The sequence below is a fragment of the Triticum urartu genome, chromosome 5, assembly GCF_003073215.2.
Source record: "Triticum urartu cultivar G1812 chromosome 5, Tu2.1, whole genome shotgun sequence".
Lineage (NCBI taxonomy): Eukaryota > Viridiplantae > Streptophyta > Magnoliopsida > Poales > Poaceae > Triticum > Triticum urartu.
Window position 1 is genome coordinate 40,584,863 of NC_053026.1, and position 72,089 is coordinate 40,656,951.

Here is a 72,089-nt window from a genome sequence, read left to right on the forward strand (position 1 = left end):
ATCAATAAATTTGGGTTGAATACTCTACCCTCGAAAGCTGTTGCGATCCCCTACACTTGTGGGTTATCAAGACTAATTTCTGGCGCCGTTGCCGGGGAGCGTAGCTCTATTCTTTGAGTCACTTGGGATTTATATCTGTTGGACACTATCAAGAACTTGAAAGACTCTAAGACAACAATTTATCCCTCAACTACGAGGGGAGGTAATGAACTGCCATCTAGCTCTGCACTTGATTCACCTTCTGTTTTGAGTAAGCTTGCGACACCTAAACCTGCTTCTGCTATTCGTTCTGATATGTCGCATGTTATTGATGATGCCACTTCTGCTATGCATGATACTTATGATGAAACTACTTCTATGCTTGATACTACTGTGCCCCTTAGTGAATTTCTTGATGAACAAATTGCTAGGGCTAGAGAGAAAGAAATTATTGATACTGAATATAATGATGAAAGTGATGATGAAGATAGGCCTGTTATTCCTAAGGGTTATGTTTTTGATAAAGAAGCTTCTGCGGCTATTTTAGCATGCAAAGATAGTTATGAACTCAAGAGGCTATTAATTAAATGGAACAAAGAATCTCTTAGAGATAGAATGAAACCTGACCCTGCTTTTGCTACTTCACCTATCTGTGTTGCCGATAAGGATTATGAATTCTCTGTTGATCCTGATATAATTACTTTGGTTGAATCCGATCCTTTTTATGGCTATGAATCTGAAACTGTTGTGGCACATCTTACTAAATTAAATGATATAGCCACCCTGTTCACTAATGATGAGAGATCTCGCTACTTTTATATCCTTAAAATATTTCCGTTCTCATTAAAGGGTGATGCTAAGATATGGTTTAATTCTCTTGATCCTGGTTGTGTGCGTAGTCCCCAGGATATGATTTATTACTTCTCTGCTAAATATTTCCCTGCTCATAAGAAACAAGCTGCTTCAAAAGGAAATATACAACTTTGTGCAAATTGAAGAAGAGAGTCTCCCACAAGCTTGGGGGAGGCTTCTCAAGTTACTTAATGCTTTGCCTGATCATCCTCTTAACAAAAATGAAATACTTGATATCTTTTATAATGGACTAACCGATGCTTCCACAGATTACCTGGATAGTTGTGCTGGTATTCTTTTCAGGGAAAGAACACCGGATGAAGCTGAAATTCTATTGAATAATATGTTGACAAATGAAAATAATTGGGCACCTCCCGAGCCAGCTCCTGAGCCAATTACTGAGCCTATTCCTAATCCAACTCCGAAGAAGAGAGGTGTTCTATTTCTCAGTCCTGAAGATATGCAAGAGGCAAACAAATCTATGAAAGAAAAAGGTATTAAAGCTGAAGATGTTAATAATTTACCTCCTATTGAAGAAATACATGGTCTTAATCTACCGCCTATCGAAGAAACTTATGATCTTAATCCATTACCTATTGAAGAACCTCCTGGTCTTGATAACCCGACACAGGTAGTAAAGGTAAATTCTCTTTATAGATTTGATGAAGGTGATATTCCTCACTATAAGTCTGCTAGACAATGCTTTGATGAGTTTGATAATTTTATTGTCAAACAAGAAACTTTAATGCTTATTTTGGTAGAAAATTGAAATACAATTCCGATATGATTAAACACTTGGGTGATTATATGGCTAATATTAGAGGTGAACTTAAACTTGTTAGCAAACATGCTTCTATGGTCACCACTCAAGTAGAACAAGTACTTAAGGCTCAAAATCATTTGCTTAATGAAATGATTAGTAAGGAAAATGATTATGCTGTTAGAGTGGCTACTAGAACTGGTAGAATGACTCAGGAACCTTTGTATCCTGAAGGCCACCCTAAGAGAATTGAGCAAGATTCTGAGAGAAATAATATTGATGTACCTAGTTCTTCTAAAAGGAAGAAAGACAAAAATGATAGGACTTTGCAAACTTCTAGTGAACCTATTACTGAACCACCTGAGAATCCACATGATATCTCTATGTCTGATGCCGAAACACAATCTGGTAATGAACATGAACCTAGTGAAAATGTTAATGATGATGTTCATGATGATGCTCAACCTAGTAATGATAATGATGTAGAAATTGAACCTGTTGTTGATCTTGATAACCCACAATCAAAGAATTAACGTTATGATAAGAGAGACTTTGTTGCTAGGAAACATGGTAAAGAAAGAGAACCATGGGTTCAGAAACCCATGCCTTTTCCTCCCAAACCATCCAAGAAAAAGGATGATGAGGATTTTGAGTGCTTTGCTGAAATGATTAGACCTATCTTTTTGCGTATGCGATTGACTGATATGCTCAAAATGAATCCTTATGCTAAGTACATGAAAGATATTGTTACTAATAAAAGAAAGATACCGAAAGCTGAAATTTCCACCATGCTTGCTAATTACACTTTTAAGGGTGGAATACCAAAGAAACTTGGAGATCCAGGAGTACCCACTATACCATGCTCCATTAAAAGAAACTATGTTAAAACTGCTTTATGTGATCTTGGAGCCGGTGTTAGTGTTATGCCTCTCTCTTTATATCATAGACTTGACTTGAATAAGTTGACACCTACTGAAATATCTTTGCAAATGGCTGATAAATCAACTGCTATATTTGTTGGTATTTGTGAGGATGTGCCTGTTGTGGTTGCAAACATTACTATTTTAACGGACTTTGTTATTCTTGATATTCCCAAGGACGATAGTATGTCTATTATTCTTGGAAGACCTTTTCTGAATACTGCAGGTGCTGTTATTGATTGCAACAAAGGCAATGTCACTTTTCATGTTATTGGTAATGAGCATACGGTACACTTTCCGAGGAAACAACCTCAAGTTCATAGTATCAACTCTATTGGAAAAATTCCATCGATTATATTTGGAGGTTTTGAATTTCCTCTTCTTACTGTCAAGAAGAAATATGATATTCTTATTATTGGGGATGTGCATATCCCCGTTGAGGTAACATAGTGTTATTCGAAATTTCTCTGGTTTCATGTTATTCGGAATGAGTTTATTAACAAGACCTGATCAACCTTGTTAGTGGATTCCTTTTGATAAGCATGAGATGGATGAAACTAGAAGGCACAACCTTCTGTACCCTCTTTATATTTTTTGTTATTTAGTTGAAATAAAGTAAAAATAGTATTTTTTCGCCTTTTTCTGATTTATCTGTGCAATATAAAGATACCCTAAAAATAAAAGTCCTTCAAATGCCATGCCAATTTAATATGATTTTTTCTGGAATATTTGAAGATTTATGGTACCGAAAACACTGCGGGGGGAGCTGCCACCTGGCCACGAGGGTGGAGGGCGCGCCCCCCTGCCTCGTGGGCCCACGGTGGCCCTCCTCCATTTATTCCTACACCCATCCTCTTCTTCTTCCTCACACAGACACGAATATCCAACTCAAGCACGAGTTCTAGCTCACGTTGATGTGATTTTCGATCTCCTTGCTCAAAGCACCTCTCAAAAACTGCTTGGGGAGATTGTTCCTTGGTATGTGACTCCTCCATTGGTCCAATTAATTTTTTCTCTAGTGCTTTATTCATTGCAAATTTGTGCTGCATAGGTGACCATGTTCTTGAGCTTGCATGTCAAATTTATATGGTTCCAAGTAGTTCTAATGCTTGATATAGGCTCTAGGCACTTGTAGAAGTAGTTGCTATCAATTTTGTTGAGCTTTGTTCACTTTTGTTTGAAGTTACTAAAAATTTCAGAATATTTCAGAAAATGATGAAGAGACTTTTGAGGGCCACATCGAGCCGAAGCTCGAAGGAAAAGCAAAATGAAGAAGCATAGAGGCCCAAATATAATTTGCCTCGTACCGCGGAGGTCGGGCCGTGTGAATGGCCTTCCGATGACTTCTTGAGACAAGCCGGGATTTATGAGGATTTTTATTCATTGGCTGAGGATGCTGGCCTCACCGACTTCCTCCGCGACCAACGTCATCAGTATCTCTTACTCACTAATACTTTTGTGCAAAACTTCTACTATTTTCCTAAGGAATCACCTCCTTCAGTAGAGTTTCATTTATATGATGTTGCTAAGAAGATGCCACTAGATGAATTTTGTGAGGTTTGCAAAATACCCTTCGAGCGTACTTTAGATGAACCACATCATAAGGATGTGGAAGAATTTATTAACACCATCACTGTGGGAGAAACCAGAAAGGTTTGTGATGCAAGAATCACTAGCATACATTTTCCTGTTTTACGCTACTTTGCCTTATTTGCTAGTCGTTGCTTGATTGGTCGCGGGAACTATGGAAACCTTAGTGTTCTTGATATTATCATTTTGTTCCATGGTTTATACCTTGATAACATTGTTAGTATGGGCGGAATTATTGCTAAACGGTTAAGTTTGAACCGTACTAAGGGCCCCATCTTTGGAGGTATTTATGCTTCGCGCCTAGCTGCACATTTTAGCATACCCATTAGGCTTTATGTGAAAGAAGAAAAATTGCTTCCTAGTGCTTATTTAGGTTATAAGAGTATGCTAGCGCATGATTTTATTGTTAAGGGCAGAGAAGGGGAGCTTAAATATAAATTGTACTTTAATAAACATCATTCTGAGACTATTACTTTGCCTGCTCCTTCTTTGTTTAATTTTCTGAAGGTCCTTATCTCGTTTCATGTGCGGCCGTTCAAGCCTACCGAAACCCTACACCAGCCCCAGAGCCGGAACCACAAGATGAGCCTCCACGCCAGCCTATTTATTCTTGGGATCCGGAGATGGCTGCCAGCCAGTGGCAGTCAGAGTCTTCTTCATCACAGTACGACCCCAACTACACCTACGGGTATCAGCCAGGCTATCCCTGGCAATGAACCAACTTAGGCCAAAAGCCTAAGCTTGAGGGAGTACGTATTTCCCACCGACATTACATTTATGTTTACACATACTCATTGCTAGATGTCGGTGCTCATACTTTTTCACTGTATTATCCATGCTAGTTAATTTTCTTTTTCCTTCTTTCTTCTTGTGTGTTTGTTAAACCTTAAGAAAAACCAAAAAAATTAGTAGTAGTTTACTTTCCTTGCTGTAGTAGTAACAATTAAAAAGAAAACCCAAAAATATTTCCTGTTCTTCTTTTGCTTGTTGGGAGCTTTCCCGTGTAAATAGTTCTTATTTCTTTTCTTTTCTTTGGTGGTGGATAGGAGAAGACCATGATTAAATTGTTGAAGTGGCTCTTATATGCATTATTGTTGATTTAACCAAGAGCCCATATTGCCTTGTCTTCTCCTGTTTATTGAATGCTCGCAGATTCCAGCTTAGTCCAATGCACGTGCACTCTTATTATTATTCACTTCATTCGGTCGTGCAAGTGAAAGGCAATTATGATGATATATGATGGACTGACTGAGATGAGAAAAGCTGGTTTGAACTCGACCTCTCTTGTTTTTGTAAATATGATGAGTTCATCGTTCTTCATTCAGCTTATTATGAATAAACATGTTTGCAATGACAACTAGAGATCATAGTTGCTTATGACATGCTTGATTAGCTATGAGTTATAATGATTTATCTTGCATGCTAACATGCTATTAAAATGATTATGATGTGGTATGATGGGGTGGTATCCTCCTTTGAATGATTTAAGTGACTTGACTTGGCACATGTTCACGCATGTAGTTGAAACAAATCAACATAGCCTTCACGATATTTATGTTCATGGTGGATTATATCCTACTCATGCTTGCATCCAATGTTTATTAATTTTAATGCATGTTCAGCATTTTTGTCGCTCTCTAGTTGGTCGCTTCCCAGTCTTTTGCCAGCCCTCACTTGTACTAAGCAGGAATACTGCTTGTGCATCCAATCCCTTAAACCCCAAAGTTATTTCAGATGAGTCCACTATACCTTCCTATATGCGGTATCTACCTGCCGTTCCAAGTAAATTTGTATGTGCCAAACTCTAAACCTTCAAATAAACATTCTGTTTTATATGCTCGAATAGCTCATGTATCAACTAGGGCTGCCCTTATCTTCCATGTTAGGTGGGTTATTCTCAAGAGGAGTGGACTCCGCTCCTCACTCACGAGAAAATGGCTGGTCACCGGGATGCCCAGTCCCATGCTTTATGCAAACTAAATCAGAATTAATTGCAAACAAAATTCCCCCTGGGACTGTTGCTAGTTGGAGACACTCGTTGTTTCGAGCAAGTCATGGATTGATGCTTGTTGGTGGAGGGGGAGTATAAACTTTACCATTCTATTTGGGAACCGCCTATAATGTGTGTAGCATGGAAGATATCGCCATCTCTTAGTTGTTATGTTGACAATGAAAGTATGCCGCTCAAAATATTATTTACCTCTATTTCAAAACCGAGCTCTCGCACCTCTACAAATCCCTGCTTCCCTCTGCGAAGGGCCTATCTATTTACTTTTATGTTGAGTCATCACCCTCTTATTAAAAAGCACTAGCTGGAGAGCACAGCTGTCATTTGCATTCATTACTGTTAATTTATATTGGGTATGACTATGAGTGGATCTCTTTTACCATGAATTACAATGTCTAGTCAGTCCTTGATCTTTAAAGGTGCTCTGCATTTATGTTTTGCGGTCTGAGAAAGGGCTAGCGAGATACCATCTTGTTATATCATATTATGATTGTTTTAAGAAAGTGTTGTCATCTGAGATTTATTATTATCGCTCGCTAGTTGATCATGCTATTGATATGAGTAAACATGGGACCTGAAAATTATTGCAAATGTTGTTAGTCATGATCTTTGCTGAAAACTTGAATGCTGGCTTGACATATTTACAACAACAAGAGCAAACAGAGTTTGTAAAAGTTTTTCTTTATCACTTTCAGTTTGTCAACTGAATTGCTTGAGGACAAGCAAAGGTTTAAGCTTGGGGGAGTTGATATGTCTCCGTCCTATCTACTTTTCCAAACACTTTTGCCCTTGTGTTGGACTCTAATCTGCATGATTTGAATGGAACTAACCCCGGACTGACGCTGTTTTCAGTAGAATTGCCATAGTGTTATTTATGTGCAGAAACAAAACTTCTCGGAATGACCTGAAACTTCACGGAACATCCTTTTGGAAATAATAAAAAATCATTGCAAATGATGAAGGCCAGGGGGCCCACCACCTGTCCACGAGGGTGGGGGGCACCCCCCCTAGGGCGCACCCCCTACCTCGTGGGCCCCCTGAGGCTCCTCCAACGCCAACTCCAACTCTATATATTTGCTTTCGGGGAGAAAAAATCAAGGAGAAGAAATCATCGCGTTTTACGATACGGAGCCGCCGCCAAACCCTAAAACCTCTCGGGAGGGCTGATCTAGAGTCCGTTCGGGGCTCCGGAGAGGGGGATTCGTCGCCGTCATCATCATCAACCATCCTCCATCACCAATTTCATGATGCTCACCACCGTGCGTGAGTAATTCCATTGTAGGCTTGCTGGACGGTGATGGGTTGGATGAGATTTATCATGTAATCGAGTTAGTTTTGTTAGGGTTTGATCCCTAGTATCCACTATGTTCTGAGATTGATGTTGCTATGACTTTGCTATGCTTAATGCTTGTCACTAGGGCCCGAGTGCCATGATTTCAGATCTGAACCTATTATGTTTTCATGAATATATGTGTGTTCTTGATCCTATCTTGCAAGTCTATAATCACCTACTATGTGTTATGATCCGGCAACCTCGAAGTGACAATAATCGGGACCACTCCCGGTGATGACCATAGTTTGAGGAGTTCATGTATTCACTATGTGCTAATGCTTTGTTCCGGTTCTCTATTAAAAGGAGGCCTTAATATCCCTCAGTTTCCGTTAGGACCCTGCTGCCACGGGAGGGTAGGATAAAAGATGGCATGCAAGTTCTTTTCCAGAAGCACGTATGACTATATTCGGAATACATGCCTACATTACATTGATGAATTGGAGCTAGTTCTGTGTCACCCTATGTTATGACTGTTACATGATGAACCGCATCCGACATAATTATCCATCACCGATCCGATGCCTACGAGCTTTCCATATACTGGTTCTCGCTTATTTACTTTCCCGTTGCTACTGTTACAATCACTCCAAAATACCAAAAATATTACTTTTGCTTCTGTTACTTTTGTTAGCGTTACCACTACTATCATATTACTTTGCTACTAAATACTTTGCTGCAGATATTAAGTTATCCAGGTGTGGTTGAATTGACAACTCAGCTGCTAATACTTGAGAATATTCTTTGGCTCCCCTTGTGTCAAATCAATAAATTTGGGTTGAATACTCTACCCTCGAAAGCTGTTGCGATCCCCTACACTTGTGGGTTATCAGTATACGAGGTGTACACGTAAAGGAGAAATAAAGAAGGGTCGCTCCCAAAAGAAAAAACACGGCGGGAGAACATGACGGGCTGGGATCTAAAGACCTTCATTCCAGGAGAGTAATCCTATTGTATCGACCTCTGTCGGTCTGAAGATCTAAAGGCTGTTATTGTTCCCTCTTTTAATTTACGAAAAAGGGTTTCCCAGCTTTATATTATAAAGCAACGACCACAACACAGGCAAACCGTAGCAAAGTTCCGACAAGCAGGCTACAACATACACATAGAGATAAGTATGGAATACGAAAGTATTGCTAGGGGATCAGCACAACAAGCCCCAAAAGCATAATATGGAATCTAATCTGCCTCCAAAAGAGGTGGCAAAAGAGGCGGTGGCAACGGCGGCACGAGACGAGACGCGAGGGAGCGGAGCGCGGCGATCATCTTGTCAATGAAGGTGCGGTCTTGTCACTTGCTAAGTGGCCTCCAGAGTTGTAGAAACCCACACAGTTTGTAAACGGCGTCAGTCACACATGGTGGGATAATATGTTCGATCACCAGTTTATTACGGACATTCCATAATGCCCACAATAGCGCCCTCACCAATGCCCATAAGGAGGGGCTCTCAGTTGTAGGAAATGTGAGCACCTCCGTGAACATATCCGGAAGGTTGTCATGGCACCAACTGCCACCCACCGTCTCCCGAAGGCAGCTCCCCAAAAATCTCGTCGCGGGCACCTTAAGAAGATATGGTTCGAGTCCTTATGGACCTAACAGAGGGGGCATAGTCCGTCAGACGGGCTGTTGCGCTTAAGCACCTCCGCCCCGGAGGGTAGGCGACCCCTCACTAATTCCCACATGAAGATCCTAATCTTCAAGGGAAGCTTAATCTCCCAAAGGAGGTTAAGCTCTATTGGGCCCGGGGTGGGCATGATGATCCCGATAGAGAGATCTAGCGGAGAATCGTCCTAACGGCTCGAGGTCCCACCGCGATGAATCTGGCCCTAGCGATGGGGGTGTGAAGAGCCACACAGGCGATAAGGTCATCCAGAGGTCCCGTTCTATGGGACCGAAGGTACGCCTAAATGTGATGCCGCCTAGGTCATGTAGAGTGGCGGCGATAGTGAGGTTTGGATTCGCACATATGTTGAACATGGTTGAAACCGGATGGCGAAAGGTTGAGGACCGGACCATCAATCTAACCAAAAAAAGGTGGAGGTCCCAGCACCAACCGAGATGGAAGAACCGATGCGGAGGACCGGCAATAGCTGAATAATTGTTTGCTAGAACTGGGAGCTTCCAGATCCCTGTGCAAATGCTAAGCCCTAGCCACGCAAGTATTTTGTGTTGATCATATCCAACCAGAGCCTGCCCTCCCCCGAGGCGATCCCCATAGCCACTTGGACAAGAGAGCAATGTTCATCTGTTTGGATGAGATGATGCCCAGGCCCCCTTGGTCCTTAGGTTTGCAGATCTCCGCCCATTTCACCATGTGGTACTTCTGCTTATTATCTTTTCCGGCCCAGAAGAATCTGGACTGGTACTTTCCTATATCTTGATGAAGGGATTCGTTCGAACTATAGAATCCCATGAGGTACATAAGCAAGCTGATCATCGAAGAGTTGATGAGGATGACCCAAGCTGCCTTGGAGAGCCATCTCCCTTGCCATGGCTCCACCTGATATTGGACCTTGGACACGGTTGGTCGAAGGTCTTTTCCTAATATATGGGTTTCACTAATGGTCATACCCAGGTAAGTCATCGGGAAGGAACCTAACCGGCAGTTAAGCCAGTTGGAAATTCGCCGCTTCTCCTCCTCGGGGTACCCCAAGACTATCACCTCACTCTTGTTGAAGTTGATCGTCAGGCCGGACATCTCCTAGAAGGATAACAACAAGAACTTGAGGTGTTGGATGTCTGCATCCGATCCTTCTACCATCAAGATCATGTCATCCGCGTATTGGAGGTGAGTGAGCCCCCCTCCCGCGAGCAGGTGAGGGCAAATGTCCTTAATATGTCCTGCCCGTTTGGCCAAGTCTAGGATTGCCGCGAGGGCATCAACTACTAAGTTGAATAGGAAGGGGGATAGCGGGTCCCCTTGGCGCACCCCTTGCGCCGTTTGGAAGAAGGTGCCTACCTTCCCATTGATGTTAACGGTCGAGCAGACGCTCATCACAAGCTGCATCACCCGTGTTATCCAGTGGAGGTCAAAACCCTTCCTATCTAACATCTCCCGAAGGAAGGACCTTATGGAAGTCAATCTTGAAGAAGACCACTTTAAGATGCTTATTTTTGACTTCATGAAGAACTTCATGAGTACCAAGATCCCATCGAGGATATACCGACCCTTAATGAACGCGGACTGGTTCGGGTGGGTAATCTGGGAGGCTAGAAGGGCCGCCCAAATTGGTGTACCATTTAGCAAGAATCCGAAATATCACATTGATCATTGTGATAGGATGGAATTATTGGATATCCGACGCCCCCGACACCTTAGGGATCAGAGAGATAATGTCGTATTTCAACCAGGACAAACCTTGGATTTAGCCCCCTCTTTTAATTAATGAGGTGAGGCAAACCTTGCGTCTCGGTTTCAAAAAAGAAAAAATAAACCTAATTAACTGAAGGCTGGGTTGCTAGGGAAAAAAACCTAAGGCTGAGCAGATCCAAGATGTCCCGCGCGGTATTGAGTAGCGCTAAATCCAAGGTAGTGATGGTATGTGTTATTCTAACCTATTTCTAGTTAGACCCGTAAAGATAGAACAAAGAGGTTTCTAAGAAATGTAGCTCATCGTCGGTTGGGGAATCCCATGCTCACGCAAGAACAAGAGAGAGATCACTTTCGATCGAAGATTGAACTAAACAGCTGGCACTAGTCTATCTACTTTCAGAAAAAGAAAAAGAAACGATTGACACTGAATTCTCAAGAGGATAGCACGAACTCAAAGCATGGATCGATAAAGGATTTCTTTTCCACCTCACTAGGGTATCTCTAGTCAAAGGTGATCCCAAGATTTTACGACATCAAGTATGATCAAATGTTTTAGGGACATGCAAAATTTCATCCACAAATAACAAGGAGCTCTAAAAAAATCATTGATGTGAAATAAAGGCCTATCTGCCGAATGGGCTAATGCTGTATTTTTTATGAATATATATTGCCTCGCTGCTACACCATGTAGCTACACAGTATTACTCTCTTAAATCAGCACTTCATTGTACTTCTTTGTTTATCCTGCATGCAACCAAGTCCTATAATCAACTAGATGATCCATATTATTTACTATATTATTCTTACTTCACTTACCAAAACATGATAAACTGTCAATAACAAATATGAGCAACAACAAGTTGCTAATGGTGGGCTAAGCTGGGGCGCCGTGCGGCGGTGCCTTCTGCATGCTAGTTGTATTTCACATATATGCATGTGTTTTTCGGTTTTTCGTAAACTTGGGTGTAGCACACCCGAGTGCAGCCACACCTTTCCGTTCTTCTTTCTATTGTATAAATCTGATAAAACATATAGGAAAACATAAAGCATACATTGACAAACGACAACCAGTAGAATTTCAGTACTTGGCTAAGAGCATGATGCATGGATATTACACGATTGGAAATTCTAACCAGCAAATGCATACAAATAATAATGGTGGTGATATTTCTCTGAAGAGTTACAAAATAAATAAATAAATAAATAAATAAATAAATAAGCAGATTAGTTGAGGCCCAGGCCAGGGTCGGCGTCAATTTGGTCACGAGGGAGGTCCGGGACGGGTGGTGGGCGCTTGTCGGTGAGGAGACGCCACTGTCGCAAGAGATACCTTTACCTCGCTACAAATTTTCTGGCTATTTTGAAGAAATCAGATTTTGGAAATATAAAATAATGAAAAAATCTATTACATTCACTTATGTTGAACCTAAGATCCAATTTCTGATGTCATGTCAGGCTACCTGCTTCTTCACTTTTCAAACGGAGGATCTGAAAAAAAAATCATGCTAGTACCATCTAAAGATCTCTTTCACAACATAGCACATGCATAGTAATGACACGTACTCCTGAAGAGGTGAGAGCTAGCTCCAGGCTAGCTGCTATCACGTTGCACTCATCCGTATGTGGATATGGAAGTGTGCACTCCAAATGTCCAATAGTGTGAGTGTGCACTCCAAATGTCCAATAGTGTGAGTGTGCAACAGATTGTTAACTGATCGATCCGTCGGCGAGTACTATCACAAACTATCTACTAGCTACAACTCAACACTTAACAAAACAGTGGCATATGCTACATTGACATCTCATTGAACAGTTCAGCGACATATAACAGTGAGAAGAAAATCACAAGTCAAGAACTTATGCTTATTGATGGTAAAGGAGTGCAATTAGTGTGATTCGTTATCCAGAAAATGAGGAACATGCAGATTTGTTGAGAAATAAAGAGGAGCAAAATAAACCATGTTGCTACATGAACAAATCAGAAATGGCATGATTGGTTCTCTTATTCTCAACAGAGCGGTTGCATAATTGAATTGCCCACAATTAACATGAGCAAAGTAAAATTGGTCTTGTTCTTCCAGTGGTCCATACTACCGTCAAGGCCGAAAAAACACGATATTGTGAAAAATATAAATGGAAACCAAAACATGAATGCGTGTATACGTCATAGAACGAAATAATTATTTGTTCTCTCTTAAAATGGTGCTCCATCCATTATAATTTTTTAAGTAAAAAATAATTTGGGCTGACCTAAATCCTGGAAACATCTTAAAAGTACAGTTGTTCCTGATATAGCAAAATAGAAAGGAGATCAAGTAGCTACCCGGGCATAGAAGTTTGGACTAAAATCTGAACAATCCGCACATAAATATATGGTGAAGCACATACCGTAATTGACGGAAAGAATATGACATGTGCAAATAAAAAGGAACGGGTTTCTGCTAAAGTGGATTAGTGTTATGCCGTGAAAATTAGCGCATCCTGTTTTTCCTTAGCACGATTTGCGAATACCTGTATTTTTAACCAAAATTTTAGGTACCGATTTGACCCTGTTTGTACATATAATAATGTTTTCAGAAATTTCAGAGCCAGTACATTCTGGTGTCCTACAATTTCGGGGGATAATTCAATCTTGGTTTGGTCTACCGGTTCGGCTCCCACGCCGCGCTTTGTTCTGCCCCTTCAAAACTCCTCATCAGAACATTGAACTAATCTTTGTCGAAGACGAATTTGACACCTTGACGAAAAAAGGGGATTTGTCAGGAGGAAGTATGGCATAACATAATTTCTTCAACATATCGAAGAACTATATCAATTAACTTCTCCAACAAAAACTTTAGCCAAGGAAGATTTTATACCAAAAAATAGATTTATGCATGTCCTGCATCCGCGTTTCATCTCTGTAATTATTCACCGCAAGAGCTTCAATAGCAGCCACAGTACATCAAGTATGTCAATGCCACATTGGATATTTCCATCAAATGAAACTACTCAGACAATAGATGTAAATATTTCTAGCTATTACCAGACATAAAACACAACATCAATAGTAGAGTTATCTCGAGCTCATTCGGATTGATCATCGTATACTGGTATCTCATCTTTGTCTAATCGGTTAACAGTGTTGTAAGCTGCCCATATGTATCAGTAGAGGTTTGAAATTGACCCCCCTTGTGAGTTCGCCTTTTGATTTTCTGTGAATTAAATTGCAAACATTCACACTCAGGTTTCAGGCATGCCATGAATCAATCGAACAGGGTAAAAGTGCTTAAAACAAGGAAGGAATTCAGAGTGAGGAAGGGAAAGGGGCGTGCGTGCCTTGGCCACATAGGATTGGTGCACGCCAGAGTAGGCAGACAGGAGGAAGTGGCCATGGACAGAACCTTTCAGCCACAGAATTGAGCTAGCCACCGCATCCGGCCAGGAGACACCGACGTGTGATAAGGTGCATGCAGGCTAATGTAAAGTGACGCCTATTACAGGCGCTTCTCATTTTAACGATGCCTTCAACAGGCATCAACCCTTGTTTAGATACCCACTATTGGGAATCAATGAACACAAGTTTTTCTCTCAATCATTTCATGCTTTACATGATGACCCAGTGTACAGACACGCACACACATGGAGTACTTTATTTTATTTTAGTATTAACCACGCAGGTAGGCAAATGCTAGTCGTGTTACATCATCAATACGACCCAGTGTTCCACAAACTCATGCGGGTGGCTTCTCTTTCCTGAGGTCGGAGCAGCGGCCCTCGTTCTTGACCATGTCGAGGGCTCGCGACACGTCAGCTCGGCTCTTGATATTGAGAGCCTTGAGCTTGTCCTTGGCTTTGCTCCATTCGCCATCAGGGGGGTTGTCCCCACGGCACCAAAGGACCGAGAGAACCCGCCACACAAAAATGAGCTTTACCTGATCCTCCGTGAGGTGGCTTGATTTTAGCCAGTCAGTCTTCATTTTGTTGCCGATGGAGTGGAAGCGCTGCGCCTCGGGTATCATCAGTGTGAAGGCGAGCAAAGATTTCCTAGCCACCTCAGGCGAGGTCGTTCCATGCTTGAACCGCGCGAGTGCATCTGCTGCGGCTTGGGCCTCCGACTTCCCGAGACTCACCGCCTCCAGTAGCCCGTTAAGATCCTCCTTCTCACGTCTGTTAGTGAGACCTCCATAGCTGTCCTCGAAGGGCAGCTCCGTGCAATCGACCGGGAAGATCTTCTTTTTGCCCTTGGTGCAGAACGCTGTTCCATCTGCGGCAATGAAGCCGAGGAGATAGACATTATCGGATCTCAACAACAGGGCAGGTGGCCTTGCCGCTTCGCCTTTGAGAGTCAGGTTGATCCACATCTGAGGCTTGGGAGTTTCTTTCGGTAGGATATAGTGCCCTTCCACGGGCACTGTGTTCGCCTGTAAGGCCACGTGCAAGCTCTGGAAAGATGCCTCGTACGAGTCGGCTCCCACCTGGAAGTCGACAGCCAAGATCTGGGGATTCGCAACTGCAAAACGCATATGAGGATAAGTTAGCCTAAGTTAATTCATCCGCATCCCTTATAGAGTATTAATAACCTAATAAAGTAAGCACCTCGCCATACTCGCTTCATCCAGAGATAGAACGGTGCTGAACACTAATTAAGTTTATATTAAACATAATAATGCCTATTAAACTTTTCTTCAAGTCAAACCATTTTGAATCTGACCATACAAAGAAAAATATCAACATCTACACTAGCTACGAAGTCAATATCACTGTCATGAACGATGTTTTTTCTTCTTTGCAAAATAAAAATAAATATCATGAACGTTGCTTCTCATAATATATATTTTTATTTTCCTATAAACTGATTTATATTTTCCTATGGGTTTTGTCTAAATTGATTTATATTTTCCTATAAACTTAACAAGCTTGACTTAGATAAACTTTTTTATTTATAAATTGACAAATTTCATCAAAGATCGTATGAAAATTGCCATCCTAGGCCACTCCCTCCATCGCGGATCAATTCCTATTAAACTTGTCTTAAGTCCTACCGTTTTAATTTTAAACATCCATGCCACCAAATTTATATCACTATATACATCTATCATGAACAATAAAATGTTGTTTCTTTATCACTACATATATCATGACAAAAAAATCTCCTAGATCGTATGAGCATCCACCACTAGTTAGCAAATTTATATCACTACCACATATATCATGAACAATAAAAAAAATTTATCACTACTCTGATATGTGTATCATGAAAACTGATGTTCTCCTAGGTCGTATGAACATCCACACAAGCTAGCAAATTTATATCACTACTACATCTATCATGAACAGTGAATGTCTTTCCTTTTTTATCACTAGTACATGTGTCATGAAAATTGATCTTCTCCTAGGTCGCAGGAACATCCATGCTAGCAAGCAAATTTACATCACTGCTACATCTATCATGAACGACAAACAATTTTTTTTATCACTACTAATACATGTGTCATGAAAATTGATCTTCTCCTAGGTCAAACGAACATCTATCATGAACAACAAGTGTTTTTTTAATCACTAGCACATGTGTCATGAAAATTGATCTTCTCCTAGGTCGCATGCAGGAACATCCATGCTAGCTAGCAAATTTATATCACTAGTACGTCTATCATGAACAGTGAACGTTTTTCCTTTTTTATCACTAGTACATGTGTCATGAAAATTGATCTTCTCCTAGGGTCGTAGGAACATCCACGCTAGCTAGCAAATTTGTACCACTACTACATCGATCATGAACAATAAATGTTCTTTTTTTTATCACCACTCCAACATGTATCATGAAATTAAACTGACGTTCTCCTAGGTCGTAGGAATATCCACACTAGCTAGCAAATATATATATCACTAGATCTATCATGAACAATAAAAATATATTTTTTATCACTGCAAGTATCCAGAAAACTGATGTTGTCCTAGGTCGTGTGAACATCCACACTAGCTTGCAAATTTATATCACTACATCAGATCTACCATGAGATGAAAACTACTCTATATATATATATGAACGTAACGTAACAGCGTGGCATGCATGCTTACCTCCGGCTGCCTGTCCCTCGAAGGCAGCACCATGGCCAGCATCCGAGGCCGGAATCGCGGGATGGTTGCCCGAGGGCGTCGCCGGTACGGACGCCGACCCGCCACAGACCACCAGAAGCAGCACCGCCGCTTGGAGGACCTTGATTGCGTTTCCCGACCCCATTGTACACCTCTGTGCCTCTGTCAGTGTGTGTTATGTTGGAGACGGGATGCAGCTCGGGCAGGGGGTATTTATAGCATCGATCGGTGGCAGCCAGCCTCCTGTCATCGGTGACTGTACGCGGGTAGACTGATTTAGCCGTGGTAGAAATTCTCTGTAGTTGGAAATAAGCTGCTAGCTGATGGTGGATTGTAGCGTACTGAACATCCATAGGCGGATGCATGCATGTGATGTGTGCTCAACAAAATAGGAAGGCAACAACGCGATTCATTTCCACAGGCTGGCTGATCATTATCTTCTTCTCCTCCAAACGGTAATGGTGGCGTACTAAACCAAAATACACATAATTCTTCAGTGTATTATAGATGTGGAGCACGCATGCACGGTCTTTCACAACCGGCCACTGTCCAAAATGGTGGCGGCAGGTGCGGTTACGATCCTTGTTATCTTCTGCTGATGGTGGATTGTAGCGTACTCAGCATCCATATGCGGATGCATGCATGTGATGTGTGCTCAACAAAATAGGAAGGCAACAACGCGATTCATTCCACAGGCCGGTTGACCATTATCACCACTCCTAGCAAATTTGCTGGTTGATCATTATCCACGCTAGCTAGCAAATTCGTATGACTACTACATTGATCATGAAGAATAAATGTGTTTTTTTATCACCACTCCTAGCTACATGTATCATGAAATTAAACTGATGTTCTCCTGGGTCGTCGGAACATCCACACTAGCTAGCAAATATATAAATCACTAGATCTATCATGAACAATAAAATATATTTTTTATCACTACATGTAGCATGAAAACTGATGTTGTCCTAGGTCGTGTGAGTGCGATGCAACATGAGTATGACACTACTCCTATACATGTATCATGGAAACTGATGTTGTCCTAGGTCATACTAGTACTACTATTTCTTTACCTGGTACAGCCAGATCGATGAGCTGGTGCCTCACTGCTAGAAGAAATTCTCTACTTGGATTGTGGCGTACTGAACATCCATAGGCGGATGCATGTGATGTGTGCTCAACAAAATAGGAAGGCAACAACGCGGTTCATTCCACAGGCTGGTTGATCATTATTCTTCTCCTCCAAATGGTAATGGTGGCGTACTAAACCAACACACACATCATTCTTCAGTGTATTAGAGATGTGGAGCATGCATGCACGTCTTTCACAATCGGCCACTGGCCAAAATTGTGGCGGCAGCTGCGGTTACGATCCTTACCTTCTCCTCTAATATGGTAATGGTACGTGGATGGTGGCTTTGGGTATTGTTCACGACTCGCTCTGAGCATTCTTCATGACTCCGTCTGCGCGTTCTTCACGACTGCTGGTTGGATTAGAAGATTAGAAGTTGACAACTTCTTTTTTCTTTTTACAAATGAAGCTTGTTATAGCTAGGGCTGGATGAACGAGTCGCTCGGCTCGTTCAGCTCGTTATCATTAAGCTCATTAATATTAACAAGCTAAAACCTCTGTTCGGCTTGGTTAGTAATGGGCTCGTTATGCTCATGAGTGTTCACGAGTGCTCGTTAAGGAAATAAACAACAAAGAAGAATTCCATGATTGTTAGCATAAATTCGAGGCATACCGTCGATCATCCGAGGACCAAGCAATCACACGAGCACGACACCGAGATTTGTTAACGAGGTTCACCGATATGGCTACATCCCTGGGGCCTCACTATGGGCGCTCCTCCCCGTGACACCGTCACAATACCGCACACCGGCCACCCGGGCGCCAGCACACGCCGCCGGCTCCCCCTTGCGCGCCTGTGCTATTATGCTGGCATAGGTTACATCGTGTGTCTACCCCGCTATATATGAGAGGCCTAGGATACAAGTGTCCTACTAGGACACGACTCCATATCCTATGTAAACACAATACTACTCAGAGTCCAACTATAACCTACCGTGTACACAATATTCGACACAACTCTAACAATGATCCCATAAAAAATTCACAATAGAATTAAATTAAACAAGAACGTTAAGGTAATAAACAACATAGAAGAATCTCATGATTCCATCAAAATTCACAACAACATAAATTAAATAAGGACGTTTGGTTCCTGGTGGCTGGCTCCTGGTTGACTCTATGGTCTTCTGGCGGCTAGCTCCTAGGTCTAGAAGAAGTGCCGAAGTGGGCTGGGCTGGTAGGCCCCTAGGCTGGGCTAACTAACAACTCTTTTGTTAGTGGGCTAATTTGAACTAGGGCTCTCATGTCAAGTTTTGAAAAATAGCGAGCTAAGCGAGTTAGCTTGTGAAACTCATTTGCTCGCTTGTTAAGCTCGTTAATCTTAATGAGCAAAAAATATTGTTCGGCTTGTTTCATTAACTAACGAGCACGAGCTTAAACGAGTCGAACTATCGAGCGCTCATTATGCTCGCGAGCTTCGAGCTTTTCGTCCAGCCCTAGTTATAGCGCAACTTGCCTTAATTCATCTTATTACATGTTGGCTTAATTCCTCTTCTTATTACATGTTGCTTGTTACATACAGCACATCGACGACTTACCAGGTCGCTGGTGGACTTAGAGCATCTACAGCAGCCGGGCACCCTAAACGCTTCTCAAACACCCGGGCGGGCGGATGGGTCACTGACGGTTCATAAAAAATCGATCCACCCGGGCATCTCAAACCGGCCTCAAACGCTCAGGCCGTCCGGTGCTCCTCATATCTGACCCAAATCTAGGGCGGGTATGGGGCGGCCCGGGCATGTCCGGCCGGCCCCGCCTGACAGGTCCGGGCCACCACCTACCCCACAGCTATCCCACAAAATCCCCAATCCGGCTTCCAGCTCCGAACCCTAGCTCACATCACTCGCCTCTCTCGCTCGTTCTTATCTCTCCCCTCCTACATTCCGATCCAATCCGATGCAATGTCAAGCTCTGGCAGCCACTCCAGCTCCGACCTCGACTACAATCAGATGACCCTCCACATTACCTTGGACCGGTCCAAGGTGGACACCAGGGGCTGCTCAGGATATGCAGCGTCGCCGCAGCTCCTGGGCCGGCGCAGCGCGGACGCCGGAGCTGGACCCCCCCGGTCCGCGCTCAGCTCTAGCAGGACAGCGCTGTCCGCACCACCCCGTTGCCGTCCCCTTCCCCCGCCGGCCGCTCCTCCGAGCGGGCAGCAGTGGGTGCTAGTGTCCGTGCTGCCGTCCCGCATGCGCACTCTGGAATCAGAGGCACGCGCCACCCACAACGAGAGGCAGTGGGCAAGGGAGAGTGAGGCGGCAGACCGTCCAGTGCGCCGTCGCCGCGGGATGCCGGCAGAGCCCGGCGAGGACGAGTGGATGCTCGCATGGGTCTATCGCTGGTCACCCATGACAGTAGAGACGGACGCTCGCCGCCTCCGGCGGAAGAATGCAAAGGCGCTCCGGCTATCCATAGAGCAGTCAGAGCGGGAGGCGAAGGAGGCAGCGGCGGAGGCAGCTTAGCTTGCCAAGTTGAAGCGGCAGTAGGACAAGGCCGCCCGTCAGATGAAGGGGCTGATCGTCTCGTCTAACTCTGACTCCGACGACAACTCTACCTCCTCCAATGATGACCAAGATCCTCCACCAGCCACGTCGCCTCCAGCTACACCGGTGACCGGAAAAGGCAAAGGCCCAGCACGGAAGTGGTGATCCCGCTCCTCCTCCTATGTTTATATCGTTTTTAGTTATTGATGTTTAAGAACTTGTCCGGCGGCGAACTCAGATGATCTTTTGGATGATGTCAAGTTTGTTTATGTCCGTCTGCAACCAATTTTGTTGCCCGTTGTTTGATCACGTAGAGTAGCTCATGTTGCATGTATAGTATGGCTATAAGGTGCCGGATATAAGATACGAAGATGTGGAGAGGGAAATATGAGGCGTGTCCAGTCCGTGCCCACGGATGCGCCCGGCCATGCGATGCGACATGTATGTCGGCACTCCTGTTGCTGTTGGCATCACTGAAGAACCAAACAACGAGCAGGAAGGAAGGGGTTTAACTTGTGCTATGCCCACTCGTTGACGCAATGTTCCTCGGTGGCTTGTAGGCTCAAACTAGGCCCACTCCTCGACCCAATGTTCCCCAGTGGCTTGCAGGCCAAGTCTAGGCCCGTTGATCGGGTTGTAGCGAGCTGTTTCAAATAGCAGAGTGTGTGTCTGACTTGGGACGGTAGTTAGGGGCTTCGGCCAAAACACTATAGATGTAGTGCTGTGATTGAGGTTGCGAGGATAGAATCCATGGCGATGAAACCAATTCGTGATTAATACGAGATACTTGTGACCTTCCTCGTCCGATCGGGTGGCCCAGTGTGCTCATTGTTAATACACTCTCCTCATCTGAGCATCTGATAGTCATGGTGCACTCTTCATCAGGTTCACACGCAGCCAGATGTCTCACCAAACATCTCTAGCATGGCCGAGCAGAGGAGAAGCTCAGGCTCCTTTGGTTTGATGAATATCATTACATCATCTGCAAAGATTGACAGTCGTTGACTCATTCCAATCCTGGCAAGTGAGTCAAGTAATCCACTTGTAGATGCTAGCTCAAACAACCTTTGAAGCCGCTCCATGATTAAGATGAAAAGCATTGGTGACAAAGGGAAACCCTGTTGTAGGCCTCCATAGTTTAAGATCGGTGCACCTGGCACGCCCCGTTGGTCATTATCCTCATGGATGAGCTAGCCAGTAATCCACATATCCACGACATCCACTTAGGGCCAAAACCCATTATGTTCATCACCACCGGTACGAATGGCCGTTGTATGGAGTCAAATGCTTTGGAGATGTCTAGCTTAAGCATAATCTACAGCTTCTTTAGAGCGTGCAATCTCCGCAGTGTGTGGAGGAGCTTCTCGTCCACTTAGCTTTTTTTCCTGCTCGCTCCACTGCTAGCTCAAAAAAGTTGCTCTTTTTCTATTTGAAAAAAATAATTCAATTTACACCGCTCGCCTCACTGCTAGCTCAGAAAAAATGGATCTTATTTTTATTTGAAAAAGTAGTTTAACTAAAAGATGTTCAAGGATTTTAAAAATATTTTTAATTTAAAGCTGATGAATTTTAGAAAACATCCATGAATCTAAAATATTTTCATGGATTTCAATTTTTTTTGCAAATTAAATAAATCTTCAAATATTAAAATACGCACAAACTTCAAGATTGATACACAACTTTTAAATATCTATGAATTTAATAAATATTAATGAATATAGAAAAGTATGTTTCAAAAATATTTGCTCCTTAATATTCTCAAATTTTAACAAACGCTCATGAATTAAATGTGAAAAAAAAGGAGAGAATAAAACTAAACAACACACAACCTTACATGTGGGGCTCTCAGCAACCCCACAGTCCCCAAAGAACTACAAAAATAATGAAGCTCAATATTTCTACTATAGATCTAGCCGTCACACGCAAAAAGTAAAAAATAAAATCCCAGCAATGTTCAAGAGAAAGGCGGTGAGAGGCACAGTCTCTTTTCTTTTATATACAAGAGCGGGCGGTGTAATCAATCGGGGAAGGGAAATGCAAAGGGATGGGTAACAGACAATAGAATAGCAAACGCCCATGTAGTTTACCGGCCAGTGGGCCCATCTGGCAGTACACAACGGCGGCAAAGCTACATCGGTTTTGCTTGCCTAAAAAAAAGCTACGTCAGTTGCGATTGATTTCCCCCCTCACAAACATGTTTCAGTTGTGGAAAAATCGGTCGAGCTCTCCCAGGGCTTCGATCCCTGGGAGCTTAGTAACTAACAGAATCTATACTCGTAACCTTCCTCGTCCGATCGGGCGGCCCAGTGTGTTCGTTGTTAATACTCTCTCCTCATATGAGCATCATAGTCATGGCTGCACTGTTTGTTAGGTTCACACACAGCCATATGCCTCCCCAAACATCCCTAACCTAGCCGAGCGAAGGAGAAGCTCAAACTCCTTTGGTTTGATAAATATCATTACATCATCTACAAAGATTGACAGTCATTGACTCATCCTTGTCCTGTCAAGTGAGTCAAGTAATCCACGTGTAGATGCTAGCTCAAACAGCCTTTGAAGCTGCTCCATGATCGAGATGAAAAGCATTGGCGACCCGGGGTCGCCCTGTTGTAGGCCTCGATGGTTGAAGATTGGTGCACGTGGCACCCCGTTGGTTTTTTAGAACGAAGACGCCGGAGGCGTCCGGCTTTAAATTAATAAAGCCCACATAAGGCAGAATCCAACAGGTTCAACACATAACAACAAAGATAAAACGGCCGTAGCCAAAGTACGATACATGCAACCGGCCGAAGCCTGCAGGTGGAAGATAAACTACATAAAGCAATAGGCCGGTCCAATAGGTCAGAACCTACGGTAGGCTAGTGGCGGGCATCAATCTGGATCATCCGAATCCGCTCCATAGCCTTCGTCATCCGATCCGCATCACGCCGTTTCCCCAACGCCGTCCATGTCTAAAGAAATAAGTGGCATTTGAAAATAATGTCAATCGGGTGAGAAGGAAATTTGTGCTCGATAGTCATCTTATTGCGAGTGGTCCAAATGGACCACAGCAAAGCTCCCACGCAGCGCCATAAGATACGGCCGAAACCACCCCTATGAGCGACTAGCAAAGCGCGCAGGTCCAAGGCTGAGCGGGGATTCCAGTTCTGACCGAAAGCCTCCCTAACCGCACTCCAGGCAAAGCGAGCAAGGTGACAGTTGAAAAATATGTGGTTGGCATCTTCATGTTGACCACATAGCACGCAAGAGCTGTCGGAGGGTCCATTCCTACGAGCGATATTATTGGAGGAGGGAAGGCGATCGCGAAACATCTGCCACAGGAAAATTTTGATCTTTAAGGGAATGGAAGCTTTCCATAGCCCCCTAGCTATGTCCAGGGTCGGCCCCTCGGTCAGTTTGCTGTACAAGGATTGGACGGTAAACTTCCCCGAGCGCGAGAGAGCCCAGGAAACCGAGTCGGCCTCAGGACGAAGGTTCACTCCCTCCAGATCAGCTACGAGCCCGTCCCAACAGGCTCGTTCGTTATTGAGCAGGGGTCTTTTGAAGGAGACCGCAGGCGGGCTGGTGCGCAGCGCATCTGCCACTAGGATATCAACGCTAGTAGCAAGCCGATAAGCTAAGGAATGGCTTTTCCACAAGGGTTCCGAGCCAAACCAGTGGTCCAACCAAAACCGTGTTGAGGACCTGTTGTTGACACAAAGCTTGGCTCCTAAAGTGAATGCCGGCATAACTTTCTGGATCCCATTCCAAAAAGTTGGTCCCTTAGCTTTGGAAGTTAGAAAATTCCCATCTGGGAAGTATTTGGCGCGAAGAATATCCGCCCAGAGCCCTTGCTCGTTTTGGGAGAGTTTCCAAATCCACTTGGTTAGGAGAGCGACATTCATTAGCTTCGAATTAAGAATACCAAGTCCTCCAAATTTCTTAGGGTGACAGAGCGCGGCCCATTTGATTAGGTGATACTTCTTTTTGATCCCCGTTCCTTCCCAAAAGAACTTGGATCGGGGCGTATCAAGCCTGGCATGAACCCCATCAGGCAGCAAGAACATGCCCATCGTGAACAACGGGAGGGAAGACAGGCTAGAGTTAGTTAGTATTAGTCTGGCCGCCGAGGAGAGGAAGCGACCGCGCCAGGGGCTAACCCTATTTGCCACCTTGCCATACAAGGGCTCCCATTCCAGAATGGAGATGTGTTTATCCGAAATAGGCAGGCCCAAATACTTAATTGGAAAGCTCCCTAGCTTACAATTAAGTAGATTGGCTACTCGAGAAGCGAGCATAGGATCCATCCCAATGGCTATTACCTCGCTCTTAAGGAAATTGATCTTAAGACCAGAGATGATTTCGAAAGCGAGGAGGATAAGTTTGACCGAGGCTACGCTATGATCATCAGGCTCAAAGAGCAACAAGGTGTCGTCCGCATATTGGAGGTGGGTGAGACCACCCGGAATAAGGTGAGAAACCACCCCGCGGATGTGTCCGGCGTCCTTAGGCTTATGGATCATGGCTGATAGGGCGTCCGCAACGAAGTTAAAAATCAGGGGCGAGGAGGGATCCCCTTACCTGAGACCTCGTTTCTTGCGGAAGAAGTTCCCAACCTCTCCGTTGATCGACACCGTGATCTGGCCACCCGAGACCAGATGCATGATGCGGTGAAGAAAGCCTGACTCGAATCCCTTCCGAGTCAGCACCTCGCGGATGAACTCCCAGTTCACGCGATCATATGCTTTCTCAAAGTCGAGCTTTAGGAGCACGGCCTGTTGCCCGGTGCGTTTAAGCTCATGGATAGTCTCCTGCAACACTATCGGCCCTTCGAGAATGTTGCGACCTTTGAGAAAGCCAGGCTGACTACGGTTGATAACGCGCTGCGCGACCGGTGCAAGTCTGGTCGCATACGCCTTTGAGCATATCTTGAAAGGTACGTTAATGAGAGTGATAGGGCGGTACTGCTTGATAGTGTCGGCCCCTTTGACTTTGGGAATAAGGCTAATCACGCCATAGTTAAGGCGAGAAACATCTACCATACCTAGCGCAAACCCATTGATAATCCCGTAGAAAAGGTCTTTAAACATCGGCCAGAAGCGTCGGAAAAACACGACCGGCCAGCCGTCCGGGCCAGGCGCCGTGTCAATCTTCATTGCACCCACGGCTTCGTCGATCTCCTCCGTGGAGAAAGTCAAAGCCAAGAGGTCATTTTCGGCTTGAGACACGCGGCCTTCTTCCCCCCAGAAGTCTGCCCGAAGCTGGAGGTGCTTTTCCTCATCTGTTCCCAACAGATTGAGAAAGAAGTCATAGATATGTGCCACGATGTCAGCCTGACTAACCAACAGCCCTTGATCAGATTGAAGTCTCAAAATCGAGCACTTCCGTTTACGACCGTTGGCAAAGGCGTGGAAATATCCCGTATTCGCATCGCCCTTGGTAACCCACTTGACGCCGCCCCGACGGCCCCAATATTCCTCCTCCTCCCTGAGAATGGCGAGCACCTGATTCTCAAGAGCGTAACGGTGGACCCATTCGGCTTCCCGAAAGGGTCTGGAATCAGCTTGTACGTCTAGGGCTTTGATTTCAGCAATAATAGCTTCCCTAGCGCGCTTCGCTTCGCTCCCATGGTTTGCACCCCACCCACGAAGGAAACCCCGAAGGGTCCCAGCCGCCGCGATCCAAGTGTCCAAGGGACCCCTGGAGCAGCCGACCTCAGCTCTGGCACGCTCCCAGCGCGCCATGAGCAAGGGCCCGAAGCCCTCTATCTCAAACCACCCAGTTTCAAAGAAAAAGCGGGGGCTGCGCTTGATCCGATCCTCCCCCGAGGCTAGGATCAGTGGCACATGATCCGACCCAATACGCGTTTCCGCAACCAGCGTACACATGGGGAATAACACTTCCCAGTCGGAGGTCACAAACACCCGGTCGAGGACACTACGCACCAGAGACAGTTGCACGTGAATCTAGCGCCAGTCCTAGCGATCTCGCGCAGGGCGCATGAAGCAATCATATTATTGAACAAGTTCACTCTAGGCCAGTCAATATTAGGATTATTCTTATCCGCTCCCGAACGGATAAGGTTAAAATCACCCCCAAGGACAATGGGGACATTGGCGTCTTGCTTAGCCCCAACCAAGCTTGGAATTTCTCCCAAGAAATTAGCCGCCCTAGAGTGGTCAGCCGGGCCGTAAACGCAAACAATTGCCCATGAAGCAAGTGAGATCCTGTGTTTAATCGTGACTGAAATGAAAAACGCGCCCACATCCCAGTTTACAACATCACATACATCACTGTTACATCCCAAAAGGAGACCACCTGAGTGGCCTACAGACGGCATCCAGCCCCAAGCAAAACGATGAAAAGGATCCTAGGCAGCCAAATCTCTATACGTGAAATCAGCTTTAATCGCCTCCTGAAGCGCAACCACGTCAATGCGCTCCCTAGCAATGTATTCTTTAAGCTGGTTCCGACGACCAACGTGGCCGCAACCCCGAATGTTCCAAAAAAGGTAGCGCATCTAAATAATACGGTTGCGAAGGCGCCCCCCCTGGATGTCACCGGTTTTGCCACTCGTTTTTTAGCCGGGGCACGACTTGTCGAGGGGGTAGCCTCCACCTCCCTGGCATCAGCGTTCCTACTCGCCAACACAGCAGACCCAACAGGGTCAGAGACGACCAGCGCCGTGGCAGAGGCCTCCCTGGCCTTAGCCAACGCGGCAGCTGCGGCCAAATGGTAAACTGTTAATCTCCAGGAAGAGGAAACTGAGGGCTATGATCTCCAGGCTGCTAATGGGGCCATTCTGTCAGCGGAGCCATGGAGGCTGTCGCTGCGTGTGCTCAAGCAGGAGCTGAAGCACATGTTTGCGGGTGACTGGGACTGGCAGGTCTCTCAAGTGGGGGATGACGATTTTGCGGTTATCTTCCCTTCTGCGGATCTGTTGCACATGGCTAAGTCAAGTGGTAAATTGTTTCTCCCTATCAACGATATTACGGTGCAGGTCCGCGAGTCTATCCAGGAGACCATTGTGCCCCTCTCCATGCCGAAGGTGTGGCTCCATCTCCACGGTATCCCAAAGAAGCACCGGCGTGTTGATCGCCTGATGAAAGGAATGAAGATGTTGGGCAGGCCCATTGTGGTGGACGAGCTCTCCCTCATCCGGATGGGACCGGTGAGGATGAAGTTTGGATGCAAAGCTCCGGACAAGATGAATGGATACGTGCAAGTGTGGTTCAACCATGAGGGATTTGACATCAAGGTGGAGGTGGAAAGACTCCCGAAGCGCTCGGGCGAGGGTTCTGTGGCGTCTGGCTCTGACAAGGCCCCTCCTCGCCCTAGCAACAATCAGGGCCAGCCGGGTTCGGGGACCGGGGGTGCGCCTGGGCTGCCGCAGGGTTCGACCATGGCTCAGGGAGGGCCGGTCACCGCAGTTGGCAGCCACCAGCAAGATGTGGAGATGGCCTGCCGTGATGAGGAGAATGAGGACAGCATGCCGGACACGTCGATTGATACTGAGACTTGGGACAAGTTGGGTCTCACTTCCCTCGCGCTAGAGGAGGATAGAGAAGTGGTGGCACCGGGTGCTCTTGCGACGGCGGACACGGCTGGGAGCAGTCCGACACCAGCGCTCGCGTTGCTGGGGGCTTTTGACCAGTCTGGTTCCAAGGAGCGGGCTGGTGCTGGCCCCATGCTTTCGGGTGCTCCGGCCTCCCCCAGTTTGCTGGGCTCCGACACGGGTGTGGTGCTCAACGAACCATCCATGCACACCCCGTTGTCAAGCCGTCGCAGTGCGGGGGCCTCCGGGCGCGCTCCCAAGAAGACGTCGGGTCGCAAGTCCTCGGCCAACGCTGCGGTGCTCTCCCTTCCATCGCCAACTGCGCCAGCATGCGTGGACCTGCAGGCGGCTCCGGGCTCCGCGGGCGTCTCGGCCAAGGCACGGCGCTCTCGAGCTTCTCCAGTGGCCCAGCGCGCGCCAAGTGCTCGGGCCAAGGCCCAGTTGGGTGAGCTTTCTTCCATGGAGAGTGCGCAGCTTCGTCTTGCGGAGAAGAATCTCGAAACCTCAGGTAATCCCTCACCCTCCTTTAAGATTTTGAATGCCTTTACGGACCCGGAACTTGTCTCGATTCTAGACGACGGCGGTTTTAAAGTAGGTGCAGAGAGCGGCGAGTTAGTGTCGTTGATTCATGCTCGCGAAGGCACCCCGTTGGTCATTATACTAATGAATGAGCTACCTTGTGGCCTTTTACATATTGGCGCAACTTGGTGTACCTTTTTTGCTGGCATTTAGCCACACAAACGTATATCATGGGTGCAAAGTACTAACCAAGTTGGGTTACTTTGGATTACTTTAGCAAAACTAGTAAAAGGGCCCGTGCGTTGCAATGGGAAAGAAGAGAAAACTAATTTCCAATGGCCATGATCATATTTTGCTGCATCACCGAGATACACTATCACTCACAATTTTGTGAAATGATGAACAATTTTTGAAATCGTGAACATTTTTTCAAACTCGTAAACATATTTGAAATCATGAACATTTTTCAAATTCATGAATTTTTTATATTTTTTTGAACATTTTCTAAAATCACGAGAATTTTTTGAATTCATGAACATTTTATATTATTTGCAAAAAAATGAAATTGTGAACATTTTTTAAAACAATTTTCTTGAATCGCAAACATTTCTAGAATTGACGAACATTTTTTTGGAAATTGGTGGAACAAACTTTGAAATTCATGAACATTTTCTCAAATGCATGATCTTTTTTGTATCATCGAACATTTTATGAATGAATAAACTATTTTTTAAGTCACGAACAGTGTTTGAATTTTTAGGACATTTTTCCATGCATGAACATTTTTTGAATTGACGACATTTTTTCAATTTAATTAAAAAATTAATACGTGAACTTTTAGAAAACATGAACAATTTTTTATTTCCCAAACATTTGTTTTCAAAATTTCAAACATTTTATGAATAAGCAAACATTTGTTTTCAACATCCACAAATATTTAGTATTTATTAAATATTTTATTTAGAAATTCCCTTTTTTAAATTTTATGGAACTTTTTAAGGTCCCAAATTATTTAAAGTAGAAAAAAATGAAAACAGAAAAAAATGAAAAACAAAATTTGAAAAAAGGCCACCTAGACATGGTCCGGTCCAGACAGGCGCTGCATCCTCTCCCAGCGCGCAGAGTGCAGTGTAGGAGGTCCCTACTGCATGGGCCGGCCCAGGGCGGGGTCCCCTTGTGAAAAATACTTTGCAACTTTGAGGGCAATTTTCATGACTTACCGCCAGAAACAATAGCCCTTATTATTATTATTATTATTATTATTATTATTATTATTATTATTATTATTATTAGGTAGGTAGGTATAGATTGAGTACATCATCCATCATATAGATCATTAATTCATTATTGATACTATGCTCCGCTCTTCGTGCCTTCATGGACAGAAGATGCGCTGTTGCTGCCACGACAGGTAAATGTAACCAATTTAATGATTGTCTTTGTTTGACACGCATGTGCCCCCATTGAATTTGTCACTCCATGATTAGTTAATTACTTGCGGGATGGTGATCATCCTTAATACTGCACTAGATGACCCGTTGCGCCAATGGCGCAAAGGCCAAGAGCAATGCAAGTATTGAAAGAGTAAACACAAATATATTTAGAGATAGATTGGAAGACATGGATTATTCATGATACATAGTGTTCTAAAAAGCTTATGATAGATTATTTACAATGCTATTAGGAAGGAAGGTAGATAGGCAGACATACATCTTGTGTTCACTGATTTAGTCTTGGAAGAGTAAAGTAAATGAATGTATGTTCATAGCAAAGGTACTGAAAGGAAGAACCACAGTGGGCAAAAGCAAAGATGCAACATAGATAAATAACATTGTCTCAACACATCAACATGGATTTCATACTTACACATGACCATAGCGCAGTTCAAAAATGAAAAAGAATTGTAAGGCGAAGCTATAAACAGGGAGCTTCGCATGTTATACAGCCAACATAGGAGACTAAACACAACAGCCACAGAACCAAGTCGTAATGGTGAAGCTATACATATACAGCTTCACATGGCAATCAGACAGCTCAGCAGGCTGAATATGATGCTCATGGGGATCGGACATAGTGACCGTAGTCGTCGTCCATGTCTTGATGACAATCATCAGCTGAATCTTCATGAGAATGCTCACTGTAGAATGGATTAGGCACTTCATCATTTGAGTACATGCCTTTTTCCTCTAGGAACTAAGATGTTGTGGCTGTAGTGTTTTGAAGTGCGACCACTGCATCATGAATCTCCATGATAGCCTGCTTCAGATTAGAAACAGACATTGAGGCAGCAGGGTCCGAGGCTAATGCCAGCAAGGCCATGGATTTTGTTTGATACAGCACGCACTTCTTCCACATGTTGCATGCTTCTTTAGTTATCTTGTAGCTTATTTACATTGTTTTTAACAAGCAAGGCACATAGGTAGAGATGCATCATATAGACACCTTTGAATTTGCTATATATAATTGCTAGTGTCATGACAAATATGTAGCAGTACCAATACAACTGAGGGGATACATCAATATTAGGAAGTCCTTGATTACATTTAATATACGCGACGACAAAAGGATGCGTATCACATAGATTACCATAGTCTAAAGCATGGCAGTTAGGTTAGATGCAGCAAGAACAAAATGGTTGAGAAATCACTAAAACTAAATCTAGACTACGCTGCAGAGGAAACAATGGTATTTGCTTTAGTGGTCACATAGGCATGGCAGTTAGGTTAGATGCAGCAAAGGTAATTAGAAACGGCCTTTCATTCTTTCTAGGCGTTGTTCTACTTACCATAAACAAAAAGGTTGGAAATATAGATTGATTACATATGCAAGCAGTGAGCTGGCGCTGACGGGTATCCTCCTTAGCCACAGCTGCAATGACCACAGTGAGGGCTTCATGAGGCCAAATGTTCTCCTTAAAACCCGGTACCAAAGATCCAAGGAAGATTGCTTTGCACCCTTGTCAGCACCATCTGAGGTGGTGGATCTGTAAGAGAATCAACAATATGACAGGAAATGCTCTCGACTGCAAGATCAACATATATATGTCTTAATTTGCTCACGATCTAATAGAGTAATCAAATAAAATCTCAGGTAACCACCTCGTACACAAAACGAAGGTCATTTAAATCCTGAAAATAATAGTACAGAAGTAGAAGTTATATTCTAATGCAATACATGTACTTTATGTATCCTGGAAATATAAACAGAAAAAATAACATGACTGAGCAATATACACCGTGCACATTCAGATATTCATGCTTAAAGGAAGTGCAATGCATACTGTGGAATCACACAGCCTAAATCCATCTTCGTCTAGAAGACTGCATCACAACCATACATCAAGAAATTAATGGAGAAGGGGTTTGCCCGGACGACGAAAAATTGTGTGACAGGCGGCATGGAGTTTTATATTTCCAAGCCAAACTATATTACAAACAAAAACATTAGAGACAATGGCCATGAAGAACTAAGCGTCTATATGGAGTGGGGTGAGAGACGGACCCTTCAACATTTCATTGCCCACAGTTATCCCTGAATGACATGCATTCATTCTTCATCCTGGAAGCACCGATGCTGCACCAAGTTGTCAAACGTCAATGATAAATCCAAATACATATTTATAAATGAGACTGTTTAGATATGTTGATCCTGCAAAATAATTAAATAGGTGGTCATTATTAGGAATGCTTCCTGGGGCCTGCTAATGAATGGAAAGCTATAGTACATAGGAGTCTAAACGCTACAAAAGATTCTTTCTCTGGGAACAACAGATGACCACGAATGTATGCTTTTTTCCTTCAGCCTGCTTATGTTCTGGTGTTCATGACAAGCAAGTGACCTGCATTTTCACCCCTAGTGTGTGTACCATTTTGTATCAGCTATATTAAAAATGAACTGTGTGGTTAGGCTCATGATTGCCAAGAACAATTACTACCTTGCTAGTGTGGCTATCAACCTATGACAGACCAAACAATACTCGTGTTGTTTCTGTTTATCCAGGAACTTTAGGTATTGCATTTGCGACAGTCAGGTATTAATAACCACATAAGAATGACAAACAAATATAATATCTTGGCTGCATCATACATTTTAAAGGTTAGCTACCTAGCAGTGTTCTAGTGGGGAGTTCTTATTTTGATCCATTATCAGGTGATTCAAGAGATTCCTAAAGAACCAATACCATACAGTTTGAGACCAACAAGGCAGTACAAACGAACAAACAGAAGGTACCTCTTGTGGCAGTGTCTTCGTATGCCGTCAATTGGTGCCACTGGAGTTCAAACAATTCCATCTCTCTGCATAATCGCAATACATCCTTTCAGCTGAACTGAGCATGTTTCAGAAGCCCAGGATGCTGCCACCAAGAGCATCCTTTTGCAGTTCACATCATCGAAAAAATATCAATATCCCTTTCTCTTTCAATTGTATCGTCAGCTAACCTGTCTTTTCATTTATTTATCTTATTTCCCCAAATTAAGATTGTCTGACTGCCTTGCTATCGCCTACTAAAGCACATAAAAGTTATATCAACTCACATACAAAAAAGGTTAAATATCTATTTCATGAATACATTAATATTTCCCTGAAGCAAAAAACCTAAATAACCAGTTCTAAGTTTAGCTGAAACTTCGACTGAGTTACTAAGTCACGCATTGTTCTGTTCATAGCTTTTAAACCGCTTAACCGATCTCAGCAAATAAACTATTCTAAGATACCTACAGAGAATTCCCTACAACTTTATTTAAGGTGATTGGGACTAAGACTGTCTCTAACTTGCTTGAACATAGGTAAATTGATCTTCTCAGACTCGCTATTACTAAACAGTAGCACCTTTTCTGGCTTAACTCCTAAACTACCAATCAAATTTCAGTGAAACCAGCACCATTGGAAACATAAGAACAAGAGCTACAACTGTTGTTTTAGGAGTACATTGAAATTCCGCACATATTATGCCCAGAATTTGAAAGAAACTTAGTGCTAAAATATACTACCAAGCAGCTACGAATCTGAATATAATTCAGCCTTATCTCAGCACCTGCTTGTGTTTGCTACAGGAGAAAAGAAACAAAATACGGACATCATCTGCAGCTTGCTGTGAGCAGATGCCAACTCCAACAGGGCTGAACCCGGGCTTCGTCCTCCTCCTTGCTGGTCTGTGATGCAAGCTTACATAGGCAAGCATCTAAGTGTTACAAATATACTTGTGTATTTCTACAAGGAGGCAGACCTAAAGGTTTTTTAGACATGTACATATTTAAGGGAGGTTTATGGCTGATTCAGTTCAAGCAAGTCGCCTTTTTCCATACTTGTTTAGAAGTGTAAATACTTGTTTAAACGTTACTACAATCCTCAGGGGAAATCAGCTATGCAGACCAAAAAGATGACAAATTTAGAAGTTTTTAGTTATTACCAAAGCGACCAGCAAGATGAAATTGGATGTACTGACAAATTTAGAAGTGTGTAGTTATCCTTACTCGGATGTACTGACAAGAACAACTGAAAGGCATCGCTATTCCGTGAGAACCAATCAGTGCGCTTTGTATGATAAAAATGAAAGACTGCAACTTTCATGACTAATGTCTGATAAAATAACGAGTTTCATGACTAATGAGTGGATGGTGTGGGGTAGTTTTAGTTTCTTGATCAAACTGAGATAACGGTGATGGAATCATAGCTCTTATTCTGCTATGATAACATATACGCTAGATCAGTTGTTAGAACCCACGTCGCATGTAAAACAGCATGGAAGTTTCTTCAATATGCAAGTAGTTGGTTTGGCCTGGTACAGAAAAGTCTTTCGATTTGCGTCGTGCTCCTGAGAAAAGACAGAATATGATTAAGAATATAACAGAGTCCTATGTATTCATTTTTTTTTGTGGACAAGTACTCCATTTATTCACTGACTCTAAAAATAGGACAGTATGCTTCTCGACATTTCCCTGTGTAAAGCAAAACTAACAAAATCCTCTTTTTACTTCTTTAATTGACTACAAATTCAAATGGTACATTTAAAATGTTGTTGAACCATTTTCTTTTGGCAGACGTATGCTGAAAAAGAAAGTATTTGAATGTAGATTTTTTGTGCACATTAATCACCACTTGGAGAATATGTTAAAAAGACCCAGATAAATTAGGGAAATTGGGACATGGTACGCTAAGTAACTGCCCAGTTCTTGCTGCTTGACCTCACTCACAGGTCATACAATAAGGGAAAGAAGTACATACAGTCAAACACTACTCCTTAACCACCATATTTCACTTTGCTTAAGATTTATAATTAAGTAGACATAAACTTACAGCAAAGCAACATATCAGTGAAGCTAATTAGAGAAGAAAAGATTAGTGAAGAACAGAAGGGAAGATTAGAGCCTCTTCTTGGTAGTGATCTATAGTCACTCATGGCATTATCATGTGATCATGTCTACGGAAACCCACATCCGAATAGAACAAAAAAATCCTCCACCACCAGAGGAACCAAACCTATGATTGTATTAACAAAGAATAGGTACACATCAGATTGACATCAACCCTTATCTCAAAGCAAACACCACATAAAACGCAGTAAAACATGGAGACATCGTCCAATGGTCACTCATGGCATGATCACGTCTACAGAATTCCACATCCGAACAGAAGAAGAAAAAGCATCCACATTCAGAAAGCCCAAATCTATGAATGAACTCACACTGAATTATAGATCAGATCAACCTCCAACTTTGTCTCACAGCCAATACCACATAAAGCACATTAAAACGTGGATGCATCATCCAGGCAAGCCATCTGATGGAACATGGGAAGACCTCCACATCCAACAGAGTAATCAGCTATGAAGAAAGGCGATTGAGCTGACCTGGGTCACGGGTGCAGAGGGACCGAGAAGGTGCCGATAACCTGTTGATCCTGCAAGATGTGTGGGAATCCCACAAGAATCAAATGCATCAGGGATCTCCTCCCGCTGGATCCAGTGCCAGCAAATCCCTGAGATGATGAACACCATAGGGATAGTAGGCAAAGGGAAATACAGAACAGATTAGGCGGCCGGTGTTACAGGGTTTACAAACGGATTGAAGAACAGGGAAATACCACGATGACGCTAGATCTCAGCAGCGCGTGACGTAGTAGTGTCGCCGACCGTCGGCGACGGCCTCCCTTGTTTCCATCAGGTCGTCGATAAGCCTGCGCAGATCACAGGACGACGACCCGCCTTCCGACACGGCCGCGCGAGCCTTCACTGCGAGCTCCTGCGCTCGGCACCTCGCCGTCTCCCCCGTTCCACCTGGTTCCAAGAACCTCGCCACCGCCCGCGCCACCGCCTCGGCCGGCACCATCTCCTTCCCCTCCTCCTTCGTGCTCCGCGCCCCACCCCACACCTTCTCGCCGATATTGAGAACGTCCGTGACCAGCCTCTCCTCGATGAACTGGTCGAACACCAGCGGGCAGCGGCCACGTCAGCATCGGCGTGCCGGCCACGGCCGCCTCCAGCAGCGAGCTCGACCCACAGTGCGTCAGGAACGCCCCCACGGCCGGATGAGCCAGGATCGCGGTCTGCGGGGCCCACGCTCTGACGAGCATCCCCTTTTTCCCGACACGCTCCTCCCACCCCGCCGGCGGGAATAAAGCAAGAGAGGAGGGGGGAGTGGAGGTAGGCGGCGACCGGTGGAGATGCGTCGATGACTTGGGGCTTGGATGGATGACGAGGATGCCGACGACGGACGATCTTAAGGCCAGCCAAGGGCTCTGCCGTTAGCCATGGCGGCCCGGACGCCGAGGACAACCTGCGCCCGACCCGGCTGGATCGAGAACGTGGTGGCGCACCTCGAGGACCGGGGAGAGAAGGCGGCGGTGCGAGAGCAGGGGAGACGAGGCGGCGCAGAGAGAGAAGAAGGGCTCGAGGACGGAGAGGATTGGCAGTGCGCTGGTTTTCGGGAAGAGGATTGGCCCTGGCTTTTCCGGCTTTCGACCCCACGTCCCACGATCGCTGCATCCCACCCCTTTTTTCCAGCCTTACACTCGCACACAGGCACACAGTAACTGAAACGTCGGGCCCGCGCTGCGTATTGGCCCATACGTCATCAACATTAACACATTAACACGAATCAACAGCCCAGAGCCGATGCCGTACGAGCGACAAGCGCTCCAGTCCATCCCTCCTTTTACCACAGAAGACTGTCTGTATTTCTCACACGAACGACACACGCACGGCACACTGAGCTGCTGGTCCCACGCATTTTCCTGGCCCAGGCGTCATCCACCAAAACCCAAATCCATGGCGTGAGGTAAGACCAATGGCAGAATCTTTGACACACAGCTGAAAAGTACTGATAACTTTACACGGACGCACATCGGATGAACCAGATTGAACGCCCGAAGCAATGCTCTGGTTAGGCGGGTACTCTAGAAGGATTTATATGTTCAATTCCCTGACAGAGTCAAAAGCAACGTGCTAACTAATCAGGCAGTGTGTAGGGAAAATAGTGAGAAATTAGAAGCATGAAACCAATTTTGATTCCTGTCATCATCATTTGCATGTTTTTGCATGTAAGGGGCTATGCAAAATAGTTAACTCTTCCGTTGCAAAATCTATACCACGTGATTCTTTAATAATAATAAAAACAAAGAACAGTACAGTCCACGAGTCACATTGCACCCAGTCAACCTCTCCTCCCAAGAATTCGTCGGTCAGCGGTGGGATCGACACAGGCGCACCCGGTAGCTGTGGTTACGATCCTTGTTATCTTTTGGCTTTTCTGCAATCTTAGCATGTTTTTTCGCGAATACACAAAGCTTGCGTATCATTTCATTGATAGGAGGAATAGAAGAAGTACAGTGAATGGTACAACACATGACACGAACGCAAACATGCGTGAACATGATGCCTGAAGCAAAGAAACAAGGGGTGCTCAGCTCGAACAGAAGAGACAACACAACTAAAGCCAACCAAGCCAAAACAAAGAGCGGCAAAACAAATCGCTAAGGCCAACAAATGGGATACCACGAGCGAGCAAGATAGCACCTTCAAGAAGGAAGACAATGCCAAGATGCAGTCGCCATCCGGTCCGGAGGAGCCAGACCTAGGATTTCCCCTGAGCTCGAAGAGGGGCGTAGTTAAAGGCCGTGGCAGTGCCTCCAAGAAGGAAAGCGACACCCGCAGGCGCCGCCGCTGCCAACATGGGGCAAGCCGAGTAGGAGTTTCTCCCTGGCCAGAGGCTGCACAATCCCATAGCCGCCAATAATGGAGTCGAGGATGAGGAAGCCGGCTCTGGTTGGATTGGTGGGGCTGCACCTGCCGCCGAAGGGTGGCACTGCCTCCAAACCCACGAATAGAATCAAACAAAAGGGGGAGGCTTTGGGGTGTACAGGGTATGGCCGGCAGCGAAGCAAAGGCCACTACAATGGGAGGACGACGGCGGCCGGCAATGCCGGCAAGTTAGGATTGGAGAGACACAGATCCGAGCTGCCGTGGCCGTGGCCGTTGAAACATCGGCGAACCAGGCTAGCTGGAAGGGACGCAGCTACTGGCCCCGACGCCGATGCCGCCCGGAGGAAACGCCAGCAAGCCTTGAACATCGGAGAACGCGGGGTCGTGGCTGCAGGGGCCGGAGCAGTTCAACAAAGAACCCATCGCGGGGCCCCTCATCTACCACAACCACTGGAGCCTCGCCATCGCCACGCGAAAGCCGTTACCTTGAATCATGGGGGAGGAAGAGCCGCCGGAGGAGGGGGGATTGATGGTAGCTAGAACTACGTCGGTATTTCCCTAGAGAGGGAGGGATGATGTAGCACAGCGACGGTAGAGTATTTCCCTCAGTTATGAAACCAATGTATCGAACCAGTAGGAGAACCAAGCAACACAACGTAAACAACACCTGCACACAAATAACAACACCTCGCAACCCGACGTGTTAAGGGCGTTGTCAATCCCTTTCGGGTAACGACGCCAAAATTTGGCAAGTAGACGTGAGGTAAATTATGGTAGATTGAATAAATAGATCGCAAATAAATAAAAGTGTAGCAAGGTATTTTTGTATTTTTTAGTTTAATATATCTTAACAAAAATGCAAGGGAAAAGTAGATCGCGAGGCAAATATATGAGGAAGAAGACCCGGGGGGCCGTAGGTTTCACTAGTGGCTTCTTTCAAGAAAAATAGCAAACGGTGGGTAAACAAATTACTGTTGGACAATTGATAGAACTTCAAATAATCATGACGATATCCAGGCAATGATCATTACATATGCATCACGTCCAAGATTAGTAGACCGACTCCTGCCTACATATACTACTATTACTCCACACATCGACCGCTATCCAGCATGCATCTAGTGTATTAAGTTCATGAAAAAACGGAGTAATGCAATAAGAACGATGACATGATGTAGAGAAGATCCGTTTATCTATATGGCGGTAGATATAGATCTCGTCTTTTTATCCTTAGTAGCAACGATACATATGTGTCGTTTCCCCTTCTGTCACTGGGATCGAGCATCGTAAGATCGAACCCACTACCGGGCACCCCTTCCTATTGCAAGACAAATAGTTCAAGTTGGCCAAATAAAACCCAAATATCGAAGAAGAAATACGAGGCTATAAGAGATCAAAGAAACTCAAATAACTTTCATGGATATAAAAAGATATAACTGATCATAAACTCAAATTTCATCAGATCCCAACAAACACACCGCAAAAGAGTTACATCATATGGATCTCCAAGAGACCATTGTATTGAGAATCCAGCGAGAGAGAGAGAGAGAGAGAGAGAGAGAGAGAGAAAGCCTTCTAGCTACTAACTACGGACCCGACCTCAGACGGTCAAATCTCTGTGTTCAGTGTCATCCCTGGATCGGTACTGCTGACACACACAGTACTCGAATGGATTTAATACAGAGTAGCAATCACACACTTATTACATCGAATGTCTCAAAAGATAACTTATCACAATAAATACGGCTTAAGGCCATCTAAATAAGATAACAACGGAAGGCTTGGAAGATAAAGTGAGTCCACCAACTCCAACGGCATAGCTGAGTGGACGACAAATGACCTAGCGCACCTTACTCTTCGTCTGAAAAGTCTGCAACATGATATGTTGCAGCCCGAAACGGGTCAGCACACGGAATATGCTGGCAATATAACACAGTAGAGCAATGAACAGAATAAATGCTATCACTACATGCATATATGGCTGGTGGAGGCTCTATGGTTATATTGTTTTTGCGAAAAGCCAATTTTTTCCTACAACAAAGGAATATATTTTATTTAACTATCATGGTAGTTGAAACATCATTGAGAAGGTTCCTCCAACTCAATCCCAATTAAAGTAATCATTAACAACCCAACAAATTAATTTAGAGTGATGAGATCAAATCAATAATTCAAGTACCAGATACTCAAGATGTCCATAACCGGGGACACGGCTAATCATGATTAGTTTATACACTCTGCAGAGGTTTGCGCACTTTTTCCCACAAGACTCGATCTCCTCCACTGATTTCTCGCACTACATGGTGTTTGAGAAACTGATGACCGAGACACAGTCTTTCAGAAGCATTAACTCTAACCCCTGGTAGACAGTACCAACCTACATCCCCTACATCTGCTAGCCTACCACCGGAAGAGGTCATGCAACATACTCAACTATGCTAGAGCCTATAATAGCTTGTGGCTGCACACGGAAGTTTCTAGCATGAATAATCTTATGATCCCTTTGAGCCTGGTTGGCGGACCATAGGATGATCACACGGGTACTCCGGGATATCCTAGGACAACACTGGATTCTCCAGGTGCCCAAACCAACAATCCACCCAGATGTGTATTCAAGTAGCCACCTTAGTTTAACAATTAATTAACAATCTCACATCTGTCATGGATACACTCAAACCCAATCCACGTCTACGAGCTTAGCATGGCAATATAAGCATAACGTAGAAGTAACTCCCAAGGGTTTGATAATAAAACAGGTAATAGGTTCTACCTCATCAACTACTTCCCAATACCCACATGTTAAAGTCACAACCTAATCATGCAGTGTTTGAGGAGTGTAACTAATGCATAAAAACCGGGTATGAAAGGAGTATGATCAATGTGTTACTTGCCTTCCTGACGATTCGCAAAACCTAGTGACTCGTAGTAGCACGCTTCGCACTCCGGGAATTCTATCGCAAACAAACAATAGCATACATAAGCACTCAAGCAAGGATGCACGGGTAAAACTCAAATAAGAAGATCGAATCTGAAAACTCAACAGAAGAGATTCGATTTGCAAAAAGAATCAAATCAAACGGAGCAACGAAACTCAAACTATGAAAGAAACAAGATCCGTTTACTAATCTGGACTAAAGTCAAATTTTACAGTACCAAAATCTTGTTCAAGTTGGTTAAACAGAAATATGGTTTCGAGACGAAGATAGGCGCTTGTTTCACCCGATTTGGATAAACGAGCGAAAAGATAAACTAAAACGAAGATCAGGGAAGAAATCGTGATCGAAAATAATCGCGAAAAAACCCTGGAAAATAAAACGTGACGAATAGGCTAACGAACGAATGTTCGTTGTCTGCGGCTAAAAGACGAACAACATTCGTTAAAACGAACGAATGCCCGCTAAATAAATAAACCGAACGAAAAACCGATCTAATAAATTAAACCGGAGAAAACAAAAAAAGCCGATCGGTTTTTCCCGAGAAAAACCAGACGGCGGCGGCTACCTCGGCGGCGGCGTCGGGTGGCGGCGGCGCGGGGCGCAGCTAGGGTTAGGGCGGGGCGGCGGCGGCTGGCCCTCGGGGCGCCTCGGGCCACGGCTTATAAAGCCTGGCCTGGCAGTGTCCGGATCGGGCACGGCCCGACGGTTGACTTTGTTTTTATAAATCCTGACGCGGAAAAACAAATAAAAGAAATACTAAACAGAGTCCAAAAATCCTGAAATAAGTTTTCACGGTCCTCTAATAATATTGCGGACAAAGTGAACATTTATTTGGGCCTCTAATGCAATTTTGAAAAACACGTATTTCTCCTAATTCAAATAAAATAGCAACAAAAGTCCAAATAAAATACTTATTTGATTTTAATATTTTTCCTTCAATATTTCTTTATTTTGGAGAAGTCATTTTATCTCCTCTCATATATTTTTCACATTAGAAATATTTTGAAGAGAAAAATAATTAAAACCAAATGATCCTCTTTTTTTTCAAAATTTGAGAAAAACTCAAATATGAAAATAACGAAATTCCCAACTCTCTCCGGGGGTCCTTGAGTTGCTTAGAATTTCTAGGATCACAAAGCAAAATGCAGTAAAATATGATGTGCATGAATGACCTATGTATAACATTCCAAATTGAAAATTTGGGATGTTACAAACCTACCCCCTTAAGATGAATCTTGTCCTCGAGATTTGGGTTGGCTAGAAAATAGGTGTGGGTGGTCTTTGCGTAGATCATCCTTGCGTTCCCAGGTGGCTTCATCCTCGGTATGGTGGCTCCACTGAACTTTGCAAAACTTGATAACTTTGCTGCGTGTAACTCAGCTGGCAAACTCGAGAGTCTTGACTGGTTTCTCCTCATAGGTCAAATCACTATCCAACTGAATTGCTTCCAGGGGCACTGTATCTCTCAGAGGAATATCGGCCATCTCTGCATGGCACTTCTTCAACTGGGAAACGTGAAACACATCATGAACTCCTGACAATCCTTCGGTTAACTCCAACTTGTAGGCAACTCTCCCATGCGTTCCAAAACACGGTATGGTCCTACAAATCTCGGGGCTAACTTTCCCTTAACTCCAAAACGTTTAACTCCTCGAAGTGGTGACACACGGAGATATGCTCTGTCTCTGATTTCATAGACTACCTCCTTGCATTTTGAGTCTGCATAGCTCTTCTGTCTGGACTGAGCTACCTTCAATCTATCTCAAATCAGCTTAACCTTCTCTTCTGACTCTTTGATCAAATCTGGTCCAAACAACTGACAGTCTCCAACTTCATCCCACATCAACGGTGTTCGACATCTTCTACCGTACAAGGCTTCGAACGGTGCCATTTTCAAACTGGCCTGGTAGCTGTTGTTGTAAGAGAACTCCGCGTATGGCAAGTTTTCATCCCAACTAGATCCATAATCTAGTGCACAAGCTCTTAACATGTCCTCTAAAATTAGATTGACTCTCTTGGTCTGTCCATCCGTTTGCAGATGAAAGACTGTACTAAACTCTTGCCTGGTTCCCAAAGTCTGGTGGAGTTGATGCCAAAACTTTGAAGTAAAATGTGTTCCTCTATCTGATACGATGGTCCTCGGAACTCAGTGCAGACATACGATCCTAGTCATATATATCTTGGCCAACTTCGCACTCGTATAGATGGTCTTCACTGGGATAAGGTGAGCTACTTTGGTCAGACGATCCACTACTACCCAGATGGAATCATATCCCGATTGGGTCCTAGGTAATCCGGTGATAAAATCCATGCCAAGCTTATCCCACTTCCATTCGGGTATTGGCATCGGCTGCAGTAATCCTGCTGGCTTCTGATGTTCTGCTTTCACTCTCTGACATACATCACATACGGCTACATACTCGGCAATATCCTTCTTCATACCAGTCCACTAGAAATGCTCCTTCAAATACAAATACATCTTGGTGTTTCCAGGGTGTATCGAGTGTGGCGAATCATGAGCTTCCTGAAGTATCAACTTGCTAATATCTGCATTATTAGGCACATAAACGTGGTCCTCAAACCATAGGGTGTCGTGCTCATCCTCACGAAAACCTTTGGCCTTTCCTTTGCTCATTCTCTCCTTTATCTCGGAAATTTCCTTGTCATCCTTCTGAGCTTCTCGAATCTTTCTCAGTAATGTTGACTGAACTTCCAATGCTGCAACAAAACCTCTAGGAACTATCTCCAAACGAAGCTCCCTAAGATCTTCTGCTAATTCTTTTGGTAATCCTCCGCTCACGAGGTTATTGGCATAACTCTTCCGGCTCAAAGCGTCCGCTACGACATTGGCCTTTCCTGGATGATAATGAAACTTCATGTCGTAATCCTTTATAAGCTCCAACCATCTACTTTGCCTGAGATTCAGCTCCTTCTGTGTGAATATGTACTTCAAACTCTTATGATCCATGTACACATCACAACGATTTCCAATAAGGAAATGTCTCCAGGTCTTGAGTGCATGCACTACGACTGCTAAGTCCAAGTCATGCGTGGCATAATTCAACTCATGCGGTCGAAGTTGATGTGAGGCATATGAAACAACTCTTCCGTCTTGCATAAGTATTCCTCCAAGTCCTAAGCGAGAAGCATCGCAATACACTTGGAAATCCTTGTGTATATCAGGCAGAATCAACACTAGGGCTGTAACCAAATGTTTCTTCAGTTCCTGAAAACTTGCCTCACATCCTTCTGCCCATTTGAATTTGGTGTCCTTTTTCAGCAACTTCGTCATAGGCTTCGCAATTTTAGAAAAATTCTCAATGAATCTCCAATAATATCCTGTGAGTCCAAGAAAACTGCGGATCTCTCCAACTAAGGTGGGTGCTAACCACTCCGTGACTGACTGAACCTTGGTAGGATTCACTGCTATACCTTCACCTGATATAACATGTCCATGAAATCCAGCTTCCTTCATTATGAGTGTGGCCTCCATGGTTATGGGTATATCCTCCCGAATTCGGGGTAAGGCGAGGCTTCTGCTGTGCTCCTGAATTGTACTTCCCTTGTCCGTACTCCCTTTTGCGGTTCTCAATCTGCTGTTGCTTCCCTGCAATCATAAGAGCCGTGTCTACCAACTCCTGGTAGTTAGCAAATGTCGCTACCATCAACTGCATGCTCATCTCATCATTCAATCCTTCCATAAACTTCTCCTGCTTCGCGTCATCTGTAGCCACAACATCTGGGGCATAGCAAGCTAACTTACTAAACTCATCCACGTACTGCCCCATAGTACGGTTTCCTTGCCGCAAGTTGCGAAACTCACGCTTTTTCATGCACATAGCTCCAATTGAGACATGTGTAGTGTGAAATGCTTGCTGAAACTGATCCCAAGTGACATTGGCTATAGGGAAAGTGGTTGTGTAATTCTCCCACCATGAGGCTGCTGGTCCATCCAACTGATGTGCGACGAAACACACCTTCTCATCATCTGTGCAACCTGCGGTGGTCAACTCCCTTCCAATCCTACGTAGCCAGTCATTAGCAACTATTGGCTCGGTGCTATTGGAAAACACCGGCGACTGCAACCATAGAAAACGGGCTAAGTTGTCAACTGGAGTTGTTGTTGTTGTTGTTGTTGTTGTTGTTGTTGTTCTTGTTGTTGTTGTTGCTGCTGTTGTTGCTGTTGTTGCTGTTGTTGCTGTTGTTGCTATTGTTGCTGTTGTTGCTGTTGTTGCTGTTGTTGTTGTTGTTGTTGTTGTTGTTGTTGCCTTGGTTCTGGACTAATATCTGCATCAAGGCATTCTGCTGCTGGATCAACTGGGTTATCTCCGGTGGAAAGACAAATCCGGTGTGACGTCTCGAAGGCATCTGATGGGTTTAGAGGGGAGATCTTAGAATAGAATGAGGTCTAATGAGAAAGCACTACCCATATGCACATGAGACAAACACATTCATATCACACCAAATCAATTCAAGCAAGGGCATACAATCGATCTAACTATCGTTACAAAAGTGCTCGGTCTATTACTATGTACATGGGGGAAATACTAATGATCATATGGTGGTCTACTAGAAATTTTGATCGGTGGAAGACTCCATGATATCCGCTCCAGCTTCGTCCTCATAATCATCATCGCTACCATCAGGGTCGGAGTCGGAGTCGGTGTCGTCGATGATGATGTAGTCTACCGAACGAACATCATCGGGAAGGTCGTCATCTCCTCCTGGCGCGGGGTCTCCCAGGAATACTCCTAGCTTCCTTGTCAGGTTGTCAGTCTTCTCCACAAGTATTGCGATTTCCTCCTCATATCCGTCGCGCGTAGACTTGAGTTCCTCCTCTAGCTCCGTGTTCCTGGTCATCGCCTTCTTCAAGTCTATCATGCTCGCGCATATTTGGTTCTCCTGTCGACGAATGTGCTGGTTTAACTCCTGGATGAAAGCTACAATGGACCTGTCTCTCCTGGTGCTAATCATCTCCCATTGCTCATCACGGTGCCCACATATCTGGTAGATTGTGTCCTTAAGATCCTTGCTGTAGACTTCGCCGATGCGTCCCATGGCGGTGTGAGCTGCCATGCTCTTTCCTAGACTCCAGGTTGGTGCAGCAAAGGAAAACTCTATGGGTTCAGTAACTGGCGTGAATGTCCTTCCTAGAACTTGAACTCAAATCATCCAACGCTCCTCTTCTAGTAAAGTGGCGGTGTAGGTCCCGGTGAAGCTTGGTATTCCGATGTTCAGGTACCTAGTGACTTCCTTCAAGTGTCGTCCAAAAGGTGTGTCTTCATCCGGTTGCGCAAACTTGTTCCTTGAATCCGCCATCCTAAAGAGTAGAAAATGGAGAGGAGTCAGAAATGAGTAGGGAAGAGTGACCTATGGCTCAACTTAGTGGTCGTGTCCTACAGTCAGCGTGTGCTCTGGTACAATCTTTGTAGCGATCCGACCTTAGACGGTCAAATCTCTGTGTTCAGTGTCATCCCTGGATCGGTAATGCTGACACACACAGTACTCGAATGGATTTAATACAGAGTAGCAATCACACACTTATTACATCGAATGTCTCAAAAGATAACTTATCACAATAAATACGGCTTAAGGCCATCTAAATAAGATAACAACGGAAGGCTTGGAAGATAAAGTGAGTCCACCAACTCCAACGGCATAGCTGAGTGGACGACAAATGACCTAGCGCACCTTACTCTTCGTCTGAAAAGTCTGCAGCATGATATGTTGCAGCCCGAAACGGGTCAGCACACGGAATATGCTGGCAATATAACACAGTAGAGCAATGAACAGAATAAATGCTATCACTACATGCATATATGGCTGGTGGAGGCTCTATGGTTATATTGTTTTTGCGAAAAGCCAATTTTTCCCTACAACAAAGGAATATATTTTATTTAACTATCATGGTAGTTGAAACATCATTGAGAAGGTTCCTCCAACTCAATCCCAATTAAAGTAATCATTAACAATCCAACAAATTAATTTAGAGTGATGAGATCAAATCAATAATTCAAGTACTAGATACTCAAGATGTCCATAACCAGGGACACGACTAATCATGATTAGTTTATACACTCTGTAGAGGTTTGCGCACTTTCCCCCACAAGACTCGATCTCCTCCATTGATTTCTCGCACTACATGGTGTTTGAGAAACTGATGACCGAGACACAGTCTTTCAGAAGCATTAACTCTAACCCCTGGTAGACAGTACCAACCTACATCCCCTACATCTGCTAGCCTACCACCGGAAGAGGTCATGCAACATACTCAACTATGCTAGAGCCTATAATAGCTTGTGGCTGCACACGGAAGTTTCTAGCATGAATAATCTTATGATCCCTTTGAGCCTGGGTGGCGGACCATAGGATGATCACACGGGTACTCCGGGATATCCTAGGAAAACACTGGATTCTCCAGGTGCCCAAACCAACAATCCACCCAGATGTGTATTCAAGTAGCCACCTTAGTTTAACAATTAATTAACAATCTCACATCTGTCATGGATACACTCAAACCCAATCCACGTCTACGAGCTTAGCATGGCAATATAAGCATAACGTAGAAGTAACTCCCAAGGGTTTGATAATAAAACAGGTAATAGGTTCTACCTCATCAACTACTTCCCAATACCCACATGTTAAAGTCACAACCTAATCATGCAGTATTTGAGGAGTGTAACTAATGCATAAAAACCGGGTATGAAAGGAGTATGATCAATGTGTTACTTGCCTTCCTGACGATTCACAAAACCTAGTGACTCGTAGTAGCACGCTTCGCACTCCGGGAATTCTATCGCAAACAAACAATAGCATACATAAGCACTCAAGCAAGGATGCACGGGTAAAACTCAAATAAGAAGATCGAATATGAAAACTCAACAGAAAAGATTCGATTTGCAAAAAGAATCGAATCAAACGGAGCAACAAAACTTAAACTACGAAAGAAACAAGATCCATTTACTAATTTGGACTAAAGTCAAATTTTACAGTACCAAAATCTTGTTCAAGTTGGTTAAACAGAAAGAGGGTTTCGAGACGAAGATCTAGGCGCTTGTTTCACCCAATTTGGATAAACAAGCGAAAAGATAAACTAAAACAAAGATCGGGGCAGAAATCGCGATTGAAAATAATCGCGGAAAAACCCTGGAGAATAAAACGTGACGAACAAGCTAACGAACGAATGTTCGCTGTTTGCGGCTAAAAGACGAATAACGTTTTTTAAAACGAACGAACGGACGAACGTCCGCTAAATAAATAAACCGAATGAAAAACTGATCTAATAAATTAAACTGGAGAAAACTAATAAAACTGATCAGTTTTTCCCGAGAAAAACCGGACGGCAGCGGCAGCGGCGGCTACCTCGGTGGCGGGGCGATGGGGCGGCGATGGCGGATGGCGGCTGCGGCGGGTGGCGGTGACGTGGGCCGGCGGCGGTGGCGGCGGCGGCTGGGCCTTGGGGTGCCTCGGGCCGCGGCTTATAAAGCCTAGCCGAGGAGTGTGCGGATCAGGCACGGCCCGGTTAGGTCTGTTGACTTTTTTTTAAATCCTGATGCAGAAAAATAAATAAAAGAAATAATAAACGTAGTCCAAAAATCCTGAAATAATTTTTCACGGTACTCTAATAATATTGCGGACAAAGTGAACATTTATTAGGGCCTCTAATGCAATTTTGAAAAACGCGTATTTTTCCTAATTCAAATAAAATAGCAACAAAAGTCCAAATAAAATACTTATTTGATTTTAATATTTTTCCTTCAATATTTGTTTATTTTGGAGAAGTCATTTCATCTCCTCTCATATATTTTTCATATTAGAAATATTTTGAAGAGAAAAATAATTAAAACCAAATGATCCTCTTTTTTAAATTTTTTTTGAGAAAAACTCAAATATGAAAATAACGAAATTCCCAACTCTCTCCGCGGGTCCTTGAGTTGCTTAGAATTTCTAGGATCACAAAGCAAAATGCAGTAAAATATTATATGCATGAATGACCTATGTCTAACATTCCAAATTAAAAATTTGGGATGTTACATTTATCCTTCTTGGATATCTATCACTTTGGGACTAATTTTCATGTGTTGCTTTTCACAAGCTCAAACAAATGTAAGTGAAGATCACGAGCATAACAAATTTTATTTCTCTCAAAATAATTTAAGTGAAGCAAGAGAGTATTTCTTCAAAACTTTACTAATTCTCAAATAATTCTAAGTGAAGCAAGAGAGCATTTCTTCAAAAATAATAAAGCACACCGTGCTCAAAAAGATATAAGTGAAGCACTAGATCAAGTCCTAGATCATAAAAGATTTAAGTGAAGCATGGAGAGAAATTCAAACAAGTCATGAAATAATTTTGGCTCTCTCAAATAGGTGTGTCCAGCAAAGATTGATGACTAAAAACACAAAAAAACAAGCAAAGGCACATATCATACAAGACGCTCCAAGCAAAACAAATATCATGTGACGAATAAAAATATAGCCTCGAGTAAAATACTGACAGTTGTTGGAAGAAAGCGGGGATGCCACTCGAGGCATCCCCAAGCTTCGTTGGTTGCTCATTCTTGGATAATAGCTTGGGATGCCGGGGCATCCCCAAGCTTAGGCTCTCACATCCTTCCTTCGTCCATCGTAAGATAACCCAAAACTTGAAAACCTCAATCACACAAAACTCAACAAAACTCCCGTGAGATCCGTTAGTGTAAGAAAAAATAAACCACTACTATAAGTGTTGTATCAAACCAATTCATAGCACACAACACAAAGAAAACAGAATCTGTCAAAACATAACAGTCTGTAGCAATGTGATTTGTTCGAATACTTCTGTGACTCCAAAAATTCTGACAAATTATGAAGACCTGATAAAATTGTATATTAATGTACTGCAAAAAGAATTAGCATTTTTTCACACTTTGATAAAAAATAAGAATTGTTTTCGTGAGCGCATATGTTTCTATTTTTCAGCAGAATTAAACAACTATCACCCAAGAAGATCCTAAAGGCTTTAGTTGGCACTAACACTAATTAAAATAGAAAAAACACAATCATAACAGTAGAATAATTGTGTAAACACACAAGAATAGAAGGTAAAAAGCAAAAATAAATTTTATTCATTGGGTTGCCTCCCAACAAGCGCTATAGTTTTACGCCCTTAGCTAGGCATAAAGCAAGGATCTAAGTTTTGTCATCTTTGTTTCGAGATCCATAAGATGCCCTCATGATTGATTCATAAGGTGGCTTAATTCTAGTTCTAGGTAAGTGTTCCATCCCTTTCCTCAAAGGAAATGGGAACTTAATATTGCCTTCTTTCATATCAATCACGGCACTGCTAGTGCGTAAAAACGGTCTACCAAGAATAATTGGACAAAATGGATTGCAATCCATATCAAGAGTAATAAAATCTATGGGCACATAATTTCTATTTGCAAGAATAAGAACATCATTAATTCTTACCATATGCTATTTTATAGTAGAATCCGCCGAGTGCAAATTTAATGAACATGATTCAAGATTGGTAAAACCAAGCACATCATATAAAGATTTCGGAATTGTAGAAACACTAGCACCCAAGTCACACAAAGCAAAATAGTCATAATTTTTAATCTTGACTTCGATAGTAGGTTCCCACCCATCATGCAATTTTCTAGGAATCGATACTTCTAATTCCATCTTTTCTTCAAGAGCTTTCATCATAGCATCAACAATATGTTTCGTAAAAGCTTTATTTTGTTCATAAGCATGGGGTGAATTTATCATGGATTGCAACAAAGAAATACAATCAATCAAAGAGCAACTATCATAATTAAAGTCTTTGTAATCCAAAAGAGTGGGCACATCACTAGCTAAAGTTTTGACCTCTTCAAACCCACTTTCATCAATTTTCTTAATAAGATTTTCACCTTCCGAAATATTGGGACGCCTTCTACCTAAAGTTGACTCTTCTCCAGTGCCTTTTTCATCATTCTTAACTTTACTAAACAAGGAATCAAAAGAAGAAACACCAATCATTTGAAGATCTTCATTACTTTTATCTTCTAACGAGATTGGTTTAGCATCCATTTGATTTACTAAGTTAGCTTGTGCATCGGATATTTTTCCTAACAAACTTTCAGCAAAAGCATACTTAGATTGGAGATTACAAACTTCTCTACTAATATCATTGAGTTGTTTTGTGATAGCATCTAGCACAACGGAGTGTTCCTTAAGTTCTTCAGTAAAATACTTATATGCTCAAATTGTGTAGTCATATACTCCTTAGTACTTTTCTCAATTTCAAGCAAAATATTTGGGTAAGGAACATCATAGTATTTTCTTCGAGGCATCAAGACTAAGCAAATAAGAGTGCACACAAAAACAGATCCGGCAAGAAAACGGCGAACGAAAAAAGAGAGGCGAATGAAACGGTAAATTTTTTGTGAAGTGGGGGAGAGGAAAGCGAGACGCAAATGGCAAATAATGTAAATTGCGAGGAGATGAGATTTGTGATTAGGAACCTGGTTATGTTGAAGATCCTCCTCAGCAACAGCGCCAGAAATGGCGCGTGGCCGGGAGACTATCTTGACTTGATCCTCCCCGGCAACGGCGCCAGAAATTCTCCTTGATTGTAGCTAGAACTACGTCGGTATTTCCTCGGAGAGGGAGGGATGATGTAGCACAACGACGGTAGAGTATTTCCCTCAGTTATGAAACCAAGGTATCGAACCCGTAGGAGAACCAAGCAACACAACGTAAACAATACTTGCACACAAATAACAACACCTCGCAATCCGACGTGTTAAGGGGGTTGTCAATCCCTTTCGGGTAACGATGCCAGAAATTGGCAAGCGGACGTGAGGTAAATTGTAGTAGATTGAATAAATAGATCGCAAATAAATAAAAGTGCAGCAAATTATTTTTGTATTTTTTAGTTTAATAGATCTGAATAAAAATGCAAGGGAAAAGTAGATCGCAAGGCAAATATATGAAGAAGAAGACCCGGGGGCCGTAAGTTTCACTAGTGGCTTCTCTCGAGAAAAATAGCAAACGGTGGGTAAACAAATTACTGTTGGGCAATTGATAGAACTTCAAATAATCATGACGATATCCAGGCAATGATCATTACATAGGCATCACGTCCAAGATTAGTAGACCGACTCCTGCCTGCATCTACTACTATTACTCCACACATCGACCGCTATCCAGCATGCATCTAGTGTATTAAGTTCATGGGAAAACAGAGTAATGCAATAAGAACGATGACATGATGTAGAGAAGATCCATTTATCTATATGGCGGTAGATATAGATCTCGTCTTTTTATACATAGTAGCAACGATACATACGTGTCGTTTCCCCTTCTGTCACTAGGATCGAGCACCGTAAGATCAAATCCACTACCGGGCACCTCTTCCCATTGCAAGACAAATAGATCAAGTTGGCCAAACAAAACCCAAATATCGGAGAAGAAATACGAGGCTATAAGAGATCAAAGAAACTCAAATAACTTTCATGGATATAAAAAGATATAATTGATCATAAACTCAAACTTCATCAGATCCCAACAAACACACCGCAAAAGAGTTACATCATATGGATCTCCAAGAGACCATTGTATTGAGAATCCAGCGAGAGAGATAGAGAAAGCCATCTAGCTACTAACTATGGACCCGAAGGTTTACAAAGAACTACTCACGCATCATCGGAGAGGCACCAATGGAGGTGGTGAACCCCATCCGAGATGGTGTCTAGATTGGATATGTGGTTCTGGACTCTGCGGCGGCTGGATGAATATTTCGATGCTCCTTCTAGGGTTTCTGGAATATTGTGGTATTTATATAGCAAAGAGGCGGTCCGGGGGGCACCCGAGGTGGGCACAACCCACTAGGGTGCGCCTGGGCCTCCTGGCGCGCCCTGGTGGGTTGTGCTCCCCTCGGGGCACCCCCCAGGTGCAACCAGGGCCCATTGCCTTCCTCCTGGCCCATAAAAAAACTCTGTAAAGTTTCGTGGCATTTGGACTCCGTTTGATATTGATTTTCTGCGATGTAAAAAACATGGAAAAAAAGCAACTGACACTTGGCACTATGTCAATAGGTTAGTACCAAAAAATGATATAAAATGACTATAAAATGATTATAAAACATTCAAGATTGATAATAAAACAACATGGAACAAGAAAAAATTATAGATACGTTGGAGACGTATCAGCATCCCCAAGCTTAACTCCTACTCGTCCTCGAGTAGGTAAGTGATAAAAATCAGAATTTTTGATTTGGAGTGTTGTTCATCAAGTCATATCATATTCTTTTCTTTATGGCGTGGACATTTGGACTTTTATGTGATTCAAAGCAATAGTCTAGTTTTGACATAATAATTTAGATACTCAAGCATATCAACAAGCAACCATGTCTTTCAAAATAGCAACGCTAAAATAAGTTATCCCTAGCCCATCATGCTCAAACATTGATCCATTCATGAATCACACTCGTATATTAACTACACCCAATACTTGAGCACGATCATATTTCCCCCTAGTTGGTGCTTTTTATGAGAGAAGATGGAGACTCAAATTTCAAAAATAAAAATTGCATAAAGTAAAAGAAAAGCCCTTCATAGAGGGAAGTAGGGATTTGTAGAGGTGCCAGAGCTCAAAGCGAAAAACTTAGAGATAGAAACATTTTGGGAGGTGTATCCATCCCACCAACGAAAACGACTTAGAGTTCCGAACACTTTCCATGCTAGATATGCCATAGGCGGTTCCCAAACAGAAAATAAAGTTTATTCCTTTTTCCACCATACTTTCACTTTCCATTGCTAACCGTATCCACGGGTGCCTTCCATACCAACACTTCCCAAGGAATTTATTATTTGACAACATAAACTAAATTCATTTTTTTTCATTTTGGGACTGGGCATCCCTAAAACCTTTGCCCTACTCTCATGAATCACAAGTGGATAAACACAAATCTTGAGAATAACACATCTAGCATGGAAAAATATTAGCCACCCATTACCTTTCCACGAGCGAAACAAACACACAAAAGTGAAGTTTATTTTGAAAATTAGAGATGGCACTTGCAAATTTTCTTAGAACAGCAAAAGAATACCGCATATAGGTAGATACTAGCACATATGCCCGTGCGTTGCAACGGGAGGGATTTTTTGCGAGAAGCATCGGGAGAGGTAATTGATGTGTCCATCAAAACGGTCTCCACACAATAGTGGGGCGATACAGCGGAGAGCTGTGGTGTTCTCGCGGGTCAAGTTTGGCCCGCGAGGTCTTATAGTAGTGGGGTTGGTGGGAGTGGCGGCCACTACCCAATTCGTGCATTTTTTCCTTCAGGTCCGCCTCCTTGTCGAGGTTTTTTGGTGACCTCCTGATTTATTTTAAAACATGTGAGCATTTTTTCCGAAAAAATGTTAATTTCTAGAAAAAGGAAAACAAAACTTGAAATAGGAAGATTTTCTTAAATTTACAAACACTTTTTGAAAACAGGACCATTTTTAAGGCGAAGAAACGAACCTTTTTCGAATTTCTGAACAATTTTTTAAATTGGAAACTTGTTTTGAACATTAAAATCAATTTTCAAAAATGTATTTTTAATCACGAATATTATTTTGAATTTGTGAACATTTCGATAAAATGAATTATTTTCGAATTTCTGTTATTTTTTAAATGAAATTTATTTTATATGAAAAAATTTCATTTTTTTAAAAATGTGAACATTTTTCCAGTTTTGAAACAAATTTTGAATGAAAATAAAATTTTAAATTTCCAATTGTTTTTTATTTTTAAAGCAGGAACAAATTTTGAAATTCTAAGATTTAACAAAAATAGTACAAAAAACGAAATTTTGGAAAATTTATAAAATTAATGTATCGGAAAAAGGAAAAAATAAATTAGAAGGGAAAAAATAAAAATAGGAAAAGAACACAGAAAAATCAGAAATGGGCCGGCCCAACATTGGGCGACCGATATGAAGCTCCAACTATATGCTACTCTGTGTGACAAATAAGGTTGCCCTGCTGTGTGCGTAGGATATAAATGGGTGGCTTTTCTGGGCTTTAGTGCGTGCGGCCCACATACGAAATTCTGGACAAAACTTTTTGTTTTTTTAGCTGATGGACCACGAAAATTTAGTACCACCTCAGATATAGGAAAAATATTTTCGATGGTGAACGGATGAAAAAATTGGAGACGCACCTTGCTTTATTAGTAGAGATATAGATAGTAGACTCATGTGGCAAAACTGGTTTAATGGATTTTGGTGCACAAGTAGAGGTCATACTTAGTGCAAAATGAAGGCTAGCAAAAGATTGGGAAGCGACCAACCAAGAAACGAATAATCTGATAAGCAAGAATTAAGCATAATTAACACCGAATAATGCACCACAAGTAGAATATAATTTTCATTGCATGATTATTGACTTTCGTGCATGCATTGGGAATCACAGACGTTAACACCAATATTCTTACAAGAGCACAATTACTCACCAACATAACTCACATATCACATCATCATATCTCAAAACTATTACTAAGAATCAAGTTTACTTTGTCCAATGATCTTCATGACATTTTAATTTCTTTTATCCTTCTTGGATATCTATCACTTTGGGACTAATTTTCATGTGTTGCTTTTCATAAGCTCAAACAAATATAAGTGAAGATCACGAGCGTAACAAATTTTCTTTCTCTCAAAATAATTTAAGTGAAGCAAGAGAGAATTTCTTCAAAACTTTACCAATTTTCAAATAATTCTAAGTGAAGCAAGGGTGCATCTCTTCAAAAATAATAAAGCACACCGTGCTCAAAAAGATATAAGTGAAGCACTAGAGCAAGTCCTAGCTCATAAAAGATTTAAGTGAAGCATGGAGAGCAATTCTAACAAGTCATGACATAATTTTGGCTCTCTCAAATTGGTGTGTCCAGCAAGTATTGATGACTAAAAACACAAAATGAAACAAGCAAAGGCACGTATCATGCAAGACGCTCCAAGCAAAACACATATCATGTGACGAATAAAAATGTAGCCTCGAGTAAAATACCGATAGTTGTTGGAAGAAAGCGGGGATACCATTCGGGTGCATCCCCAAGCTTAGTTGGTTGCTCATTCTTGGATAATAGCTTGGGATGCCGGGTTATCCCCAAGCTTAGGCTCTTATATCCTTCCTTCATCCATCGTAAGATAACCCAAAACTTGAAAATTTCAAACACACAACACTTAACAAAACTCCCGTGAGATCCGGTAGTGTAAGAAAAGTAAACCACAACTATAAGTGCTGTATCAAACCAATTCATATTTTGTGTTTGTATTATATCTACTTTATGATAACTTCTCTATGGCAAAAACTCATCAAAGAAAACCATAGAGCCATCAAAATAAGCACACAACACAAAGAAAACAGAATCTGTCAAAACAAAACAGTCTGTAGCAATCTGATTTGTTTGAATACTTCTGTAACTCCAAAAATTCTGACAAATTTGGAAGACCTGAGAAATTTGTATATTACTCTACTGAAAAAATAATTAGCATTTTTCAACGCACTGATAAAAAATAAGAATGGTTTTCGTGAGCGCAAAAATTTCTGTTTTTCAGCAGAATTAAACAACTATCACCCAAGAAGATCCTAAAGGCTTTACTTGGCACTAACACTAATTAAAACACAAAAAACACAATCATAAAAGTAGCATAAGTGTGTAAACACACAAGAACATAAGGTAAAAAGCAAAAATAAATTTTATTCATTGGGTTGGCTCCCAACAAGCGCTATAGTTTTACGCCCTTAGCTAGGCACAAGGATCTAAGTTTTGTCATATTTGTTTCGAGATCCATAAGATGCCCTCATGATTGATTAATAAGGTGGCTTAATTCTAGTTCTAGGAAAGTTTTCCATCCCTTTCCTCAAAGGAAGTTGGAACTTAATATTGCCTTCTTTCATATCCATCACGGCACCAATAGTGCATAAAAACGGTCTACCCAGAATAATTGGACAAGACGGATTGCAATCAATATCAAGAGCAATAAAATCTATGGGCACATAATTCCTATTTGCAAGAATAAGAACATCATTAATTCTTCTCATAGGATTTTTATTACTAGAATCCGCCAAGTGCAAATTTAAAGAACATTATTCAAGATTGGTAGAACCAAGCACATCACATAAAGATTTCAGAATTGTAGAAACACTAGCACCCAAGTCACACAAAGCAAAACACTCATAATTTTTAATCTTGACTTTGATAGTAGGTTCCCACTCATCATACAATTTTCTAGGAATCGATACTTCTAATTCCATCTTTTCTTCAAGAGCTTTCATCATAGCATCAACAATATGTTTAGTAAAAGCTTTATTTTGTTCATAATCATGGGGTGAATTTATCATGGATTGCAACAAAGAAATACAATCAATCAAAGAGCAACTATTATAATTAAAGTCTTTGTAATACAAAAGAGTGGGCACATCACTAGCTAAAGTTTTGACCTCTTCAAACCCACTTTCATCAATTTTCTTAATAAGATTTTCACCTTCCGAAATATTGGGACGCCTTCTACCTAAAGTTGACTCTTTCCAGTCCCTTTTTCATCATTCTTAACTATACTAAACAAAGAATCAATAGAAGAAACACCAATCATTTTAAGATCTTCATTACTTTTATCTTCTAACGAGATTGGTTTAGCCGCCATTTGATTTACTAAGTTAGCCTATGCATCGGATATTTTTCCTAACAAACTTTCAGCAAAAGCATACTTAGATTGGAGATTACAAACTTCTCTACTAATATCATCGAGTTGTTTTGTGATAGCATCTAGAACAACGGAGTGTTCCTTAAGTTCTTCATTAAAATACTTGTTATGCTCAAATTGTGTAGTCATATACTCCTTAGTACTTTTCTCAATTTCAAGCAAAATATTGGGTAAACAAATATATGAGGAAGAAGACCCGGGGGCTGCAGGTTTCACTAGTGGCTTCTCTTGAAAAAAATAGCAAACGGTGGGTAAACAAATTACTATTGGGCAATTGATAGAACTTCAAATAATCATGACGATATCCAGGAAATGATCATTACATATGCATCACGTCCAAGATTAGTAGACCGCTGCCTGCATCTACTACTATTACTCCACACATCGACCGCTATCCAGCATGCATCTAGTGTATTAAGTTCACAGAAAAACGGAGTAATGCAATAAGAACGATGACATGATGTAGAGAAGATCTGTTTATCTATATGGCGGTAGATATAGATCTCCTCTTTTTATCCTTAGTAGTTACGATACATACATGTCGTTTCCCCTTCTGTCACTGGGATCGAGCACCATAAGATCGAACCCACTACCAGGCACCTCTTCCCATTGCAAGACAAATATATCAAGTTGGCCAAACAAAACCCAAATATCGGAGAAGAAATACGAGGCTATAAGAGATCAAAGAAACTCAAATAACTTTCATGGATATAAAAATATATAACTGATCATAAACTCAAAGTTCATCAGATCCCAACAAACACACCGCAAAAGAGTTACATCATATGGATCTCCAAGAGACCATTGTATTGAGAATCCAGCGAGAGACAGAGAGATAAAGCCATCTAGCTACTAACTACGAAGGTCTACGAAGAACTACTCACGCATCATCGGAGAGGCACCAATGGAGGTGGTGAACCTCATCCGAGATGGTGTCTAGATTGGATCTGTGGTTCTGGACTCTGCGTCGGCTGGATGAATATTTCGATGCTCTTTCTAGGGTTTCTGGAATATTGTGGTATTTATAGAGCAAAGAGGCGGTCCGGGGGGGCACCCGAGGTGGGCACAACCCACCAGGGTGCGCCTGGGCCTCCTGGCGCGCCCTGGTGGGTTGTGCTCCCCTCGGGGCACCCCCCAGGTGCAACCAGGGCCCATTTCCTTCCTTCTGGCCCATAAAAAAACTCCGTAAAGTTTCGTGGCATTTGGACTCCGTTTGATATTGATTTTTTGCGATGTAAAAAACATGGAAAAAAGCAACTGACACTTGGCACTATGTCAATAGGTTAGTACCCAAAAAATGATATGAAATGACTATAAAATGATTATAAAACATCCAAGATTGATAATAAAACACCATGGAACAATAAAAATTATAGATACGTTGGATGCCTGCGTGAGCAGGCTGCATGCACCTCTGCAACCGGCCACATGCCCGCACCCAACCGAAGCGCCAGCGACAGGCACGGCCGCGCCGCCGGGGGGAGGGGAGGGCCATGGTGATGGGAGCCCATGGCCGCTGCCAAGGAACGCCCCCTGTCGTGGATTTTTCACAGCAGATGTCCAATTGTGAGGACTTGTCGTGAGGCCAACGCAATTAGGTAGTAGCCCGAACGAGGTTGATCGGAATCGAGAGACGTGAAGCGGGCGAACACATAAGACAAGCGTTTAGACAACTTCGGGCCCCAGGAAACATCATCCGGCAATAACCCTACATGTTGTTTGTTGCTAGGTCTCATTATGCTCATGAGGGAGTTGCCGCATAAACCGGCTCTCCTCTAGTTGTGCCTAGGCTTCAAGATTATTCAGCCTGTCCCTCTTGGGGTGCCCTGCCCCTCCTTATATAAGTTAGAGGGGCGGGTTACATGTGGAGTCCTACCAGGATTAGGACTAGTCTATCTTGTAATACAAGACGGATACAAGTCCGGGTCTTGATTCCTTGTAAGGGAAATAATCCTCACGCCTTTCTTCTTAAGCGGGCCCACCATCACATGAACCGGCCAACTGGGCCTTGGGCCTTGTCGTCCGTCTGACCTACCCGCTGGGTCACTATTGGGGATCGTAGCAGAAATTTAAAATTTTCTACGCATCACCAAGATCAATCTATGGAGTAATCTAGCAACGAGGGGAAAGGGGAGTGCATCTACATACCCTTGTAGATCGCTAAACGGAAGCGTTGCAAGAACGCGGATGAAGGAGTCGTACTCGTAGCGATTCAGATCGCGGTTGATTCCGATCTAAGCGCCGAACCACGGCGCCTCCGCGTTCAACACACGTGCAGCCCGGTGACGTCTCCCACGCCTTGATCCAGCAAGGGGAGAAGGAGAGGTTGGGGAAGACTCCGTCCAGCAGCAGCACGACGGAGTGGTGGTGAAGGAGGAGCGTGGCAATCCTGCAGGGCTTCGCCAAGCACCGCGAGAGAGGTAGGGCTGCGCCAAGAGAGAGATCATCTCGTGAATTGGGCAGCCCCAAAACCCCCACTATTTATAGGAGGAGGGGAGGAGGGTGCGCCCCCTCTAGGGTTCCCACCCCTAGGGGGGCGGCAGCCCTAGATGGGATGGAGGGGGGCGGCCAAGAGGGGGAGAGAGGGGGCGCGCCCTAGGGTGGGCCTTAGGCCCATCTGCGCCTAGGGTTTCCCCCCTTCTCCTCCTAGCTGCGCCTTGGGCCATGGTGGGAGGCGCACCGGCCTACTCAGGGGCTGGTCCCTTCCCACTCTTGGCCCATGCAAGCCTCCGGGGCTAGTGGCCCTTCCCGGTGGACCCCCGGAACCCTCTGGTGGTCCCGGTACATTACCGGTGACGCCCGAAACACTTCCGGTTGTCAAAACCTCACTTCCTATATATCATTCTTTACCTCCAGACCATTTTGTAAGTCCTCGTGACGTCCGGGATCTCATCTGGGCCTCCGAACAACATTCGGTAACCACGTACAAACTTTCCCTATAACCCTAGCGTCAACGGACCTTAAGTGTGTAGACCCTACGGGTTCGGGAATCATGCAGACATGACCGAGACAACTCTCCGGCCAATAACCAACAGCGGGATCTGGATACCCATGTTGGCTCCCACATGTTCCACGATGATATCATCGGATGAACCACGATGTCGGGGATTCAATTCATCCCGTATACAATTCCCTTTGTCTACCGGTATAGTACTCGCCCAAGATTCGATCGTCGGTATCCCGATACCTTGTTCAATCTCGTTACCGGCAAGTCTCTTTACTCGTTCCGTAACACATCATCCCATGATCAACTCCTTGGTCACATTGCGCATATGATGATGTCCTACCGAGTGGGCCCAGAGATACCTCTCCGTCACACGGAGTGACAAATCCCAGTCTTGATTCGTGCCAACCCAACAGACACTTTAATCCCAGTCTCGATTCATGCCAACCCAACAGACACTTTCGGAGATACCTGTAGTGTATCTTTATAGCCACCCAGTTACGTTGTGATGTTTGGCACACCCAAAGCATTCCTACGGTATCCGGGAGTTGCACAATCTCATGGTCTAAGGAAATGATACTTGACATTAGAAAAGCTTTAGCATACGAACTACACGATCTTTGTGCTAGGCTTAGGATTGGGTCTTGTCCATCACATCATTCTCCTAATGATGTGATCCCGTTATCAATGACATCCAATGTCCATGGTAAGGAAACCGTAACCATCTATTGATCAATGAGCTAGTCAACTAGAGGCTTACTAGGGACATGGTGTTGTCTATGTATCCACACATGTATCTGAGTTTCCTATCAATACAATTCTAGCATGGATAATAAACAATTATCATGAACAAGGAAATATAATAATAACCAATTTATTATTGCCTCTAGGGCATATTTCCAACAGTCTCCTACTTGCACTAGAGTCAATAATCTAGTTCACATCGATATGTATTAACACTCAAGGTCACATTCCCATGTGACTAACACCCAAAGAGTTCTGGGTTTGATCATGTTATGCTTGTGAGAGAGGTTTCAGTCAACGGGTCTGCAACATTCAGATCCGTATGTACTTCGCAAATTTCTATGTCATCTTGTAGATGCAACTACTACGCTACATTTGGAGCCATTTCAAATAACTGTTCTACTTGGAGCTATTCTAAATTGTTGCTCCATTATACGTATCCGGTATCTCTACTCAGAGCTATCCGGATAGGTGTTAAGCTTGCATCGACGTAACTCTTTACGTCGAACTCTTTATCACCTCCATAACCGAGAAACATATCCTTATTCCTCTAAGGATAATTTAGACCGCTATCTGGTGATCTACTCCTAGATTACCTTTGTACCCTCTTGCCAGATATGTGGCAAGGCACACATCAGGTGTGGTACTCAGCATGGCATATCGTATGGAGCCTATGACAAAAGCATAGGGGACGACCTTTGTCCTTCCTCTTTCTTCTGCCGTGGTCGAGCTTTAAGTCTTAACTTCATACCTTACAACTCAGGCAAGAACTCCTTCTTTGACTGATCCATCTTGAACACCTTCAAGATCATGTCAAGGTATGTGCTCATTTGAAAGTACCATTAAGCGTTTTGATCTATCCTTATAGATCTTGATGCTCAATGTTCAAGTAGCTTAATCCAGGCTTTCCATTGAAAAACACTTTCCAAATAACCCAATATGCTTTCCAGAAATTCTACGTTATTTCTGATCAACAATATGTCAACAACATATACTCATCAGAAATTCTATAGTGCTCCCACTCACTTCTTTGGAAATACAAGTTTCTCATAAACTTTGTATACACCCAAAATCTTTGATCATCTCATCAAAGCATACATTCCAACTCCGAGATGCTTACTCCAGTCCTTAGAAGGATTGCTGGAGCTTTGCATACTTATTAGCATCTTTCAGGATTGACAAAACCTTCCGGTTGTATCACATACAACCTTTCCTCAAGAAAATAGTCGAGGAAACAATGTTTTGACATCCTATCTTTAAGATTTCACAAATAATGCAGTAATCGCTAATACAATTCCAACAGACTCTTAGCATTGCTACGAGTGAGAAAGTCTCATCATAGTCAACTCCTTGAACTTGTCGGAAAACATCTTAACGACAAGTCGAGCTTTCTTAATGGTGATACTTACCATCATTGTCCGTCTTCCTTTTAAAATCCATATGTACCTAATAGCCTTACGACCATCAAGTAGTTCTTCCAAAGTCTACACTTTGTTTTCATATATGGATCCTCTCTCGGATTATATGGCCTCGAGCCATTTTGTAATCCAGGCCCACCATCGCTTCTCCATAGCTCGTAGGTTCATTGTTGTCTAGCAACATGACTTCCAAGACAGGATTACGTACCACTCTGAAGTAGTACGCATCCTTGTCATCCCACGAGGTAGTGACTTGATCTGAAGTTTTATGATCACTATCATAAGCTTCCACTTCAATTGGTGTAGGTGCCGCAGGAACAACTCCCTGTGCCCTGCCACACACTAGTTGAAGTGACGGTTCAATAACCTCATCAAGTCTCCACCATCCTCCCACTCAATTCTTTCGAGAGAAACTTTTCCTCGAGAAAGGACCCGATTCTAGAAACAATCCCTTATTGCTTTCGGATCTGAGACAGGAGGTATACCCAACTGTTTTGGGTGTCCTATGAAGATGCATTTATCCGCTTTGGGTTCGAGCTTATCAGCCTGAAACTTTTTCACATAAGCGTCGCAGCCCCAAACTTTTAAGAAATGACAGCTTAGGTTTCTCTAAACCATGGTTCATACGGTGTCATCTCATCGGAATTACGTGGTGCCCTATTTAAAGTGAATGTGGTTGTCTCTAATGCCTAACCCATAAACTATCGTGGTAATTTGATAAGAGACATCATGGTATGCATCATATCCAATAGGGTGTAGTTATGATGTTCGGACACACCATCACACTATGGTGTTCCAGGATGTATTAGTTGTGAAACAATTTCCACAATGTCTTAATTTTGTGCCAAACTCGTAATTCAAATATTCATCTCTACAATCATATCATAGACATTTTATCCTCTTGTCACGACGATGTTCAACTTCACTCTGAAATTACTTGAACCTTTCAATAATTCATACTTATGTTTCATCAAGTAAATATACTCAGTATCTACTCAAATCATCTGTGAAGTAAGAACATACCGATATCCACTACATGCCTCAGTACTCATTGGACTGCACACATCAAAATGTATTACTTCCAACAAGTTGCTTTCTAGTTCCATTTTACTGAAAACGAGGCTTTCAGTCATCTTGCCCATGTGGTATGATTTGCATGTCTCAAGTGATTCAAAATCAAGTGAGTCCAAACGATCCATCTATATAGAGTTTCTTCATGCATATCTACCAACAAACATGGTTCGCATGTCTCAATCCTCAAAAATGAGTGAGTCAAAGATCCATCAACATGGAGCTTCTTCATGCGTTTTATACCAATATGACTCAAATTGCAGTTCCACATTTGTGTGGTACTATCATTACTATCTTATACCTTTGGCATGAAAATGTGTATCACTACAATCGGGATGGTATTATTCAAATAAACAGAGTAACCATTATTCTCCTTAAATGAATAACCCCATTGCGATAGACATAATCCAATCATGTCTATGCTCAACGCAAACACCAAATAACAATTATTTAGGTTTAACTCAATGCAAACACCAATCTCGATGGTAGAGGGAGCGTACGATATTTGATCATATCAACATTGGAAATACTTCCAACACATATCGTCATCTCTCCTTTAGCTAGTCTCCGTTTATTTCGTACCTTTTATTTCGAGTTCACTAACACTTAGCAACCGAACCGGTATCTAATACCATGGTGCTACTAGGAGTACTAGTAAAGTACACATCAACACAATGTATATCCAATATACTTCTATCGACCTTGCCAGCCTTCTTATCTACCAAGTATCTAGGGTAATTCTGCTCCAGTGGCTGTTCCCCTTATTACAGAAGCACTTAGTCTCGGGTTTGGGTGCAACCTTGGGTTTCTTCACTAGAGCAGCAGCTGATTTGCCGTTTCATGAAGTATCCCTTCTTGCCCTTGCCCTTCTTGAAACTAGTGGTTTCACCAACCATCAACAATTGATGCTCCTTCTTGATTTCCACTTTTGTGGTGTCAAACATCGCGAATATCTCAAGGATCATCATATATGTCCCCGATATATTATAGTTCATCACGAAGCTCTAGCAGCTTGGTGGTAATGACTTCGGAGAAACATCACTATTTCATCTGGAAGATCAACTCCCACTCGATTCAAGCGATTGTTGTACTCAGACAATCTGAGCACAAGCTCAACAATTGAGCTTTTCTCCCTTAGTTTGCAGGCTAGTAAAATCGTCAGAGGTCTTATACCTCTTGACGTCAGCACGAGCCTGAAATCCCAATTTCAGCCCTCGAAACATCTCATATGTTTTGCGACGTTTTAAAACGTCTTCGGTGCCTCAACTCTAAACCGTTTAACTGAACTATCATGTAGTTATCAAAATGTGTATGTCAGATGTTCGCAACATCCACAGACGACGTTCGAGGTTCAGCACACTGAGCGGTTCATTAAGGACATAAGCCTTCTATGAAGCAATGAGGACAATCCTCAATTTATGGACCTAGTCCGCATAATTGCTACTACCATCTTTCAACTAAATTTTCTCTAGGAACATATCTAAACAGTAGAACTGAAGCGCGAGCTACGACATAATTTGCGAAGACCTTTTGACTATGTTCAGGATAATTAAGTTCATCTTATGAACTCCCACTCAGATAGACATCCCTCTAGTCATCTAAGTGATTACATGATCCGAGTCAACTAGGCCGTGTCCGATCATCACGTGAGATGGACTAATCAACATCGGTGAACATCTTCATGTTGATCGTATCTACCATACGACTCATGCTCGACCTTTCGGTCTCTTGTGTTCCGAGGCCATGTCTGTACATGCTAGGCTCGTCAAGTCAACCTAAGCGTTTCGCATGTGTTCCGAGGCCATGTCTGTGCATGCTAGGCTCGTCAACACCCGTTGTACTCGAACGTAAGAATCTATCACACCCGATCATCACGTGGTGCTTCGAAACGACGAACTTTCGCAACGGTGCACAGTTAGGGAACACTTCTCTTGAAATTTTAATGAGGGATCATCTTATTTACTACCGTCGTTCTAAGCAAATAAGATGTATAAACATGATAAACATCACATGCAATCAAATAGTGACATGATATGGCCAATATCATATTGCTCCTTTTGATCTCCATCTTCGGGGCTCCATGATCATCATTGTCACCGGCATGACACCATGATCTCCATCATCATGATCTCCATCATCGTGTCTCCATGAAGTTGTCTCGCCAACTTATTACTTCTACTACTATGGCTACCGGTTAGCAATAAAGTAAAGTAATGCATGGCGTTGTTCAATGACACGCAGGTCATACAATAAATAAAGACAACTCCTATGGCTCCTGCCGGTTGTCATACTCATCGACATGCAAGTCGTGATTCCTATTACAAGAACATGATCAATCTCATACATCACATATATCATTCATCACATTCTTTTGGCCATATCACATCACATAGCATACCCTGCAAAAACAAGTTAGACGTCCTCTAATTGTTGTTTGGCCGCTTCATCCCACAATGACGCCGAATCAAAATGAGACTATTAACGTCAAGATAATTGACAATATCGACGCCCACAACTGCTTTGTGTTCTACTCGTGCATAGAAACTACGCATAAACCTAGCTCATGATGCCACTGTTGGGGAACATAGCAGAAATTCAAAATTTTCTACGCAACACCAAGATCAATTATGGAGTTATCTAGCAACGAGGGAAGGGGAGTGCATCTACGTACCCTTGTAGATCGCTAAGCGGAAGTGTTCAAGTGAACGGGGTTGATGGAGTCATACTCGTCGTGATCCAAATCACCGATGATCCTAGTGCCGAACGGACGGCACCTCCGCGTTCAACACGTACAGCCCGGTGACGTCTCCCATGCCTTGATCCAGCAAGGAGAGAGGGAGAGGTTGAGGAAGACTCCATCCAGCAGCAGCACAACGGCGTGATGGTGGTGGAGGAGCGTGGCAATCCTGCAGGGCTTCGCCAAGCACCGCGGGAAAGGAGGAGGAAGAGAGGCAGGGCTGCGCCATGGAGAGGTCCAAACTCGTATGTTGGCAGCCCCAAAGACCTCAACTATATATAGGGGAGAGGGAAGGGGGTGCACCCCCTTTAGGGTTTCCACCCCAAGGGGTGTGGCAGCCCAAAACCCATCTAGGGTGGCGGCCAAGGGGGGGAGAGGGGGAAACTTGCCCCCCAAGCTAGGTGGAGGCGCCCCCTCCCCAAACCCTAGGCGCCTTGGGCCCTTGTGGGGGGGCGCACCAGCCCACCTAGGGCTGGTCCCCTCCCACACTTGGCCCATGCAGCCCTCCGGGGCTGGTGGCCCCACTTGGTGGACCCCCGGGACCCTCCCGGTGGTCCCGGTACGTTACCGATAAAACCCAAAACTTTTCCGGTGACCAAAACAGGACTTCCCATATATAAATCTTTACCTCCGGACCATTCCGGAACTCCTCATGACGTCCGGGATCTCATCCGGGACTCCGAACAACATTCGGTAACCACATACAAACTTCCTTTATAACCCTAGCGTCATCGAACCTTAAGTGTGTAGACCCTACGGGTTCGGGAACCATGCAGACATGACCGAGACGTTCTCCGGTCAATAACCAACAACGGGATCTGGATACCCATGTTGGTTCCCACATGTTCCACGATGATCTCATCGGATGAACCATGATGTCGAGGATTCGATCAATCCCGTATACAATTCCCTTTGTCTAGCGATATTGTACTTGCCCGAGATTCGATCGTCGGTATCCCGATACCTTGTTCAATCTCGTTACCGGCAAGTCTCTTTACTCGTTCCGTAACACATCATCCCGTGATCAACTCCTTGATCACATTGTGCACATTATGATGATGTCCTACCGAGTGGGCCCAGAGATACCTCTCCGTCACACGGAGTGACAAATCCCAGTCTCGATTCGTGCCAACCCAACAGACACTTTCGGAGATACCCGTAGTGTACCTTTATAGCCACCCAGTTACGTTGTGATGTTTGGTACACCCAAAGCATTCCTACGGTATCCGGGAGTTACACAATCTCATGGTCTAAGGAAATGATACTTGACATTAGAACAGCTTTAGCATACGAACTACACGATCTTTGTGCTAGGCTTAGGATTGGGTCTTGTCCATCACATCATTCTCCTAATGATGTGATCCCGTTATCAACGACATCCAATGTCCATGGTCAGGAAACCGTAACCATCTATTGATCAACGAGCTAGTCAACTAGAGGCTTACTAGGGACATGGTGTTGTCTATGTATCCACACATGTATCTGAGTTTCCTATCAATACAATTATAGCATGGATAATAAACTATTATCATGAACAAGGATATATAATAATAACTAATTTGTTATTGCCTCTAGAGCATATTTCCAACACACCAGCCTACTCAGGGGCTGGTCCCTTCCCACTCTTGGCCCATGCAAGCCTCCGGGGCTAGTGGCCCTTCCCGATGGACCCCCGGAACCCTCCGGTGGTCCCGGTACATTACTGGTGACGCCCGAAAAACTTCGGGTGGTCAAAACCTCACTTCCTATATATTATTATTTACCTCCGGACAATTCCGGAAGTCCTCTTGACATCCGGGATCTCATCCGGGACTCCGAACAACATTTGGTAACCATGCACAAACTTTCCCTATAACCCTAGCGTCAACGGACCTTAAGTGTGTAGACCCTACGGGTTCGGGAATCATGCAGACATGACCGAGACAACTCTCTGGCCAATAACCAACAACGGGATCTGGATACCCATGTTGGCTCCCACATGTTCCACAATGATCTCATCGGATGAACCATGATGTCGGGGATTCAATTAATCCCATATACAATTCCCTTTGTCTACCTACATAGTACTTGCCCGAGATTCGATCATCGGTATCCCTATACCTTGTTCAATCTCGTTACTGGCAAGTCTCTTTACTCGTTCCGTAACACATCATCCCGTGATCAACTCCTTGGTCACATTGTGCACATTATGATGATGTCCTACCGAGTGGGCCCAGAGATACCTCTCCGTTTACACGGAGTGACAAATCCCAGTCTCGATTCGTTTCGTGCCAACCAACCAGACACTTTCGGAGATACCCATAGTGTACCTTTATAGCCACCCAGTTACGTTGTGACGTTTGGTACACCCAAAGATTCCTACGGTATCCGGGAGTTGCACAATCTCATGGTCTAAGGAAATGATACTTGAAATTAGAAAAGCTTTAGCATACGAACTACACGATCTTTGTGCTAGGCTTAGGATTGGGTCTTGTCCATCACATCATTCTCCTAATGATGTGATCCCGTTATCAACGACATCCAATGTCCATGGTCAGGAAACCATAACCATCTATTGATCAACAAGCTAGTTAACTAGAGGCTTACTAGGGACATGGTGTTGTCTATGTATCCACACATGTATCTGAGTTTCCTATCAATACAATTATAGCGTGGATAATAAACGATTATCATGAACAAGGAAATATAATAATAACCAATTTATTATTGCCTCTAGGGCATCTTTCCAATAGTCACCAGTGAGTTGCAATGTTCAGGCAGGTTGCCCGTAAACCGCCAGGTCCGGGCATGTCGCCAGTGAATCACCAAGCTCCAGCCGGGTCATACATCCGGCAGGTTACACCACGGGGTATATCCCTGACATTAGCCCCCAGTTTAGCTTGGATTCATCCATGGTAAACTTATCCTGCAAAAACAGACCAACTTTGATTGATTATACACCGGGTCGAAGGTTCTTCTGAGCCGACACTTGATCATCGTTAAGTCCTTGTCATTTCCTTGTTGATATATACATGTCCAATGAGCTCATAGCAAATCTTCTTTAGCAGATATGTTTCAACTTGTGCCAATGCAAAAACTCCAGATACTTCTTTTGAAAAATCCGGGTCAACAAACCAGCTTCAGAGTCAATTTGCTGACATTGGTATTTTTTAGAGAAATATTGTAAGAAATAATCCACTTGAATGGGCCTCCAAAGCGCCGGCTTAAAAAATATTGGTCTTGAAATACTCATATGATTTTCAGCCGGCTTGAGAATGTAGAACTTGCTGGTTTATCCTCTTATATGTATATCACTTGTAGCCCCCAAGTCTTAAGAAGGGAGCGTAGTAACAACTTAAGACTTGCTTCAATATAAATGTTGTAACCTTGAAGAAATCCATGTTGTTCATCTCAATCACTAGTCAAAACTGAATATTCCACATATGTAGCCCCCAAGTGCCGGGTTGTCATGCTTGCAACAACTGGGACTTGTAATTGCCTTATGCTCATAAAAACTTCAACCAGTGTAGCCCCCAAGGGCCGGCTCAGTAAGATAATACTGAGCTGAGACTTTATATATACTTCATTGAAAATAACATCATATGATGTAGCCTCCATCGTAGGGCTTGAATCCACGTCCACAAGGTTAAGAGCCTTGTGCTTTACCAATTGAGCAATGGACCCTTCAATATAATGGATTTAGCTTGTGTACTTTGAATTATTGATAGGAGCAACACTACAAAAAAAGACACATCCGTGACATTTTGGGCCGAACAATTTATTTTTCTGTCATGCTTATGACACTTCTATGATGATAATTGTGAACAAAACCCGATATCATCATAGATGTGGTTGGGGTCCTACTTCTATGACAAAAAATCATGATAGAAAATGGGATTTTCAACCTGGGCAGCCGGAATACACACTACATGACATTCCTTTGGGCGCCGTCCATGACAGAAAAAACGTGGTACAAGCGAGCGAGAAGGAAAATATCGGGGGAGTTTCCCGGTACGGTGGGTGGTCAGGGGGCCGAGCGATGCACATTTCTCTCGTACGTACGCGCGTGTGTGCGATGCTTGGCGCTCTAACACTGAACCGGAGCGAGGCGCTGGGCTCTACTAAACCCCGAGCGATTGGCACTAGCTACGTTACTGAACCCGAGCGATGATCCCTTGCTGTTAACTGAACGCGAGTGATTCCTTCGCTACTGTTGCTAACTGAAGCCGATCGATGCTGCCTCCGGATGAACAGTGAGCATTGATGGGGGGGTTTGGATGAACATTTCCCAGTGGGGGGTGGATGAACAGGACCCCGTGGTGTTGCCGCTGGATGAACAGGACCCCGATCGAGCCGGTTGGGGGGTGGATGAACAGGACCCCGTGGTGTTTCCGCTGGATGAACAGGACCCTGATCGAGCCGGTTGGGGGGTGGATGAACATGACCCCATGGAGGGCTGGATGAACAGGACCCCGCGGAGGGCTGGTTGAACAGTAGCTGATGGATGGCTGGATCAACAGTAGCCCGTGGAGGGGTGGTTGAACAGGACCCCGTGGAGAGGGCTGGCTAAATAGTAGCCGGTGGAGGAGCGCGCGGTGGAGGCTGGATGAACTGGAGCCCGTGAATGAACAGTCACAGGTGGAGGCTGGAGGAGGTCGACGGTGGATGAACAGTAGCCCGTGGAGGCAGTCGACGGTGGAGATGAACAGTATCCCGTGGAGTCCCGTTTTGCGGTATGCCACACCCCTCCTGATGAACAGGACCCCCGTTTCGACTGTAGCGCTCCAACACAAGTCCGTTTCCTCTGTTTTGCAGTACGCCACACCCCTCCCGATCAACAGGAGCCCATTTCAACCAAGAGAAGTCTGTTTCCTCCGTTTCGCGGTACACCAGACCCCTCCCGATGAATAGGATCCCATTTCGACCGTGGCCGGTCGAACACAAGGCCGTTTCCTCCGTTCTGCGGTATGCCATGCCTCGTTTCCATCGGCTGTTCCGTCCAAGCCGGTTGGCTCCCGATGAACAGCATGCGTTCCATTGCCTCCCGATGAACACGATGCTATTTCTTCGTTCCAACCCAGCCGGTTCGCTACCCGATGAACAGGACGCTGTTGCTCCCGTCCGTTGCCTCTCCATGTACACAAGCCTTGGCCGTCCGCGAGTACGCGCTCGAGACCCCACCCGTATGAACGTACGTGGCCGTATTTTTTGCCCTGTGGCTGTACGTATGTGTACATGACTTAGACGGACTGCGTGAACTACTATGTCGGGTGCTCTACAACGACAGGTGCCGCTACTTACTCGACCACGGTTCATACTTGCAGAGAAACCGATTGACCAGTATGTACGTACACGTTCGCGACCAAAATGACAATGCTATGTACGCTTCGACCAGGTGGGTCCCGACTGTCAGGCACTTCCTTGCGTGCGAAGATGTAGCTAGTGGGTCCCAGCAGTCAGGGGGCGAATCATTTTTTTGCCCGTAATATGGACGCACTTCCTTGCGTGCGAAGATATCGCTGGTGGGTCCCAACAGCCAGGGGGAAAACGTTTTTTCGTGAAATACGGTGGCCCGTCCAGTGGATCTCGACTGTCTGGTGGAGGAATCATTATTTTCCGCGTAATAAGGAGGCACTTCCTTGCTACGGCCGTGGACCCAGCTGTCAGCCTCTCCACGTATAGTAATCTTCCAATGGAAGTTGTTCCTTGACCACGTTGACCACGCCGCGCCGAGAGCACTAGGGCGGTGGACGATGGCGAGGCCTAGGAAGGGGACGACGCGAAGCCGGGGAAGACGCGGCAGTGGATGCCCACGCGGAGAGGAGTACGAGGGTTCACTGGTTC

At 43.7% G+C, this 72,089-nt stretch overlaps 1 protein-coding gene and 1 long non-coding RNA gene across 5 annotated transcripts; both read right to left on the reverse strand.

The window, feature by feature from the left end:
• Positions 1–14,158: 14,158 nt before the first annotated feature.
• LOC125555568 lies at positions 14,159–17,010 on the reverse strand. The gene is made up of 2 exons (XM_048718477.1): positions 16,813–17,010; positions 14,159–15,244 (listed from the first exon to the last, which is right to left on the reverse strand). Exons 1-2 carry the CDS (start codon positions 16,973–16,975, stop codon positions 14,466–14,468), a joined length of 942 nt encoding a protein of 313 aa, XP_048574434.1. The 5' UTR covers positions 16,976–17,010; the 3' UTR covers positions 14,159–14,465.
• A 13,283-nt stretch (positions 17,011–30,293) lies between these two features.
• On the reverse strand, positions 30,294–35,602 carry LOC125507748. Of its 4 annotated transcripts, none has more exons than XR_007282965.1 (3): positions 35,582–35,602; positions 32,729–35,476; positions 30,294–32,071 (listed from the first exon to the last, which is right to left on the reverse strand). It is a non-coding gene; the product is annotated as an uncharacterized LOC125507748 (long non-coding RNA). The 4 variants fall into 4 exon arrangements; XR_007282969.1 differs by lacking the exon at positions 35,582–35,602 and having other exon boundaries at positions 32,729–34,313; positions 35,349–35,477; XR_007282967.1 differs by lacking the exon at positions 35,582–35,602 and having other exon boundaries at positions 30,294–30,754; positions 31,284–32,071; positions 32,729–35,471.
• Between the last annotated feature and the right edge of the window lie 36,487 nt (positions 35,603–72,089).

Excerpts from the sequence above, each read along its gene's own strand:
- LOC125555568 (XM_048718477.1), bottom strand. The coding sequence starts at position 16,975 with ATGGGGTCGGGAAACGCAATCAAGGTCCTCCAAGCGGCGGTGCTGCTT. Across the intron at positions 15,245-16,812 it reads CGAGGGACAGGCAGCCGGAG|TTGCGAATCCCCAGATCTTG; the intron begins GTAAGCATGCAT and ends TGCGTTTTGCAG.